Consider the following 72,089-nt stretch of genomic DNA (forward strand, 5'->3'; position numbering starts at 1 on the left):
ATGAACTTTTTCTCTTCAAACAAACTTCTAAGGTACTTAGTGTTCAGTTTATGACTCACTTTTTGTAAAAGTGTAGGATTTTATGGCACATCTTTTTGAGAAACACCCTTCAGTCATCTTTTTATTTCAGCCATTAGTTTTCTTTTATCCCAGTTCCCTAACTACTTTTAATTTATCACATAACACTATGAGACAGTATGTCAATATCTACATTATGCTTCCTTGTTCATTAGCAAATAGTGAAATGTAGCCACGAAGAGAGACAGGAACAACAAAAGAAAAGTGGGAGGGTACCAGGGGGGCTGACTTTTTAAAATAGCTTATCTCAATGTTTTGCCTGGATTGCCACTAGGTGTCTTTTCTGGCATAGGAGAAGCCATGCACATATTCGGATTTTACTGCTTCTTAACATTTACAGGCTCTCAAAGAGAATCCATCTCTCTGGGGACATAAGCCCCGGAGTTGAGAGCACCCACAGGATTCATGCTTCTCTGACTCTGGGGTTCTCTTTAGGGCTCTACCAGATGGAAAACTAGCACCTCAGAGCCAGTGAGGTGGTGAGCTAACAGGCTTTATCGACAGATGGAGGACCCCAAGTGTGAATGAAAACAGCTTCAGCTTGAAAATGAAAAAACAAAATCTGAATCCAATCTATGTAAGCAAATACCCATATCAAACCAATTATCTAAAGGAATTGGTCCAATGGCTACCTTAGTGACTCTGCATAAGAGATATTTACCTGTCCAATATTTTGTTAATGCTTTTGAATAGGTTATACTAGGTTGAGAAAGAATGATGTTTTCCTCTTTTGAATGTGAACCAAATGTAGGGTGAAGAGTTTCCTTTTGTTGAGAGTGGTGACAGGATAGTTACAGTTTGGGGCAAACAGAACTCTAGGCCAACAGTTTCACCACACATTGTTTGGAAAACCTTAGGTATATGCCTATACTCCTGATTTATCTGATTGTAAAGAAATAAATGCGTGATAATTGGATCACATAGAAAGATCATAGTTCCATGATTCAGGAATAGAACTGAAGTTATGAAGTGCTTGTCTCAAGTAAGTCTCCAGCTTGATCCCTTTATAACACTCCTATTTAAAAGTTTCCTATTTCCAGAAATACTAACATTTATGCAAAGAGGATACTTCTAGTACTTGGTTTATTTATTGTTGTTAAATAGTTTTTATAGATTAATTTTACAACCTATTTATCATGATTATACAAATCTTATAAGAATGCATCTTTCTTTGGTTAACAGTTTATATTTGCTCGATCCGATGCAAAGAGAAAGTATTGATAAATTATTACAGGTATTATAACCTTTTTTCACTAAGCCTCTTTGTGTTTCTCAGCTTAAAAAGAAGTCCAGATATACATATTCCATTCCACTGACCACTATTTCATATATTTGGGGGGTTTTTAAGTATCATAAAAGTTGAAAAGTACTTCTTTTGGTGACTCTAATCTATGAATGTAAATATGCTTCAGATAAAAATCATGAATCTCCACCTTAATTTAGAAGGATCTATAATATCAATTGAAGTCACTTACAAAATTCATTTTATGGGGAAACATAGATTTTTCCCCCTCAAATCCCCCTTAAATTCCATCTTAACACTGATTTTTAAATGTTAAAGAAATGATACATCAAACAGAAGGGCCATATATCTTTGAAAAATTTTAATTTGAAGAACATTTTATGATTTAATTAAAATTGTAATTGTATCATTGCTGGTAATCATACTACCAGTAGGCCTTTGATAGGGCAGAATTCTTTCATTAAACCTGAGTGAAAGTATTCAAAGTTGAATACTGAAGTTCCCCTACAATGTTTCCTTCCTGCCATTGGGAACAGAGACTCCACGCAGCAGAATTGTAAGGGGCCACACAAACAGAACCGTGTCTGAGGTGGCAGCGGAGCTTCACAGCCATTGGGACCCTTCTGCACAAGTGTTGACACTGTATTGGTCATAATGGTGCCTGGTCCGCCATCTGTCTGATAAAACAGCTCAGCGTGCTAAGTGTTGTTGACAGGAAGATGGGCAGGCTGCCTCCTTTGGCGGTTCTCTGGCTGACCCTTCCTCAAAGCCTGGCAAACTTTCAAAGGTCTGTTTCTTTTGGGTAAAATACCATCAATCTGCCTGCCTCAGTATTTCCCTTTTCTTAGGGTACATGCAATATTCTTTCTGAAGGGAGTGGCTGTTACCATATTCCACTGTTCTAAAATGGTGAGACTTGGGCTGCCTAAATTGGGTCATGTACCTATAAGCATGTAAACGTGCCTTTTGTTTATAGCTAAAATCTACCAGATACCAGAGGGACATCTGATCGGCAATGGAGGTTAAAGCCATGACGGTTCTAGTGATTACTGCCAAGTGAGAAGGATGGTAAGGTAAGCAGTAAGCTGAATGCCCTCACGTCTAGCTGCTGCTTCACAGAGTAATATACAAGTGTAGTTAGATTTCTAGAGACAGCCAGTTGTCAGTGGTTAGGGAACAGCTGTGGAATTTCAGACCTTCGGAGGAGGGTGCTCTTTTCTTGACAATAACCTATAATTTTATTTTCCTTTTAAAAAATGGTTTTAGTGACGTATAATATAATTTATATACCACAAACTCACCCATCTTAAATTTGTTTTTGTTTTTGCGGTACGTGGGCCTCTCACTGCTGTGGCCTCTTCCGTTGCGGAGCACAGGCTCTGGACGCGCAGGCTCAGCGGCCATGGCTCACGGGCCCAGCCGCTCTGCGGCATGTGGGATCTTCCCGGACCGGGTCACGAACCCGTGTCCCCTGCATCGGTAGGCAGACTCTCAACCACTGCGCCAGTAGGGAAGCCCTCACCCATCTTAAATATAGAATCCAGTGATTTAAACAGTGCCACCTATCACCTTTTACTTAAGTAGGTAATCTTCTTCATTATGACAGTGTTTGATAATATGTTGTAATTATGATCGTTCTGATTTCTATTTGCATTTTAAACTATTAGCAATTACTGAGGGCAGTTTTATATGATGATTGAAGATTAGTGAAAACAGAAACTTAGGTCTAAGCATTGCAGAAAAGCTGGTTCAAGAATATGATCCTCAAATCTTTACTTCCAAACTTCATGTGTAGTCCCATTTTCCTTGTCATGACAAAATATGTGCAGTTTTTTGGTGCCATAATTTGGAGTATTATACTCCCTGTTTCCAGAGATCAACAAATCAATTTATCATATATGCGTAAGATAGAAGCTGTATTGCCAATTTAATGTCTATATGGAGTTTGCACTTAAAAAACATCTTTTTAAAGGCTCTGCAGGATCCCAGTTTATGAAGTCTGTATCCTAGGCAACTTCAAAGCTTTCTAAGGAATATGCCAAGTAGACAGCTGCTGTAGCTACTACCAAAGAACAAATCTTTTTCACCTTGGCATCTGGGTTTTCCATTTGTTGGCCAAAAGAAGCACAATTTCAGTATTGTCTTTAGCCATCCAATAAATACCAGTGGATAAAGCCATTGGGATTACTGGTGAAGAGCAGTTGTTTGTTAAATGCCATAAAGCCTTGTTATTTTGGCTGTTAAAATGTTTTCTGAGTTAAAAAAAATATGATAATCCATGTTATTTAACTGAGATTTTCTGTGAATTCCTTCCTCTTCTTATAGCCCACTAAAGCTCTGATGGGAAGGTATGCTATAATTTAAAAATTATTGTTACTTAAAACTTGGAATAAATTGTGGAATGAGATTTCAAAGCACAACTTGGATGGCCATACATTAAATAAAACTAATGTATGGAAATGTCATATAAGAAACAGAGAACATGGGGAAGATGTATTAAGGACATTACAAAAAACTCATCTCAATTTCCCATTAGAAGATCACCTAGAGTATTATGATGTGTATTAGCCCAGGTTACCTAGAAAGCAGAGCTTGAGACAAAGCTGATGTGCTATTGGGGAGTGCAACCCCAAGTAATAAGAGTGAAGGAAAAAGGGAAATGAGATGCGGAGGAAGGAAAGCAAATAAAAATCATTTGTTAACTAGTTGGCTACAGACTCAAAAAAAACATGGCCAGCTGTTCAGTCATGAGCGGATTTGTCTTCTGAGATGATGTCTGGAATCTCTGTGCCTTAGAATAATGATCAAAAGGAGAAAAGGAATAGGTTTATTTGTCAGCTCCTAGTTGCTCCTGTATCTCTCTTGGTAAAAATTCATGCCATGGACACGTGTCATTATGCTTCTGGGTTGTGTTACCTGGCCATTTGGGCATCTGCTGGGGAAATCCAGGTCATACATCTCTTAGTGTGATCTGGTTTAGTTGTACAGGAACAGGTAAGCTTGCTGTGCTTTCTTCCATGACAGGGGCCATAGAGATCTGCCTAAGTCCAGACCCCACTCTGGGGAAGATTGAGAGAGTGGTATTAAGTTAAAGGTGACAGTGGCAGCTGCCAGGATTCCATTGATCAAGTACACAAGACCTGGGAGTCAGGTAGTACGAAATAAATCTAGGGAGTCTCAGAGCTGGATTCAGTATAGAATGTTATTCACTTTGTAGAAATGCAATTTGTACGCATCATTAACATTTCATGAACCTATTCTGGTTGTCTACTCTGTCTTGAGTGAGAGATAGCCAGAAGTACCAATATTGTTAATGTCTGGACTGGATGATCAGGGACTTGGAAGGCATAGGAAAGGAAGATCGGTGACAAGAAAGTCTGATGGTCTTCTCGGAATGGGCACAGCTGTGAAGATATTTGTTTCCAGTGTTAATATCCACCAAAGTGCATCCATCTTAATAGTCAGGTGGACAAGATGACATGTTCTATAGTGGTCAGTCAGCTTCTTTCCCCAGCTGCTCCACTGCTTGTTTAATGGGTCCATGAACAAAGTAGCCACGATATCAGAGATGGAGGCTATGCATGGGCTCAGCGTCATAGTGTCCCCTTACCAAGGCTGACGTGATGAATACAATTGTTGAGTACTTAATCTGCTGTTAGCAGAGAGCAACACTGAGCCCTTGATATGGTACAATTTCTCGTGGTTACCAGCTACACGCTTGGTGGCAGATTAATTACATTGTATGTCTTCCATCCTGAAGGGGCAGAGATTTGTCTCTTGGAATAGACATATTTTGGATATAGATTTGCCTTTCCTGCCTGTAAAGTTTCTTCCGGCACTGAACTAACATAATGCCTTGTCCTCTTCATGGCATTACATACAGGATTGTGCCTGGGCAAGGGCTCATTTGAAAGCAAAAGAAATGTAATGATGGGTTCATGCTAATGGAATTAACTGACCTTACCACAACTGACATCACTCAGAAGTGGCTGGCCCAGTTGAAAGGTGAAATGGCTCACTAGACCAGTCAGTTATGGTGTGAGTTGGGAGATTATATCCTGAAAGGATGGGGTTCTGTTTTACGTAATGCAGCATATGCATTCAAAGACCATTATATGAGGCTGTCTTTTCTATAGCCAGAACACATGGGTCTGGGAAACAAGGGATAGATTTGCAGTGCTCTTCTCAAAATAACACATAATAACCTACTCACAGAAGGTTTGCTTCCTGTCCCTGAAACTTTGAGCTATGCTTCTTTGTAGATCTTAATCACCAAAGGGGTTGAGGTTTAGGGGTGAGGGGTGGGGAATGCTTCCATGTGGGGGTATAATAATGATTCCCCTGAATTGGAAGATGAGACTGCCACTTGATTATTTGAGGATTCTTAATCTACTGAAAAACATAGGTCAAAAGAAAAATGGGTGTTTACTTTTCTGGTTGGGGTGATTGATTCCAAGTATCAAGGGGAAATTTGGTTGCTTCTACACAATGAGGGTAAAGAGGACAGTGTTTGAAATTCAGTGGATTTCTGGGATGTCTCTTAGTACTTTCATGTTCAGTAGTAGAATTCAGTGGAAAACTACAGCAACCACAGAAAGGCAGGATGATTGAGGACTCAGACTCTTTGGGAATAGAAGTTTAGATTACTCTACCAGGTAAAGAACTGTAACCAGCAGAGGTTCTGGCTAAGGGCAAGGCAAATATGCAGATATGGAATGGATAGTGAAAGAAATCATCTGATATCAGCTGTAGTGTAATGGCCAGGTGCAGAAACAAGGACCATAGTATCTTTATGTTTTCTTTGCTTGTAATATTTTTATATACTGACCATTTCCTTCTCTCTTCTTCTTTCCATTTAATTTCATATAATAGTCAGTGGAGATTATAATTTAGTCTTTAAGTAACAGCATATTTAGTGGAATTATGACAGAACTTGAGGAATAATTGATAAGTCCAGCAATGGATACAATGACTGTTAGGAGTATGCCTCTCCTCGTTTTGGGGAAAGGGTAAAAATTCATCACTTATAAGTAGGAGAGCTGAATCTCCTTAGGTGAAAATATAGAGTTGTATTATTGTTGTATGGAAGTTCAAATGTGTTAGAAGGGTGCATATGGAGACTGAGTAGCCAAAGAGGTGGTCTGATGGTCTATGACAATGATCAATTTTTGCTTCTCAGCTCCAAATCTGCCCTTCATTGCCTGCTTTGAAAAATGGAGATGGAGCCTATAAGCATTTATCTTTTGCAGCAGATAATAATGTTAAAATTTGTCAGTAGAGTAGAGGAACATTGCAGGAAGAAGGGGGCTTCCCTCCCTGGTTCTAACGTCCTCCAGATGCTTCTTGCTCCTAATGCCTGGCTGCCAGTGGCACATATGGGAGACATCTAGTGGTACTCATTCCCGTTGAGCTTCAATGGCAGTCTTCTGGATGGCTTCTTGGCAAGTTACATAGGCACCCGCAAGGGTAGAGTCCAGTAAGTTTTGTAAACACTCCAGGAGTCATATTTCACAACAGTGGTTCACCTGCACCTTGGAGTGACATTTCCTGCTTGTTAGTTCCAACCATAGTTCCCTGCCTGGCAGTCTCAGCCCACCTGTACTCGGGAAGGTATTTCTGGCTTGACAGTTCTGTCTGCAGTTACCTGTCTGCCAACTTCAGCTCACTTGAAACCTAGAGGGATGTTTCCTGATTATCTAGCAATCATGGATCCATCTGACCTGGGAAAACTCAGTGAACTTCTCTGGGATTCAGTGGTTTCCAACAATACCTTCTCTGATGAGGTCTGAACTCAGATTTAGAGGATCCTTTTCTAAATTTAGTCCTTCATTGAGTATTGTCCCTCAGCCCCAGAGTATTTTCTAGCATTTTTATCCCATTGTACTTAATTATGTTTATAATCCTTATATTAAACTGTCCCTGTTGAAATTACTTTGTGTCTCATCATTCTGTCATGACCGACACACTACCTATCTGTAAGATTTGGAAGAAATTTTGTATGTCTAAGAGATTTTATTCCAGATGTCTTAGTGCATATTATTCAATTTGGGATTCAATTTTTACCCTTGAATATGAACCATATGTCAGGGATACAGTAGAACTATAAACTACATGGTAGTTAAAGTATTCACATTATAGGAGCCACCAGGATGGGTTACCGCTAACATATGAGACGGTTTTTAGGTAAGAGAGAAGGTTAAAATTCCCTTTAGCCATTTTAATTATAGATAACAGTTACGCTTTGGATAGTTTAAGGAATCCTACTGCTTACTAGACCTACTTAATGATGGGATTTCCTCTAGTCATGAACTTCAGGGGTCAAATTTTTTTAGGTTGGTTACCCAAGTCATTTTATGGAATTTGATCAAGTTGGAAATCTCTGGGCAGTGGTCTGAGATTAATGTAGGCCTCTTTCTGATGTGCAAGTGATTGAAAGAAAGCCCAGGAGCACAACCCACCATGAAAGATATTCTCAGGTTCTGAAGACTGCAGGACACCTCCACTGTTATATCATGGTCTCAGTTGGAAAAGGGATGCCTTGATGGTTATTCATGCCTAGGAAGCTTCAAAGAAGATGAAGAAACCATGGAGATGGTGTTCCCTTTACCATTATCTTTAAAAGATCATGACAAAATTGTTAGGGGAAACTAAAACAGAAAATATATGGTTCATGTCCCTCCCCCTTCAGACACACTTACATCAATAATGTTTGAAAAATGGGTAATTGGGAAGTAATTTAATCTTTCAAGCTATCTTGTTCTTTTTTTTTTTAATTACATGTTCCCCACCCTTCCCCTCATGACTAAACTATAAGCTCCATGAGGGCAACTATCTTTTCTGTCTTATTCAGCTTGGCCTTTCTTGTATACTTATTGTCTTCTCTTTGAGGCAAGTTCACTGAAATCCCACCAGTCCTGCTTCATTAGGCTACTTCCAACAGTACTAAACCATAAGACATCAGTATATGTCTGTTGAATGAATGGCAGATATAGAACTCGGTAGACTGAGTTCTAGAGCACGCCAATGTCTAGCAGTGAAAAAGAAGAAGAAAAACCAGCAAAGGAGATTTAGAAGAAGTGGACAGTGAAGTAGGAGGAAAACCGGTTACTTTTCTAGAAGTGAAGTGAAAGTGTTTGACAGAGAGAGGAAGGAGAACTAAAGTTTGGTTATTGGGCATGGCAAGAAATATGTTGTTGGTGACCTTAATGTAAGTCATTCCAATGGAGGAATGAAAGTCTGACAAGAGAATATTCAAGAAGAAATGGGAAGTGAGGAAATACTTTTAAAAAATAGGGACGGTAGTTGTAGGAGATATCAACTCTAATAAGTGTTTTATTTATTTTTTAAACTGAGATATTAGAAAATATGCTGACAAGAATGATCTGTCATGGGTAGGCTTTTGAGTTTGAGAGGAGGACACATTGTCAGACTTTTATTTGTCAAAGTAGATGAGCTTTGTATCAGGAGAAGAGGTAGTTTTCTGTTGACATCTTCATTAGAATCAATAGCATTGAATACGAATAGCTCCAGATTCCCTCTTTTAAGGCAAACATAAATAACTTCCCATGGCTTGCTCTGCCTAACACAGATTCCCAGGCATCTAGGCATGTGGCAGGAGTGGCCGACCTGCCAAATAGTGTGTCTGGTCCTGTGTGATAGATTGGTGGGCTTTGACAAATGGCCCATGCCAGGCAGCACCATTGGAGCTGACTGACTCTGGCAAGATTAATTGTTTTAGATTGTACAGACATCTTTCAAGAGGGAAGTATTTCTGTTTATCTATCTTCTGTCCATCACAAAAGGGTCCTTTGTAGCTTGTCATAATCCATAAGGAGGAAAAACACATTTTCATACCTATCAAGGATGCTTTCAACTATTTCCTCAGTTCCTTTTACATCCTCGGTGTCAATAAAAATATATAGATTTTCTTTTGTAGTTGTTAAACTTTCATTCTGAGTTATCCTTAGTACCATCTAAGAGTGAAAATTAAAATGAAAAAGTCTAAAGAGCAAGGTACACCATTATCATATTTGTAAATACTTGTCTATATGTCTTAGCTCCCTTGAGAGATACCATAGGGCCTGAAATGTATTAACTATTCAACAAATGTTTGTTTAATTTATGAGTGAGGTACATAACACTATTTTAGGATTAATTGGACTTTAGAGGAATATTAAAAAGACTTTGACCTTTTTCGTAGAAGGAACAAATAGATAAAATATATTTCCAAGTGACATATATTCTACTTATATTAGTCAAACATTTATATAGAGATTATTTTATGACAGGACTGTACTAATTGCTTTACAAATACTAACTCATTTCATTTCTTAAGTTGGTATTGTCACCATTTTACACATGAGGACATTGAGGGATGGAGAAATTAAGGAAGTTTACACAGCGAATAAAGGGCAGAGCTGAGTTTCAAACCCAAGAAGTCTGACTTCAGAACTCTAAATTCAACCATACGGTTTTGCCAAATCATAATGTTTGGCAGTTTATTTAGTGTAAAATATTTTTCAGAATAAATTACTGTTGACCAGGAGTAAATATAAATAGAATACTGCATTTCAAACTGCTTTGAAATTTGAGAGATTCATGGTTTGGAGTCCACAAGACTAATAGTCACTGCTTATTATACACTTACGCTTGTCAGGTGTCATATTAGATTCTTTATATATTTTACCTCAAATTCTTAAATGATAAATCTGAGCGATAGGAGTTATTACCCCATTTTAAAATAAGGAAATTAAGGTGTGAGTGGAGGAACAGGAAATCAAACCCACATATGTCTTACTTCAAAACCACAGCTCTAGGGACCCAGCAGAGAAGATAAAAGAACCAACTTCAACTTCATAGAGAAGATAGAGTCTGCCAGGTTGAACTGTAATGTTTTTCAAAGTTGGGATTGAATTTAAGATTGTTTTGTATAAAAACTCTATTTTATAACATCTAAATATAAAAATTTCCAGAATTTTTAGATTTATGTTTTGGTCAATAATTTTATTTTAATTCAAGTAGAAAACAATGGAGAATATAAAAGAAAAAAGGGATCAATATCAATAATAAAAATGAAAGTATTCTGGGCACAAAATAATTCATTGTTTTTTTCTTCCTAAAGAAATTTACTCTTACTGGGAATCAAGACTTTTAGGCTCCATCTTCTCTTGTTCACCTACAGTTCTACCATTGTTATAAGAAAATAATAACTGACATTTAGCTTACCATAGCCAGCTGCCATGTAAAGTACTTCATATGCACTGTGTAATTTAATCTTTACAATAACCCTATCAGTTAGATTCTATTATTATTTCATTGATTAGGAAACTGAGGACCAGAGAAATAATCACTTGCTTAAATTCACTCATATACTAAGTGGCAGAGGTGAGATATTAACTATGGTCTATATGACTCTGAAGTTCATTAAGCATAGTCATTGTAAATTATAGTAACCAATGATAACTGCTTAATTCTTTAGAAATCACTTCTGTATCCTTTATCACATATGATTTGTGAGAAAGGCAAGTCAGATAAAAGGAAGGCCATAAAGATCTTGAGTTAAGAAAAGCTTTTTTAAAAAATGCACCAAAGACTATATTAAAGTACGTACTTCTGTTCATCAAAATATAAGAAATGAAATGAAAATATAAGCCACAGAATGGGATAAAATAATCTCAAAACCTATAACCAACAAAGGAAAAGACTCTTCAAAATTAATAGAAAAAAGGAAGATAACCCATTACAAAATGAGAAAAGACTTTGACAAGCACTTCACTAACTGAGGATATCCACAGGCCAATGAACATATGAAAAGGTGCTCAAATTGGTTTCCGTCAGGAAATGCAAATTAACTTCACAGTACAATGTCATTTTGGCTAAAATAAAAAGGTAAAGATATAGACTGACTAGAACCCTCATACACTGCTGGTGGAAGGATAAATTTCAGATATTTTGGAAAGCTATTTGGCAGTTATTTACTAAAGATGCATACATACCCCATGACCCTTCTGGCAACCACCTGTTTGTTCTCTGTATCTATGACTCTGATTCTGTTTGGTTTATGTTTGTTCATTTGTTTTATGTTTCTCACATATAAGTGAGATCATATGGTTTTTGTCTTTCTCTGACTTACTTCACCTAGAATAATACCCTCTAGGTCCATCCATGTTGTCACAAATAACAAGGTGTCATGTTTTGGGCATGGCTAATATTCCATTGTGTATATATACCATATCTTCTTTATCTATTCATCTATTGATGGACACTTAGGTTACTTCCCTTTTTTGGCTATTGTAAATAATGCTGCAGTGGATATTGGTTGCATATATCTTTTTGAGTTGTTGTTTTTGTTTTCTTTGGGTAAATGCAGAAGTGAAATTGCTGGATCATATGGTAGTTCTATTTTTAATTTTTTGAGGAAACTCCATACCATTTTCCATAGTGGCTTCACCAATTTACAGTCCCACCAACAGCGCACCAGGATTCCCTTTTCTCCACATCCTGGCCAACACTTGTTATTTGTTGTCTTTTTGATTATAGACATTCTGACAGGTGTGAGGTGATATCTCATTGTGGTTTTGATTTGCATTTCCCTGATGATTAGTGATGTTGAGCATCTTTTCATGTGCCTTTTTATCATCTATATATCTTCTTTGGAAAAAATGTCTATTCAGGTCCTCTGTCTGTTTTTAATCTGGTTATTTGTTTTTTTGATGTTGAGTTGTATAAGTTCTTTGTATATTTTGGATATCAACCCCGTATCAGTCATATCATTTGCTAATAGCTTCTTCTATTCAGCAATTGGCCTTTTCATTTTATTGATGGTTTCCTTCACTGTGCAAAAGCTTTGTAGTTTGATGTAGTTTCATTTGTTTATTTTTGCTTTTACTTCCCTTGCCTGAATAGACAAATCCAAAAAGAACTATTGCTAAGGTTGATGTCAAAAGAGCACACTGCCTATGTTTTCTTCTAGGAGTTTTATGGTTTCAGGTCTTACATTTAAGCCATTAATCCATTTTCATTTTATTTTGTATATGATGTGATAAAGTTGTACAGTTTGATTCTTTTGCATGTAGCTGTCCAGTTTTTCCCAACATCATTTATTGAAGATGCTGTCTTTACCCCATTGTATATTCTTGCCTCTTTTGTCAGAGATTAATTGACCACATAGCATGGCTTTGTTTCTGGCCTGTCTATTCTGTTCCATTGATCTATGTTTTTGTTTTTGTGCCAGTACCATACTGTTTTGATGACTGTAGCTGTGTAGTATAGTTTGAAATTAGGGCGCATGATACCTCCAGTTTTGTTCTTCTTTCTCAATATTATATTTGCTATTCGGAGTCCTTTGTGTTTCTATACAAATTCTAGAATTCTTTGTTCTAGTTCTGTGAAAAATGCCTTTGGTATTTTGATATGAATTGTACTGCATCTGTACATTGCCTTGGGTAGTATGGTCATTTTAACAGTATTAATTCTTCCAATCCATGAGTACAATATTTCTTTCCATTTGTTTGTATTGTTTTCATTTTCTTTCATCATTGTCTTATAGTTTTATAGTACAATGTTTCACCTCCTTGTTTAGGTTTATTACTGTGTGTTTTATTCCTTTTGATACAGTTGTAAATGGAACTGTTTTCTTAATTTCTCTTTCTGACAGATACTTGTTAGTGTACAGAAATGCATTAGATTTTTGCATATTGATTTTGTATCCTGTAATTTTACTGAATTCATTTATTAGTTCTAATCGTTTTTTGTTATCATCTTTAGGATTTTCTATATATAGTATCATGTCATCTGCAAACAGGGACAGTTTTACTTCTTCCTTTCCAATTTGAATTTCTTTTCTTTCTTTCTTTCTTTTTTCTGATTGCTGTGACTAGGACTTCCAATACTTAAGTTGAATAAAAGTAGTGAGAGTGGGCATCCTTGTCTTGTTCCTGATGTTAGAAGAAATGCTTTCAGCTTTTCACCATTGAGCATGGTGTTGGCTGTGGGTTTGTCATATATGGCCTTTATTAAGTTGAGGTATGTTCCCTCTCTACTCACTTTTTTGAATGTTTTTTTCCTCTCATTTTATTACAAAGAAGTTTAACAGTACAGAAAAGTCACATGATCTTAGTGGGTCTGTTGAGTGTTTTTTTCATAAATGATGCTGAATTTTGTCAAAAGCTTTTTCTATTGAGATGATCATATGATTTTTATTCTTCAATTTTTTTGATATGGTGTATCACATTGACTGATTTGAGGATATTGAATAATCCTTTTATCTCTGGCATAAACCCCATTTGATCATGGTGTATGAGGCTTTTAATGTATTGTTGAATTTGGTTTACTTATATTTTGTTGAGGATTTTTGCACCTATATTCATCAATTATATATTGGCCTGTAATTTTCTTTTTTTGTGATATCTTTGTCTGGTTTTCATATCAGGGTGATGATGGCCTTGTAGAATGAGTTCAAATGCATTGTGTCCTCTTCAATTTCTTGGGATAGTTTGAGAAGAATAAGTGTTGACTCCTCTTTAAATGTTTGGTGAATTCACCCATGAAGCCATCTGGTCCTGGACTTTTGTTTGTTGGGAGTTTTTGAATTACTGATTCAATTTCATTACTGGCAATTCATCTGTTCACATTTTCTATTTCTGATTTAGTCTTGGGAGATTGTATGTTTCTAAGAAGTTATTTCTTTTAGGTTTTTCATCTTATTTCCATATAATTGTTCATAGTAATCTTATGATCCTTTGTATTTCTGTGGTGTTGGTTGTAACTTCTCTGCTTTCATTTCTGATTTTATTGATTTGGGCCCTTTCTCTTTCTTTCTTGATGAGTCTGGCTAAGGGTTTATTAGTTTTGTTTATCTTTTCAAAGAACCAGCTCAGTTTCATTGATCTTTTCTATGTTTTTGAGTCTCTGTTTTATTTATTTATGCTCTGATATATATTTTTTTTCATTCTACTCACTTTTGGTTTTGTTTATTCTTCTTTTTCTGGTTCCTAATGGTGTAAGGTTAGGTTGTTGATTTGAGATTTTTCTTGTTTCTTTCTGTAGGATTGTATTGTTATAAATGTCCCTCTTAGAACTACTTTTGTTGCATCCCATAGATTTTGGATCATTCTGTTTCCATTTTCTTTTGTCTCCAGGTATTTTTTAAATTTTCTCTTTGATTTTTTTCAGTGACCCATTGGTTGTGTAGTAGCATATTGTTTAGTGTTCATCTGTTTGTATTTTTTTGCAGTTTTCTCCGTGGAGTTGATTTCTAGTCTCATAGTGTTGTTGTGGGAAAAGATGCTTGATATGATTTAAATGTTCTTAAATTTATTGAGACTTGTTTTCTGGCCTAGCATGTGGTCTGTCCTGGAGAAATTTACATTTACAATTGAAAAGAATGTGTATTCTGCTATTTTTCGATGGAATGTTCTGTATGTATCTATTAATTTAATCTGGCATAATGTGTTATTTAAGGCCTGTGTTTCCTTACTGATTTTCTGTCTGAATGATCTTCCCATTAATATAAGTGTAGTGTTAAAGTCCCCTACTATTATTATATTACTGCCAATTTCTCCTTTTATGTTTGTCAGTATTTTCTTTATGTTTTTGGTATTTCTGTGTTGGGTACATATAAACTTACACTTGTTATATCTTATTTTGAATTGATCCCTTTGTCATTATGTAATGTCCTTCTCTGTCTCTTGTTACAGTCTTTGTTTTAATGTCTGTTTTGTCTGATATAGGGATTGCTATGCCAGCTTTCTTTTTATTTCTGGTTGCTTGGAATACCTTTTTCCGTCCCTTCACTTTCAGTCTGTATGTGTCTCTAGATATAAAGTAGGTCTCTTGTAGGCAGAATGTATATTGATCTTTTTTTTTTTTTATCCATTCAGTTACTCTATGTCTTTTTCTTGGAGCATTTGATCCATCTACCTTTAAAGTAATTATTGATAGGTATGTACTTATTGCCATTTTGTTAATTGTTTTCTGGTTGTTTATGTAGTTCTTTTTTGTTCCTTCTTTTGCTACCTTCCATTGTGATTTGATGACTATCTTTAGAGTTATGTTTGGATCCCTTTCTCTTTTTTTCTGGGTTTATCTATTATACTTTTTGTTTGTGGTTATGATGAGGTTCATATATAACAACTTATATAAATGTGCTTATTTTAAGTTGTTGATCTCTTAAATTCAAATACATTCTAACCACTGTATATTTTTATGCCCCCTCCCTCAGGTTTAATGTTTTTGATGCCATATTTTACATCTGTTTGTTTTGTGTATCCCTTAATTACTTATTGTGGATATAGATAATTTTACTACTTTTGCCTTTTAACCTTCCTACTAGCTTTATAAGTGGTTGATTTACTGTATGTCTGCCTTAACCAGTGAGATTTTTTTCTTTTATAATTTCCATATTTCTAGTTATGGCCTTTTCATTTCTACTTAGAGAAGTCCCTTTAACATTTCTTTTAAAGCTGGTTTAGTGGTGCTGAACTCTTTCAGCATTTGCTTGTCTGTAAAACTCTTTATCTCTCCTTCAAATCTGAATGATAGCTTTGCCAGGTAGAGTATTCTTGGCTGTAGGTTTTGTCCATTCATCACTTTAAATATATTGTGCCGCTCCCTTCTGGCCTGCAGTGTTTCTGCTGAAAAGTCAGCTGATACTCTTATGGAAGTTCCCTTATATGTAACTAGTTAATTTTCTCTTTCTGCTTCTAAGATTCTCTCTTTATCTTTAATTTTTATTGTTTTAATCATGTGTCTTGGTGTTAAACTCTTTGGGTTCACCTGTTTGGGACTCTCTATGTTTCCTGAACCAAGATGTCTGTTTCCTTCCACAGGTTAGGGAAATTTTCAGGTATTATTTCTTCAAATAAGTTTTCTGCCCCTTTCTCTCTTCCTTCTCTCCCCTATAATGAAAATGTTAGTATGCTTAATGTTGTACCAAATGTCTCAGAATTTTTTTTCTCTGTTCAGCTTAGGTGATTTCCACTACTCTGTCTTCCAGTTTTCTGAGCCAATCTTGTGTATCATCTAATCTACTGTTGATTCCTTCTAGTGTATTTCTTTTTTTTTTTAATTTCAGTTATTGTATTCTTCAGCTCTGTTTGGTTCTTCTTTGTATTTTCTGACTCTGTTGAAATTCTCACTGTGTTGATCTGTTCTTCTTCCAAGTTTGGTGAGCATCTTTAGGATCATTACCTTAAACTCTTTACTGGGTAGATTGCTTATTTCCACTTCATTTAGTTCTTTTTCAGAGGTATGTTTTGTTCCTTTGTTTAGAATATTTTCCTTCATCTCCTCACTTTACCCAGCTCTCTGTGCGTATTTCTGTGTGTTAAGAAAGTTGTCTATGTTTCCTGATCTTAAAGAAGTAGCTTTATGTAGGAGATGTTCTGTGGGGCACAGTAGCATGCTTCCCACGGGTCACCAGAGCCAGCAGTGCCCCCATGCGGGCTGTGTATGCCCTTCTACTGCAGTGGGGCTGACTACTGTTGGTGTGCTGGTAGGCAGGGCTCACCCCCATTCTGGTTGGCTGTGAGATCTTGCCTTGTGTGATGGATGATGGCTCACTGGAGAGCAGGGTAGGCTTCTTGCACAGTTGACTGCATGGCCTGGGGGACTTGGAATGGTGCCATCCCACTGGTGGGGAGGGCTGGATCCCCAGTGCTAATAAGCTAGAAGGAGAATTCCAGAATGGCACTTCCCAGTGCCAGTGTTATTGCAGTAGAATAAGCTCCCCAAAATGACTGCCACCAGCATCTCCATTCCCACGAGAGCTCCTAGTTGCCTCCTGCCTCTCCAAGATCAGCAAGCGGGGCTATCCTAGGCTCCTTTCAAACTACTGTCTATGTGCTGGCACTCACAGCATGTAAGGTTTTGTGCAAGCCATTTAAGAGTGGTGTCTCTGTTTCCTATAGCCCTCCTGCCCTCCCAAACATAAACCTGCTGGTTTTCAAAGCCAGATATTCTGTGGGCTTGTCTTTCCAGTGAAAGACCTTCAGACTGGGGAGTTTGATGTGGGGCTCAGATCTCTTGCTCCTGTGGAAGGACCTCTACGATTGTGATACTCCTCCCATTTGTGGGTCACAGACCCAGGTATGCAGGTCCTAACTATACTATGTCTCTGTCCTTCCTGCCCATCTTGTTGTGGTTCTGTCTTTGCATCTTAAGTTGTGGAAAATCTTTTCTGCTAGTCTTTAAGTTATTTCCATAAATAGTTGCTCTGTAAGTAGTTACAGTTTTGGTGTGTCCATGGAGAAGATGAGTTCAGAGTCTTCCTACTTTGACATCTTGGCCAGCTCTCTGTAATTATAAATATTCTTGTAGCCATATCAAAAAAGTTAATAGTAACTTGTAAAATTAATTTTAATATACTATATGTGTATATATAAATGCATATATTTAACTAAAACAATATATAAACTATTATTTCAATATGCAATCAAAATAAAAATTATTAATGACATACTTTACATTCTCTTTCTGTACTAAATTTTGAAATCTGCTGTGTATTCACATTTACAGCACATCTTAATTTGGAATAGCCAAATTTCATGTGCTCTATAGACACATATGACTATTGACTATCATATTAGTAGCACAGTTTTAATTCTATTTTATGTTTACAAATTAGCTAGAATAATTCTATGAGGAGACACCTGTTTCCAATCCTAATTCTCAAGTTCACAGGGGAAGATAGAGCTAGAATATCCAAAAATTACCCATTTGCTCTTCCAGCAGTATGTACATGGCAGTCTCAGAAAACAATACTATCCCTTTTATCTCACTGTAATTATTTGAGTTAAATTTCTTTTGCATATACCCTCCCATTTTTGCCCCATGTTTTAGAGTTGTACTATTACTATATTGACAGAGCATGTAACCATTACATTATATATTCTCTTTTACTTCTCATTTAATCTTAGTTCTACCGGTAACTGTATATTTAATGCTCATCACAAGTCTTTGTGGTGATGTTTCTCTAGTCGTTTTGGTTGTCTGAATGAAGCTTATTATACTCCAAGAAGTTTCCTCTCAGTATGCGGACTTTTCCAGAAGGGAGATCTAATGGGTCATTTTTCAGAGTTCATAGGGCCCAGAGTGCAACAGATTCTTTATACCTTACTGCACGCTCATTAGATTCACCCTCTATTGGACTGGTCAGATCCATTTACAGTTTTAGATGCTGTGTCAGTGTGGCTCATTTTACTTTCCAGTGAATATGTGTTTGGTATTTTGGGGTTATCGTAATCTGAGGTCCATCAGGCATCCTATTATTTCCTTCTGCTTTCTTCTGCACAGATTCCAGAAAAACACAAATATTGTGGCTGCTGGTGGTTTGTCCTCATCCACTTTTATTTTGAGGTTAATTGGGACACTCTGACACTTAGTTTTGTTGTAATTGTCCTTTGGTTTTTGTTTTACCATGTTTTTATATGGAGATCTTGTAAGATGCAAAAATTATGCTGCCATCATAGTTGCCATTTCTCCAGAATACAAAGCTTTTAAATCAGCTTCCTGAATATCCAAATTCCAGCTAGGAACACTTGATTAACACATGACTAGGCCATCACTGTAGGGTAAAGTAGGATGAATTTGGACATTAGATTATAATATACATAAAGTTTCTGTTTTGGCTGTGTAAACACCTACTACACCTACTATCCATCCTCTGGGCTAGGAAAGCATATTCAGGATTATAGCCAGCTGATTTTCATCTCTTCTGAACATTGATTGAGACTAAGGAAGAGAAGCCACTTGAACATAGAAGGCTTGAAAATAACCTCTACCAAGAGGGAAGGAGAAACTCAACTCCATCCAGAAAACTGGAGTTGAAATCCTGATGATGTACATATTAATCTCTTTGACTTTTGGGAAGTTATGTATACTCACTGAAATTTAGATTCTTCATTTCTAAAATGCTTTTTTTTTTTTACTTGGCTAGGAGTACTGGGATTAAAAAAAAGATGCAGTGTTTTAGAGAGCACCTTTAAAACTAGCAAATCACTCATTTAAATTATTTTTAAGTCTTTTCTAACTATTACTTCTGTGCTGCTATAAAAACCAGTGGTGGATCCTCTTTGGCCTTAGGGCTATATTGATTTGAATAAGTATCTTTTAAAAGTGCTAAACTAAAATGACACTGGGACATTTGAATGTTCTCTAACGAAGAAATCCAACAAAGATTTCTCTAACAAAGGCATAATAAATAGCCAAGTTATTACTTTTTTTTTTAATACAGCCTTTTGTTGACGACACTGGTAAATTTTGACTTCTATATTTAAGCTGGCTGGACACCCTTGGGCCAGGCAGCCATCTGCCTTGGATGCTTCAGGTGTTGTTTTGGCTGAATGTGAGACCAAATGACCTCTGAAACACCTTCTATGATTCTACTATTTCATTAGGAAACAGTGTATATCTTTAGAAAGTTGTATTATACTATATTCCCTATACTTTCCAAATAACTATATACATAAAAGAATGTAAGAGTCAGTGGAATGGAAAAGCTCAGATGGTCATGACTTTCACATTAATTTGTATCACTGATGTAGGAGAGGAGATAGGGATAGACTAGGATAGGGACACAAGATGCTGATATTCTGTACTAGAAACTTGTGTATGGATCAGCTGGGGAATAGATAATCATTTAAAAGTTCAACTTTGAGGAAGATAGGCTTTTGGGGAAAATATGGGGACAGGGGTTGAACCTAGGCATTTATAATTGTGTTCTATGTCATATTAAGTCACTTAAGGTCCTGAGTCCTTAGCTCTTGAATAGCATCCAAGTGTATAAAAATATCTAGAGCAGCATCCTGAAAGGTTTTTCCTTCAAATATTGGTTCTAAAAAATGCTCTCTGAAAAATAAATCATACTAAATGTTAATAATAACAAATAACTCATGTTAAACTTATTAAAAAGCACTGCATGCTATATACCCCTCTTGGAGAGCAGATGGGATATTAGCACATAAAAGCTCTGAAAAATACTATAGCTTAGAAACCCACTTATTCATCTATAATCTGGTGTTTCCAGGTGACACCCCACCTTCTCTTTTTATTTGCAAAAAGCTATTAATAAGTTAGAGACAAGTGGGTATCTGAGATGAACCCAAAATCTTTGAATCTAATGGTATGAACTGAAAGTTGATACAGATGGCAACGTCATGGATTCATGTCCAGGCTTTCAGCAATCCTAATAATATTTGAGTGCCTGAAACTGGATAAACAAGTGACCAGCAGTACAATTTCCAATTATGTTAGTGGATAAGAAGAAGAACCAGAACCCCTGCTGAAAATCATAGGAGGATAAACTTATTAAACATGAGGAGAAAAGGAGTTCCATGTATGAAATATAGCATAGTGTGATGTTTTGGAGTTGGAGAGCTGTACAAAGAATGAATGAGTTTGCTTGGAAGAAATGAGCTAGACTAAGGTTATAAACAAACAAATATTTGGTTAATATAATTATTCTTAATTCCCTGCGCTACCTCTTACTATGGAGGTTGAAGAAATCTAAATAACCACTTTTCTAGTTTCACTTGTAGCTGTGGGTGGCGATGTGACTGGATAATGGCTAGTGAAATGTAGGGGGAATTTGAGAAGCTTGTGAGAAACATTTTGCTGCTGTTCAACAGTAGGGAGAGGTCTCTGTCTCTTGCAAATATTCTCCAGTTCTGCATCCTTTCTTTAAATGAGGCTTGCTACCAAGAAGTGAGAAAACCAAGGACAAAATGATGGTGGAGTCTGTGTTCTCGAGTAGATGAATCAATTATAAGTACTAATTATGAACTTTTATTTAATAAAGAACAAGCTATGTGTATTTAAGTCATTGTTAGTTGAGTTTCTGTTAATAAATACACTCTAAATGGTAAAGTAAACGTGTTCTAAAGGGCATAACTGTTAGACATTCTGTGAACTCCACTATTTCAAAGACATGCAGTTCCAAGCTTCCAATAAGATTATAAAGTTACCAAGTATTTATTAAATGAGTATTCTATATCTAGCACCATGCTAAGGATATAAAAGAAACATCAAACTGTCTCTAGCCTTTAGAAACTTTCACAGTAACAGGAACGACAAGATTTAAATAAATAAAACAGCTAGAGAATACCTAAGATATAGTCACAATATGTATATATCCATGTTATAAACTATAAATACTATAAACTTTCAGACAAGGGAAAGAGCAATTTGTCTGGATCAAAAAGAGAGCAAGGAAAATCATGATATTTTTATCGCTTTTTTTGTAGAGCAGTGACTAGTAGCCATTCAATAAAAGTTTATTAAATTGAAAAATTATTTCTACAGTCTTGAAGAAAGTATAGGATATGGATGACATGCAGAACAGGAAAATCATTCATCTGAGGTCTATGCATATGTTGGTGCATGTGTATGTGTGTGTATGTACATATATGAGACAGGGAGATTAACAATGAGCAATGACTTCAAGGATTGACCCCATGTGTGCTCAAGAAGATGAAAGTATAATCTCTAGGAGGTCTTAAATGGCAGGTAGCATTTGTATCTAGAGCAAAAAGGAAGCACCATGAGTTCTTGGGCTAACTGAATGAGATCATGAATGTAGAGTTTTAACAAGATTAATGTGATTACAATATGCAGGATACAGTGGCAAAGAAAAATCATTTAGGGGATTATTACAGCAAATATGAAGCTTAACAGTGAGTGTTTTTATATGAGTAGCGGCAGCAGGATTGTAGGAGAACGAGTTTGTTTATTTAGCTGAGAGACGTTATCAGAAAAGCACTTTTTCCTCCCTTGCCCTCTCTCTTTCTGTCACTCTCTCTGACCGTGGTTAAATATAGCCATTCTCCTATTCTACCCCTGCACCCAAGAGGGCATACATATGTGGCTGAAAAAAATATATATACAGCAATATCAACTGGGCTAACTTTAAATTCATGACTCCAAAACCTCAAGTAGGTCTTTAATGCTATTTGGGATTCCTACTAGATTTCCTGAACCAAGTTATACTCTCATTCTTCTAGGTACTTTATAATCTTCTCTCTTCAATTCTCCAACACCCATACCCCATATTCACCCTCTCTCTATCTTCACGGACGAACCAGAAACCGACAGAAAACAACCTCTGCATCCTCCCAGAAGTCTACTCTTCTAACCGCATCTGAGCCCATAGACTCTGCCTTGCCAACGTTTCACTTTGGATGTACTGTCCCTTCTCTTATTTAAGTCAACACGTTGTCCTGTGCACTAGATCAGCCCTATTTAAAGTACAAACAATGGGCTGCTGCTGGTTATGGACTGGTAACTGTTAACCATGTGTGAGGACACAAGTACAGAAATAGAGAATAAATGTATAGAAACTTTTGTAACAATTTGACAGAGTTGATTTTATGTCTTTTGAATCTCAGAATTTTAAAAATTGGTGTTGTATATAACGTGACTGTGTTTTCTTATTTCATGATTCTAATAATTTTTGTATTGTATTTTATAAAAACTTTGGACTTTGACAGGTTGGGGGGAAGACATGGTTTTTCATCACCAGATAGTTTGAGAAACACTGCATTTGATCTTGTTTCCCTTGAGAATGTCTCTCTGCCAATTGCTCCCTCTCAGAACATAAAATTTTTCTTTAAATCTGTATCATTTCCATCATTATACAAATAAGCTGTACCAACTCCCATGTTAAAGGAAACTTCCCTTAACCTGCCATTCCCCTTCGTCTCCCACTCTGTTTCTCTGCTCCTTTTACAGCAAAACTACCTGAAAGACTTGTCTGTTCTCACCGTCTACCACGTACTTTCTTCCTATTGTCTTTACGCCATTTCAGTGAGGCTTATCCACACCACCCCAAAATAACTGACTTTGTCAAGCTCACCAATAATCGTCACATGGCCGCATCCAATGTTTCATTCTTGTTTCTTGTATTTCTTAACCTGTCATCAGCTTTTGGCACCATTATTTACTCCTCGTGCCCCGCGAAATGTTTTCTGTGCTTAGTGGAGCAGCATTCTTCTTGTTTTTCTTGCCTCACTGGCCGCTTCATTTCAGTCTCCTTTGATGGACCATTCTTACCTTTCTCTAAATGCGAGGTTGCTTCAGGACTCAGTCTTTGAACTTTTTCTAATCTGTACCCGCTTTCTAGGTGATCTCATCCAGCTCCATGGCTTTGCTGACCATCTCTGGGCTGATGAGACCCCCCACCCCAGCTTCCTTCTCATTACTGGATCCCATTGATAGAGCCTCTCTGAATCCCAAATTGCATATTCATATATCTAGTTGCCTATTCAGCTTCTGTTTGAACATCTAATTGACATTTCAAACTTAAAGTATCTAAAGTAGGCTCCTTTTCTCCCCCAAACCTTTTCCTCTCCCAGCCTTCCACATCTCAATAAACAGTAATCCCATACTTCCAGCTGCTTGAGTTAAAATCTCTGGGGTCATCTTTACTCCTCTCCTTTCCTTAAACCCTGTGTCCAGTTTATCAGCAAACCCTATTGACTTTACTTTCAATTTATATTTCAAGTCTGACCATTTTCCCGTACTTCTGCTAGTCCAACACACCATCACTTCTCTTCTGGATTTTGTCAATAACCTCCAAACTGGTATTCTTGCTTCCATTTTTGCTCCCTTAGTCTTTTCACCACATGACAACAGAGTGGTTTCTTTTAAAACCTAGGTCAGATAAGCCAGTCTTCCACTCAAAACCCTCCACTGGTACCCCTTTCACTCAGAAAAGTACTTCAAATTATTAAGCTGGACTACTGGCTCTACCTGATCTGGCCCTGCTCCCACTAAGACTCACCCCATTCCCCTCCCTCTAGCTTATTTCCTTCCACCCACAGGGAGTGTCTTGCTGTTGTTCCTGCACACCCTGAACCCTTTCCTGCTTGGTGGCCATTGCACGCCTACCTCAGGGCCTTTGCATTTACTGTTACTTCTGCCTGAAATGCTTCTTCCAGTTATATGCAGGGCTTGCTCCCTCATCGCATCAGATTTCAGCTCATTTCAACTTATCAAGGGGCATTTCCTGACCAGGTTTTACAAAACAACACTAATGCCCCTACATCATCCTCTATCCCCTAACCCTGCTTTGTTTTTCTTTATAGAGCACTTTTCACCTACCTATTAAAACATTTTGTGTTTGTTGGTTAATTGTTTGTTTCTCCCCTCTAGAATTATGATTATTATGATTAAAATCCTTTTAAAAATTATCTTTAGTCCTGGAATTAGTTGGGTCCATGCTTGGTCCTTTTGCCTGTTGGGCAAACTTGGCCACAAGCTCACATTCCTCTGCTCCCTGTGTCCAGTGTTGTTGTCTGTGCCTTTTAGACGTGACTCTCTCCCACCCACCTGCCCTCACATCCCCACTTCTCCTGAGTGTCCATTACACGAGCATTCAGTTTTATAGCAGAGTGTGGGACTTGCAGGGGCTCTGCCACAGCCCTGCTCATCCAAAGTCATTTAGTGAAGGAGTCCATTACGATCGGCACTCGCAGAGAGAAATCCCCTGCGATAGAGGCAGCTCGCAGCAGCCACAGTTCTCCACATAATGGCATTCTGCTCTGCCTGGCACGTGTCCTGATGGGGACTCTGCCCCCTGGAAAAATACCAAATCACATGGAAACATGGAATAATGACAACTGCAGCAATAAAAACCAAATGCTCACAGGATTGCCTGAAGAGAAACAAAAGAAACTGAGGTGCTCAGTGGCAGTGATCAGGCACCTGAGATCCTGTGCTCTCCTGCAGTTGGATGTGCGCCGAATGCACAGAGAAACGGACAGTTTTACACTCCCAACACTCAAGAATCCTTTTGTGTGGAGAAAGGAGAATTTTTAAAAATATCTTCTTTCAGTCGAAGGCACCTGGGGAGTTTTTCCAATAAGTAGTGCAAGGAGTTTTCATTTCCAGGCTGCAGGAAGACCACAGAGGATCCCTCCCTTCCCATTCTATTACCTCTATTGAGTCACCACTTTCTTTGGGAGCAGAAAGCAGGGACCAAGAGGAAGGAAAGTGTATATTTACTAAGAGTGTAATTAGAATTTCAGTCTTTCAATGAGGAATTATTCTATTAAACCAGTTAAGTCTTTTGGAATAACATATTCCACCAAATGATAAATTTCAAACTGTTTAAAGAAAAAGCACATTGAAAGACAAAAAGCATGTTTTGTTAAATTTTATGGTAGAATTGCTAGAATGGGAATAATTTGGCCACACATTAGCAAGCTTATACGTTTAAGCAAATAGGAATCCTTTGAGTAGATATAAATAATCAAAACATAGACCTATATCACAACCTTCTTCCTGAAGAAATACTATGTATTTTGACTAAGAGAAAACTGTGAAAAATCTAATAATAGACTTCAAAAAAATGCAAGTTTATTACAACCAAGTGTGCTTTCTTGCCACAGAGAACAGAATGAAGAAAACGAATTTCAGTGGTAGAGATTTACGTAAAAGTTGGATGAATTTTCAGAGGGTGAAGGTCATTACACTTGGGGAGAGACTGATAATAAAGGATAAACCGCTTTAGCAGTGGAATTCTAAAAATGCTGAAAGCCTTAAACGCTCATCTGCACTTAATGCTTGGACAAGTCATAGAATATTACTGGTTTTTTCAACTGTATAATGAAGAGGTAGATCCTTACAGATCCCGTTATCTGTAAGCACATCCTTGCTGGGAGGCAAAGGGCTAAACTATTTGAATGGTTGTGGTTTTCCCAGGTAGAAATTTCTTGATGACGAAATAGCATAACTACAAATAGAAAGCCTGGGGCTGTACTCTGACACAACAGCTTCAGGGAGAACTTCTGGTTCTGCATCCTTGTCTTCTGGGGGAAACAGACTTTCCGTACCTCTGGTTGCTGGCATGACACCACGTGAGGGGTATATGTCCCCATCCCGGTGACTGGGAAATGGCATGTGCACTAAGCCCTCAACAGCACTGAGGAGTTTTGGGGTGTGTGTCTTCAATACTGTGGGAGCTGACGTTTCCGTTGCTGTTTCCTAGGAGAAAACAGCAGCTTCTGCCTGCCATATGTTCATATAACACTGCATGCCAACTTGCATGCCATATCATGCCAGCCTGGAAACAAGTATGTTTACCAGTACTATATTAGAATCATTCAACTTGAAATCTAATTAATAATTAGCGGTCTTCCTGCAGCCCTTGAAGACAAATGTGAGAGCAACTTTGTCATGTTTATTAAGAATATACTTATCTTATGGTGTTTTAATGTGGACAATGGAAAAGGGAAACTTCAGAATCTGTGGAGCGTTGGTGAATCTGAGTGAAAGGTTCAAAGAACTCTTTGTATTGTTTTTGAAACTTTCAGGCAGTCTAAAAGCATTTCAAAATAATTTTTTAAAAAATCTGCAATACAAACTCAAAGCTGTCCTCATGTATCAATAGAATAAACAATAACTTTTATAGTATATTTCAGGCATTTATAAAGTGCACATTTACAAAGTCCTTGTCAGAAATTAGAACTCTGATCCCATTATATCTTTTACGGATCACTTTAGTGTGAATGAGAGATCGAGGGAGAAGTTATGAGAAAATGAATGACGAAGGTCAAGGATGCTGACCTTCCTCTGCTTTACAACCCTGTCCAAGGTTATCCTTGAGAAGAATTTTTCATTGTACTCTTAAGATTGGGCTGTTGGTGAGTGAAAGCTCTGTGTTTTACTGCAGTACAAAAAATTGGGACCGTTTTGCAGTTTTAAAAGGAAAACTTAAGTGATCGTACATCTTGAATATCTTTACTTTGAGCGTCTCAAAGTGTAAGCAATAAGTAAGGTAAGAAAATACAGGAAGACTATATTAGAATAATAAATTTTAGAAATGAATGCAAACTCAAAATGTCATGCCAGCCTTCTGAGAATTAGGTAGAGGATGTGGTAGGGAGGCTGGAAAATTCAGAGTATCTGTGTTCTAATGCAGTACTTTTTTCATGACCATTAAGCAGATGTGAAGTGACTGGAAGAATGCCACGCATTTGTTAATGTATATTATAACTATTCCTCACCAAAATTTATATATATTTGTGTGTATACACACTTATGTATATTATATATGCTATATACATAAGTCTGTGTTGTAAAAGCAACATCTTTGTAAGTAGTACAAGCACTACTTAAGGCTTCAAAACTAGCTCTCTTCCCAGTAGCAACTACAGACTTATAATTGATGTTTTCAAAAGAGAATCTGTACAGTTTTCAAAATTTGTAGGAGTTTTACTAAAAGAACCACATTTCCTGGAAAGAAGTGATGATTTTATTCTAATTCAATCCATTCTGTTGGATATATATTTAGATCAAAAAACTAGGTACCGTGATTTGAATTAATATCCCATGCAGTGGCAGAAACCTAAACTATATAACCGCTTATTTTTTAGGCAAAATTGTAGAATAAAGCCCTCACTGACAATGGAATGAGACATGGACTAGATGAGAAAAGGAGTGAGATGCATTTTGAGCCCTTACCTTTCTTCTCTTCTTCATGTTTCTTTTGATTAGCAACTACAGTGGTGTTTATTGTGTACGAATTATGATTTCAGACTGGGGTTTTTCTCTTGCGGGTTGTGTCAGCAGTGCTGTGGAGTGATGCTAAAGAAGTATCAGAGATTCATGGGAAGTGGGGTGGGAGCTGTGATCCACTTCCAGTGACCAGCTGCTACCTAACATTTAAAAACAAAAACCTTTTATTATTCTTACAATTCTGTAGGTCAGTGATTCAAGGACAGTCTGTCTCCACTGCATGGTATTTAGAGACTCAGCTAGGATGGCTTGAACAGCTAGTGATGGTTGGGATGGCTGGGATCCTGGCCTGTCCAGGTTGTTCATTTGTTCGCACATCTGGCACCTGGTCTGGGGTGTCTGGAACATCTGGGGAGAGGCTGTTATCATTTTCTCTCCATACAATCCCTCCACATGGCTACCCTGGGCTTCCTTACAGCATGGAAGTCTCAGGGTAGTAAGGATTCTTCCATGGTACTTCCCTCAGAGCAAACGTTTCAAGATGAGGGAAACAAAAACTGCCAGTCTTCTTAAGAATGAGGCCCAGAACTGGCAAAGTATCACTTCTGGCATGTTCGATTGGTCAAAGCAAATCAGAGACCACTCCAGTTTCAAAGGACTCCAGAGATTTCACCTTTTGATGGGGAAATGACATACAAGTACAAGGAAGGGAGGAATTGATAGCTAGCTTTGGAGACAAGGTACCACGGCGATAAGGAAATGTTTCCATTTACATGGTTTTGTGGATACTCATGTAGTTTTAGATAGATGATACTCTGTTATTTTTGTAGGTTAAAAAAATCCATGGATTAAATAAAACTATGTTTGAATGTGTGGAAAGACAATTTTAGACATAAATTCAGAGGCAGCTGGAACATAGAAAGTTGTATTAGACCCTGCTGTAGTCTCCATAGGAAAGAAAAAATAGTAGAGACCAATTGCCCGAGTCACTTTAGGCTGGAAAAAAACAAAAAAAAAACAAAAGACTATGCAGTAGGGATCAATGTTGCATTGGCAAGGAGGTACTATTGGTCTTTTCAACTCCAAATATCTATGATGTGTTGTAACGTTTGTATTCTTTTGTGCCCGATAAAACTGTGTCATAAAGTTCACTGAACTGTTAACATTGTGTCCATTCGGGGGATTATATCCAAGCATGTGGCCAGGTCCCTGGGATGCTACTGAACCGCATAATCTATCACCCAATGCAACGTGTTGGTGCGTTAAAGGAAGTTAAGTACATTGCAGCTGCGAAACTCCTCTAAGCAGAACACTTCTTCCGCTTCTGTGAAAAAGAGTGCAAAAATTCTTTCATCAGGTTATTTGCAAGTCCCTTGCTCCTCAGTTTCAGCTGCCCGTGGCTGCAAGATAACCATAAAACATTTACTGCAAAGCCATGAAGAATCCATATGTCCATTTGATGTGTCAGGCCACCAAGAAGCCAGAGCTTGTGGGGTAGCATAAGGATATCTGAAGGTGACACATGCTGTCAGTTGATGAACAGAGATGCAGAAGGGGATTCTGGCAGCCTTTATCTTGGCCTTGACAACTTGTGATGGTGACCAGGTGGGGTGTGTTATCTTAATAGTCTGGAGCTCTTGTGAATTATTTGCTGATAGATGTAAACAGCTGTTATTCTTGGTAATGGAAAGCAATTAGAAACATCTGTACTCTTGGCTATGAGTAATGCCTCCTATCCTCACTGCTCCCAAGTGCCAGTTGGAAATAACTACATCATGGGGATGGTGTTGGCAATTCTACACTGCATTATGGGCTGATGATTAGTACTGAGCTGTGAAGAACAAGAGGTGAAGTGTGGGAGAAAGAGCTTTTACCTGGGATTTACAAAGCAAGAGGGGAAACTTACTGCTTTATCTGTGCAACAGAAGGCAAGCACTATAGGTCTGGAAAAATACATTTGCATCAATCTCAGAACTATGTCAATATAAACAGTCACCAGTTCCTAAAGGAAACAGTGTTGATTTTTGTTCACCTGATAGGTCTAACATAGTGAGGAAGCACGGGGGCCAGGTTTGCATCCCAGCTCTGCTACCTATGTGACTCTGGGCAAGTTGCTTAACCTCTCTTACTCTCAGTTTTCTCATCTATAAAATGGATATAATACCTACCCTATAGCATGGCTGTGAGAGTCAGATGATTAGTATATGAGAAGCGCTTAGAATGGTGAACAGTGAATAGTAAGTACCCGGCCATCGTAGCTATGATTGTTATTGGACATCTACTATGTGTTTGGCACTACTAGGCTCAGAGCCTTGAGTGGAACATTCGAGATGGCTACTCTCATAGTGATCACAGCTTTATGTAATATTCATAAAAGTATTTAATCTGCAGCCCAGTGCATAGTAGAAACTTAACATAGTTTATTTCCCTTTTATTTTGCTTTCTGGGAAAGAGCTATGTGCTAGTTTCCCAAAGACTGAAAACTAGGACCTATGATGGGTCCTAGATACTATGTCAGGTCCTAGTTTTTGATGGTTTGAAAGAAACAGGAATGTGTAAGTAGCTACCTACAGGGTAGATACTAGTTACTTAGAAGAATTTTGTTGCTAGATTTGTTAAGTAATGATATTCTAATACTCTCTCCTCACAGAGATTTCTGTAGATTTCTCCTTACTGATGCTCATTAAGTTACACAGTACACACACACTGTCAAGTTGAAATATAGTATTATCTCTGTGGCTCATCATTTGGAAAAGATAGAGACCAAGTTCTGTGCGTGAATACAATTGTCACAGTATATAGTTTCATGGTGGAGATTTCTGAGGAAGACAAATGTTTCTTCTAGGGAGAGAAGATGAAGAATTTGAACGAACTCTGTCATAAGAAGGGGGAAAATTGAAGCAATACTTTTTCTACAAGTTGAGTGTCATTTTAGGAATGATAGTCTCCCAGACAGAGACTTTATCTTAGGGTAAGATAATATTTTCACTCATTCACTTAACAACTACATAATCAGCTCCTCTTTTGTTATATATACTAGTAAAACGAATAAGAATAGGACAGAGACCTTGCAAAGTTACATTGATTTTTTATGCACATTCTATTGATTTAGAATTTATATTTGATGTTTGCATAAAGATAGCAGATTATCCTGAAATCTAAGTGTACAATCAAAATCTAGAATTGTGAGACTAGATCAGGGTTCTAGTTTACTATGGACAAGGATGATAAAATTGAGATGTTTGAAAGGAGAAGTGAAAGGGTTTCAGGAAAAATGCGAAGATCCTCAGAGCTAGGTGATTTAGGACTTAAAAGGATATGCTACAGCAATATGCTAAATTTACAGTAAGTCTGACATTCTGTTAGATACTAACAAATGCTTGTTAATTATGTTTAGGAACCTTACCGTATAGGGGGAGGAGACCTTGAGCCAATGCTTAATCACCTTGACAATACATTTGCTATTTTAAAAAGGACTAGAATATTTTAATGCTTTTTTTTTTTTTTTTAATGTTGTTAAAAGTCCTTCAATGTCTTGCTCAATTGTTTGCAGGAAGGAAAGGCATGGATTTCACTATTCCCGTTTATCAGCTATAGGAACTGAGAGGGCATCTAATCCATTTTACAGTAATTAATTAAAAACAAGAATGACTTTCAATCTTTTGGCTTCTACTTGGAAATCTTGCTCTTTTGATCTTGTTCTTGCTTGTAAGGAGAATGCATTTAAAATGCAAAGTTTGACTAAAAAAGACAGAAGGAGTCAATGGAGACTGGCAAGTTCTCAAAAACATATCTACAACCATCATGAAGAAAGAGACAAACCCCGGGAGAACAGCTGAAAATGAACTCTGTCTCACCAGGTGTTCTGGAGTGATTTATTTGCAAGTTTCTCTGGAAAGAATTTGGCCAGCAGAAGCTTCCCTTTCTTTTGTTTCTATTTCTTGGACTCCCCATGACTATCTCCTCTGTCAACTGCAACCTGAACTCTATCCAATTAACCAGTTCTAGGGATTCATATTTTTTCTTTGACATCTCTCCTCTCCACTGCCTTATTTTTGTCCCTTGTCTCTCACTTGGACTCTTGTAATAACCCTCCAGTGAAATCCCTATTCCTCTTCTTGTCCTCTTCAAATTCATCTTCCACTCAGTTGCCAGTGATCTAGTCAATGAGCATCTGATCACACTGTATTATTTCTTAAACACATCCTATTAGTTCCCATTGCCAAAAGAAGGTTCAGGTTTCCTCACATACGAGGCCCTGAATTACCCAGTTTCTACTTCTTCAACCCCATCTTTTGCTTCTTCTATTTTTAAATTTGTTCCCGAAACTGCTTATAATCACTCTGCGTGTATGTCTTTGTTCATACCGTTTTCTTTGATGACAATGCCCTGTTCATGTTTCTTTGCCTGAAAAACTCCTAGATAAACCTGTGGATGTCTCTCCAGTTATCTCTGCTAGGAAGCCTCTGGACCTCTCAGGGCATAATAGTGATGTTTTCCCTGTGTTGTTTTTTGGTCCTTTCACTACCATTCATATCTCATTGTTTTTAATGTATCTGCTTGAGGTCTAGACTGTCAGCTACTTGAAAGCTGAAAATTGCATCTTATTGATATTTATATCCTTAGTATCCTTTATAGTAGGTTCTCAATAAATATTTGTTTGATGATAAAAAAAATACCAGTGATGATGATTATAACAGGAACATGGTTACGTACTATGTGCTGGACACTGAACCAAGTACTTTGCATGAATTTTCTTACTTAATTCTCCTCGTAGATCTAGGAGATATGCACGACCATTATTCTCATTTAGCAATTGAGAAACTGAGGCTCAGAGTGAATGTGTAACTGGCATTAGGTCGCAGAGTTAGTGAGTGATGGAGCCAGAGTTATAACATAAGTCCAGCTGGCTCTCGTCAATGTTTATCTGAACTGGACTAAATTTTGCCGAGATCCTTGGTTCTCGATTTAGCCCTTCAATTTGCTTGCCATGTAACCTGGAGAGTATGACTCATCCAACTTATGTCCTCATCTGGAAAGGAGAATAATGCCTTCCCTATTTTGTGTATATACAAAACAATTTTTAAGGCCAGATGCCTTAAAAACTGGTCCTTGCCTCTCAGTTCCAAGATCTCAGGAAATCTCTCCTGGCTTCACCTCTTTGTTGCCTACTCCATGTGGATTTGATGCTGTAGAGATTGTCCTTGTAGTTGCTGAGCCTACTGAACCCTAGGATGCTCTTTTGGATTTCTCATCTTTTCACTTTTTCAACAAATATATGTTGAGCTCCTGCTATGTGCCAGACACTATTATAGAGAATTGGGGTACACATCAGGGAATAAGGTGTAAAAACCTCTGATCTTGAGGAGTGTATATTCTAGTGGGAGTGACAGACAATTAAAAACAAATGTAATAACTAAGTTAATTATATAATAGATTAGAAGGTGGCACTGTCAGTGTCTCAACTCCAAGCCATCACTTTGCTATGATGACCAATCTTGGCTCTGAGAATCCCCTGCCAGCCGGAGCTTCTGAGTCTTTCTCTGTGCCTAAGAGCATATTTTGGATAAATCACCTGCTCAAATGAGTTAATTAATCTGAAAATGTGTTGTAAACCTGTTTTATATCTGCTTATCTCAGAACCATATTACCTTCCGTGGTGTTAGCCAGCAAGGTCTCAGAGGAGATAACCCAGGACTTCCCAGGTAATAGGATATATCCCTGGCCTTCCTGCCTAAACCAAATCCCTGGTGCTACTGGATGGGAGAGGAGGGTTCAGCTGAAGAAGAGAATAGGTAAATAAATAGATAGCATAGACTAAGAGTTGTCAGGACTTGGCCTCACTGGATGTGACTGTGATTTTTCGGGAAAAATCCAGGGCTGTTACTTAAACAATTAGTGATTTGTCTACTAACTCCACAAACATTTATTGAGCATCTACCATATGTCATGCACTGTTCTATCTCCTAGGGATGCTGTGGTGAACAAGGCAAACAAGTTCTTTGTTTTCATGGAGTACACATTCTACTGAGAGTGAACTGACCATAAGCAAATAAATAAACAGACAGTATCAGGTGGCGATAAATGCTATGATGAAAATAAAAGAGTACAGTGATAGAGAAGGATTAGGCTCTGTTTATCTAGACTGAATACTCCAGAAAGACCTCTCTGAGCAATTGACACATATACAGATATCTGAATGAAGGGAAGGAACCAACCATCTAAAGATCTGAGGGCAAGTGTCCCAGCAAAGGGACCAGCAAGTACAAAAACTCCAAGGAAAGAATAAGCTGGGCGTGCTTGAAGAACCCGAAGAAGGCAAGTAGTGGGCAAAGAGTATAAAGAGATGAGGACACAGCAGTAAACAGAGCCCGCTTTATACAGAGCACTGAATGCCAGGGTTAGGGGGTTTAATTTGGAAGGTTTAAATAGAGCAGTTATATGATAGCAATTCTGTTTTTAAAGAAAGTCACTCTGGCTAATGTGTGAAAAAGGAATTGTAGTTATGTCAAGAATAGGAGCCAAGCAATATGTTAGAAGCCAATAGTAGCTATGGAGATGGGGTTCATGGATTCAGGAGATATTTTAGAGGTAGAATTGACAAGGCTTGCTGATGGATTAGATGTAGGAAGGAGAAGAAAGGAAAGGATTTCTAAATATTTGCTTGAGTAACTATGTAGATTATGGTTCTATGTATTGACATGTTAAAAAACATGAGAGATTTTGCAGGTCTCGGAAGTTTTGTTTTGGGTATGTTAATGAGAAGCATGTTAGAAATACAAATGGAGCTATCAAGAGGTCAATTAGATCTAAAAGTCAGATATAGGTAAAGTTCCAGGCTAGAGAAATAAACCTCAGAATCACTGGAAATACAGATAATCCTTAAAGCCATGGGACTGGATGAAAGAAATCACCTGGTGAGAGGGTATAACTGAAGAACCAGCTCCAAATTCTGAGGCTTTCCAACATTTAGGTCTATCTGAGAATAAGGAGTCATCAAAGGAATGGCCAGGAAGGACAGAGGGAAAATGAGCAGAGTGAAGTATCTTAGAGTCAAAAACAGAGAGGCTTTCCAGGACGGAATGATCTGATGCTCCTGAGAGGTCTATAAAGATGAGAACAGAAATATTACTGTTGGGTGTGAAAACACGCAAATCATTGGTGATCTTAATGTGCAAGCTCAGTGGATGACGGCAGAAAGCCTGCTTTCTGGAACAGGATGAGGAAAAAATGGGAGGTGATGCAAGAGAGGCAGAGACTATAGACAACTTTTTCAAGAAATTTTGCTGTGAAGGGAGTGGTAAATGGTGTAGTGGAGAGCAGAATGTTAAGATTTTTTAAATGCACAAAACTAAAGGTTCTTTGTATACTAATGAGAATGATCCAACGGAGATGGGAAAACTGATAATGCAATGTAAAGAGAGTTCTCATTGCTGGAAGAAGTTTTTCGAAAATCCCAGGGCTGAGGTGTGAAGGATGCAGTGGAGACCTGACTTTTGATAGGAGGGGCCTATCTTCCATTGAAACTGGCAGGAAGGCAGAAATGACAGAGGTTCTGGTAAACTGGTAGCTTTAGCATTGGAAAGATGGAATTTGTCTCATTGCTTCTATTTTAATCAAAATAGCTGAGGCACAATTTCAAATCTGGGTACTGGAAAAATGGTGGAAAAAAATCACAAAAATGTAGAAAATCACCATGGGTATATGCAAACTTCACAGGATCTGTGGAGAACAGAGGGCTTAGAATAGCCTTGTAGTCACTTCATCTGTTTGTGATCAAAAGTGGCCTCACTAGCTATGCATATCTTTCAAATGGTGGAAGTTGGGGAGGGAGATACATAATTTTGCAAAATCTAAAAAGGTATTTTTAGTATCAGGACTAGAAAATTAGTTACAGTGGCATATTTCATTTCTTTGTGGAACCAGGGAGCATATAAATATATATATATTTAATCTTCAGTTAAGTTCATTGGAATTATAGTGAACCAGTGCATCCCCATTAACTGCCACAGAGCCAAGGGCCCTTAACCAATATTTGTTGAATGAATGAATGATGTGATTTGAAGGACTCGGAAAGCAAGGAATGACCTTTTCCCGGATAGGTGGGGGGATAGTACTTGAAAGAAACAAAGCTTTCGTAAATGTAATGCTTTGTCCCTAAACTTAAAATCAGAAGAGTTCAGTTCAGAGGGAACAGAGCTAAGGAAGAAGCTCTTAGGAAATTTAACTCAACTTTTATCTAGCTCTGGAAATCACTAATCAGAGTACTTTAAAAGGTTCCAGAGAAGGTTGTAACCCTAGGTTACAATTTCATGTCCATGTCCTGGCAGTAGTATCCCACCAAAGTAATGAAACGCAATATGAATTAGTATAAAGGGGCCTCGTTAACAAAGTATCTTTCTAGTTAGTTCTGAATAGAATCCTGACTGTCAAAGAGTGTCTTCATCTATGGCAGGTCATCAATTTTGATATCCCTGTCTATCAATCAAGTCCAGGTAGGAGTATCAGGTTCATTATGTGAAAAAAACACCTGCAGTTAATCACCATAGGTAACAACATATAACAACAGATTCTAGTGATTTTCTTGAGGAATGGTGCATGCCTTTAAGAATGTGCAAGTTGAATATGAAAGTATTGATTAGGAGGTAGGTGACCAGTTTAATAAATTCTTTGCAAGAGTGTAGATTTTTCAGTCAGGCGCGTTTAGAATCAGTTGCATATTACACTGATAGCTTTTGCAACATTGGGCAGAGCCAGTAGATGGTGGTCTTAAGTTGCAAGTTGCTTTTACAGTAACACCTGTCAACATGTGGAATAACTACCACTCTCCACAAAATGCCAAAATTCACTTTCCATTCATCAGATGCTGTAAATTGGAAGAGTATGGCACAAGAGAGCATTTGAGGTGATATGTTAACTGTCATAGCCCAGCACTTTAAAATGATGCAGCGTTTTTCTCAGAATATGTTATAAAGAACTTTATCCCTTGTTTTTCTCTTCTCAAGAATAAAAGAGATTTTTAATTTCTTAATTAGAATGCTGTCTGTTGGAATTCTGAAGAACCAAGAGCAACGCTAAGCTGCAATATCTAAATAAGATATCCACTTAACATTCGCTATTGTTAAATGCACTTTAGAGATTCAATTGCAAGGGTATTACAATACCTTGTAATTATGCAGACTGACTAGAATTAAAGACTTTGGAAATTAATTTTGATTTGAAATATTAAATTAAGTAGAATGTTTTATCATAATGGCATAATTTAAAACTAAAAATAGCATTAATAATAATCATGATCACTCTCCTTTCATTAAAAGAAGAGATTTAGCACTAAATTATTAAATGATCAAATTTATGGTGCCCAAGTTAGTAAAGATTTTGTAGTAGTGTAAATCATGCTACATGATTTCTGTCCAGTGGCTATGGCAAATTAGTCACTATAGTAAATTTCAGAGGGCATTAATAATACAAACACTTCAGCGCTGGAAGCTTTGGTAGAATGATAGTACATGCATCCTTGGGCATTCAAATATTCCATTTTTTCCTCCCAGCAGTGTATTATGTAACTGCCATGGGTAGTAGCAGGGATGGACAATTATACCTTGGACAAAAAAAAAAGGGTTAGCCTTTTATTTTTATAAGCCAACAATTTATGAGAAGTGATTTCTGCTTCCTAACATTAACCTTTGGCCTCTTTCTATTCAATAGTCCTCTGATTTTATTCTGAAGTTATACTGTGTTCTAAGCAGAACATCTGTTGCTCGTTTTCTTTAATAATGCTCAGATCAACTCAGTTTAACTCTACAAACTAAATAAAGGCAAGAAATGATTTGCTTTTAAACTTATTTAAAATCATCCTAATATATATGTACATTATATATATAACATATGTATGTTTTTTTTCATAATTGAATTAGCTGTACCAACAAACCAGTTGGGAAATGAGTAAGCAACCTAAAATGGAAAGCAAATACACACCAGCCTCTTGAGTGATGAGGCTGGGGTTGGTGATAAGGTGATGGGGGGTATGCTTTGTTTATTTTATCTATTTCTTACGGAAAGTTTTTGTAGATATTCTGAAGTATTGGATAGATTTTGTCTGTATTTAATACCTTTGAATGTTTCTTTCCTCTTAAGCCACAGATACGGTTTTTAGTATCTGACCCATATTTTGGAAAGTTATCAGATCTGAAAATCTCAGAAGTCATGTGATATTGCAACTGATTGGTACAGGTGTAAAAATGTGTGATTCACCCAAATCACTCTTTAGAACTTTGTTTCTTTTCTAGTCTAAATAGCAATGTCTATGGTTGTTTTGTACTACAAAGACTATGTATCACATACCTGTTAATGCACAATGGAAGTTTTAGAATATTGTGTGGAAATAAGTCACCTCACCAAATATACCATTATGGATTAATTTTTGAGAATGTTTAGCAGTATTTTGGACCAACAATGCTAATTTAGGGTAAACCAGCCACTTGCTACTTTTCTTTTACATAGTAAGATTCTGACTGTGAGTTTATCCCATGTCTTTAGCATTACCCAAATTACTCTGGCAAAAGGAAATACATAGTACAGCAGAAGGTTCTCATTGAAAACATGGATTGAAAATGGTGCAAAGTCCAGGCAGTGCATTCTCCTTCGCAGAGTTGTGGCGTGTCATTCACAAGAGTTATTAAGGTAGCCTGTTCATTTGGTCATCTGTGTAGCATGTTCATAGCATTATAAAGTAATAGGTGAATGAAATCAACACAACTGGTATATCTATAGTCTCAAAGTCTCTATAGCTTAAGATAATTGTACACATGTATTTTCTTAGCAAATCCATTCAACAGCTGGGATATTCAGTAGAGAACTAAATTCGTCATACTGAGACATTTAACTAGACTCAGGAGTCAAAGAGACATCTGAAAACATCTATCGACTCATTAGTATTGTTTCAGTAACTGCTTTGGCTTTTATGTAACTCAGGAAATAGGAAATCATAACATCATAAATAGTGTTAAAGTGAACCATTGATGTAGCCAGAGCAATTTTAAGCCAATCATTTCTCATTAAGCTAATGCTAGTAAAGTTTCTTATTCAGATAAGTTTTATTCTTTTTTCTTCTTTTGGCTATTCAGTGGCCAATGAGGTGTAATAAGTTTTAGCAAATTAGGGCTGAAGTCTCTTAGGTTAGTTTTATTCTTTGCTGTAATTACAGCGACTTTATAACTGCTCAACACAGCTCCTGAATCAAGAAATGTCACACCTGAATTTTTTTGCTCAGGCTGAATGGCTGGCATTAAAGCGCGAGAGAGAGAGCATACAAGCTCTTAGAATTCAGGATTAAAACTGCTGCTTTCTAATTGTCAAACTGATTTATATTTTAACTGTTGAGCAGCTGAAATGGCAACTAAATAGAATTTTAATACACTAGCATCTTCCCATATTTTTTTCTCTTTGCAGATTATAATTTGGCAAATTATTAAATTTTTGAATAGCACTCTGTGTACCTTCTTTTGTTGACATTGAATTGGACTTTGTATTTTATTTTGGATTTCAGGCTCAAAACAGTGAGGTATGACTTCAATTACTTGTTTCCCAGACTTCACATCTGTTATTTTCAGCACAAAAGCCAGTCACTGCTATGAGAAGGACCTTCGCTCAGTAAGCAGCAGGCTTACATAAGAAGATGCCGTGACAATAAGAAGGGTTTAGCAGCTTTCAATAGGTCAGCAAATGTGACTTGTTTGCTGTTTTCCTGTTTTTCTCATTGACAGTTCATTATAAAATGAAGTAGGTTATATTTTTTTCTGACTGGATTAGCAAAAACAGAAAAGTAATTAATACGTAAAGCACCAAATATGAAATATCACTCTGCACAGAGGCATTTCACACTTCATTGATTTCATGAGTAGGCCAGAGGTGCCAGAACGATAATTAATATGTTGTAAGGGAAAAATTATTATGCAAGGTCAGCAGCATTTCAAGACTTTACAAGGAAGAGGCATGAAAAGATATTCTGAAACTATTTCTTAAATAGTGTTTAAAATTGGGTTTTAAAGGGATATTTGAAGAAGCACAGGATCTTTCTATGAGAAATTAGTAGGACTTTTTCATTTATCACTGAAAGTATGCCTCTCTATGCAAGCAAAATGTATATCAATATACTGGCATTTGGGGGGAAATATGAATAAATATGTGTGGGTAAGTATGTGTGGACTTATGCTTGGGTATATGGGCATCATTATTTACATTTCCAAATTTTCAATGAAGTAGAAAATTTAGAACTCAAGCAAATTCATTTACATTATTTTTAAATTACTAACCAATACATGTTCCACAAAAAACAATTTAAATCGCAGAAAAGCAAAACCAAAAACACCATTTGTGCTGCTATAAAGATGTTAATCTTTTGGTGTGTATTCTTTCAATATTTTTTCTCTAGGAAATGTATATATTTTTAATGGAATACTGTAATGTTTTCCAGTGTGTCTTTTCACTTACTATGTGATTATTCCTTTAGATGATTCCATTTTTTCTACAAGATTTTTAATGGATACATAATGCTTCACTGGCTATAGCATAATGTATGTAAGCAATCTTCTGCAGGTGCATACAGATGCTTTCCAATGTTTTTAGAAAATTGCGGTGACCATCATTAGAGCTATATCTCGATCATGCCTTTTGGACGCATCTCTAGAAATGGAATTCTGACTGCTTTACAGGTATTACCAAATTATCCTCCAGAAGGGTCATCTCAGTTTACTCCCAACACAGCGTCTGTTTCAAATTCACTCTCAATTGTGATTTTTAAAGCTCTTCTTTACTCTGATGTCATGTAGTAAGTAATGGATTTTCCAGGATTAATTGAAGATGATTGAGAGAAAATCTCTTGAAAGAATTTCAAAAGCAAACTATTTTCAGCGATTACCTTAAGACCAAAATAAGCAAGATCATTTAATATTATATTTTTATCCCAAATTGAAAACTAATAGCCATCATTTACTGAGTGCTTACCAGCTATTAGTAATAACTTTGTAACAATTCTGTGTGCTTTAATCAATCATCTCATATTTTATCCTCACAATTACCCTGCAAAATAAGTTTTTTATGTCCCTTTTAAAAATAATGGAGCCAAAACTCAGACAATTTATAAATAAATTGTCTAAAGTCGCATAGCTTGTTGGTGGGAAGCCGACATTTGAATCCAGAACAGCATGAATCAAAAGATCATATTTCAGCTACTGTAGAAAACAAGAAAGATAACTTGTGACTGTGAAAATATTATACCTCAAAATAGCACATATTGTAGCTTATTTGTATACTTACAACAACTACATTTTATCTCAGTTTAGTGTCATTTTAGTATTACGAGTGAAGGTGCCTGCTTGGATAAACTATGGATTTTTACCACCTGGACCTGTGGTAAGAAACAGTGGGTCTCATTTCTCAAACATGAGGTGCCAGGAAGGCTGGTGCCAGGTTGGCAAAGGAGGTTCTCACCCTTTCTCAGTGCATATGGCTCTCTAGTGTAGGAAGCTACCAGTAGCCCTCTCATTTTCTCTCCTCTGCTCACAAACTGGAGTCCGTACGACAGTTTGACTCTCTTGTTAGCCTCCTTTTTGTGGGTGAGTTTGAGGCAATATAAAGAAGGAAAAAGGCAGAAAACGGAGAGCAGGGCAATGTTGTCTTCCTTGGGAAACTTTCCTTGGCACCAAGACATTGTTCTGAAATTGGACCAGCAGGGAGCAGCCTCTCTGATAGAATGTCTCTCTGTGGACACAGTTCTGGCAGGGCTAAGATGGGAGATGAGAAGAAGATATATTCCAGATAGCATTCAACCCCAAATGTAACGGGCGTTGGTAAAGAGAAAGGACGAAGGTATTCTCTATTCTAGATATGAAGCTCCACAAAGTAACGTAATTAGGGCCAGAAATTGTCCTGTTGTGGCATTCCAAACACATCCTTGAGCCTCTGCCCTACTCATTTTGAATCTTTATCCTTTCCTCTCTCTCCGCTTCCTCTCTCATCAGCAGGCTAAAGAGAGGATACATCTCTAGCTTAAGCTTGGGGCTTTTTGGCACAAAGCTTGATTGTCTCGGTTTTCTCTTGGCAGATTTAAATTGTTAGAGAAATGAAACTCGTTTGAAAACAGTAGGCCCTGGCAGGCACTCTCCCAGGCATTGCCCAGGACTCCAGGAACAGTTGTCGACTTGCTGCATGGCATTTGTCTAGGTTGGGTTTGATCTTATTCTCAGATCCCATATGGTAAGAAATAATTCAGTTTTAAAGTTTCATGTGTTTTATGATTGTGGGGATTGAGGTCAGAAGAGAAAGAGAGGTTGCTGCATATGGAGTTTGCAGATTTTTTTTATACTGAAACTAAGATTTAATGAAGACGGGAGATTAAGGAAAAATTTTATCTTATTTGCGTGAATAAGAGACAAAACAAAACAAGGTATTTTTTATCTTCTCTGAGTATAAATCTTTATTTGATTATGGTGCCCTTAACTTTAAGATATTTCTACCACTATGGAAGAATAATATTATCGACGACTAATATGCATATATAGTGGGTTAGACATTAGAAACACATCACACACAGTACTCAGCTCGAAAAATATTTTAGTATGTGAATGGAGAAACAAAAGAAAATAGTACCATTTCAAGTAGTATTAGTTCTAACATTATCCAAGTTTTTGGTTTACTTTGCAAGAGCATATACTGCACTATATAAAGAAACCAGCCACAAATAATAATATGCTTAGTGGTACTGATGAGACATTTACCAGCATATTTACAAGTTTTTCTATAGATTCGTAATAGGACAGAGTAATGGTAAATAATTTGGAGCAAAAACAGCCCCCAAAATACTTGGGATAAGTTTATAGATATGCATCATTTTTAAAACCAATTTCTTGTGACACCAATACTGCTATTTGATATGTAATTATAAATTTCATCTTCCTTCCTCTATCTTCATACAACCATGTGGGAAAAGAAATGAACACTTAACAGCTGGAGCTGTGAACACAGAATGGATTTCAGAGCAACTAAATGTGTCTGCTGCTCCAGAGAACATTTTAGGCCTCCTAATTAGCCAGTGTTTTAAACCACTCAATCTCACGTCTACTACCTCTGTTGACTTTGGCTCCTCCACCCCTATCAATTCTTCGACACACAGTCTCTTCCTGTCATTTCAGAATCTCAGCGGGTCAAACACAAGGCCCATTTCATAGACCCAATTTAATATAGACTGTTACACACAATGATACACACAAAACTATAAATCAAAACTTTCTGTCTTCGGCGGTTCATGGAGTTGAAATAGGTTATCATTTGACACTTCAACCCTGATTTTTGACCTGGCTTTATTCCTTACATATCTGACCATCGACTTTAGTTAACCCAAGCGAGTTGAAGCTAAAACAGGGTAGACTAAACAAGGAGTAGAGGATCAATCTGATTAAATCTACCAATTTGTCCATCTGTGTCTGACTTTCATCACTTCTTATGATTGTATCTAAAATACCTGCTGTGGAATGGGGGATTAAGCCCATTCCAATTCTTGATGCTTTTTAACTTTACAGATGTTAAAGGCATTCCTTCAAACCTGTTCATTTACGGAGCAAGGCTTTTCCAGATGGGAATTAGAAAGCAAGATTTGACAAAATCTGCTTCTCTATATTACAGTAATGCTCCTGTTTCTGCTAATCCATTCATTTTCAGGTTTGATTTACCTTTTTTGCCTTGATCTAAAAGCTCTGTGGCTTTATAGGATTATATATTGCTGTATTCAGGTTTTGAATGAATCATAGGGTATGCGTTTTAATATGATTTCTCTGATTCCAAAGCCAGGATTAACCTGTTTTGATTAAAAAGATTTTATGTGTAGAGTTTAGAGGAAGAGTGTTAAATTTCTCTAGTTATTCACTGATTCCCTTATGTATAAATAGACAAAAGAAAGTATGTTGGCTGTATTGATGGAAGAAAGGGGGAAAAGCGCAATTTTATAAGGAGTTTAAAATATTAATACTTAATATAAACTGTTACATAAATAAGAGTGAAAGTGTCCTTAGCACTGAGTTTTGTATTCCCTATTTCGACATCTTGCAAAGTTGAGACTACTGAAGTGTAGACCTAATTTGAACTATGGTAAAGAGAAATATTGGTAGCTGGTTAGGTCATAGAAATTGGATATAAAAAATTGGTTACTTTGGTACTTTAAACTTAAAAAAAAAGTACTGACTTTTTTTGTTTGTTTCTAAAGAAATGGTTATGGAAAGTAGGAGGATGCAGTAGGGGTTCCTGGTGTTATTTTAAGGGATAATAGTATAGGAATAGCAACATCTTAGAGATGCTTAGAATGTGACAGACAGTGCTCTAAATCCTTTACATATGTCAACTCAGTTAATCCTCACAGCAGCCTTATGAGGTTGATACCATAATTTTCATTATATAGATGAAGAAACTAAGATGCAGAGAGGTGAAGAAAATTGTTGAAGCTTAGATGACTGGTAAGTGGCAGAACCGTGGTCCAAACCTGGGAAGTCTGGTTCCATTCCATGCTCTTACACACTATACTAAGTGTGTTTGCATGGTCATACGTCTAGTTTCTGGCCTACCCAGAAGTTATGTAAAAAAATTAAACTCAATCTAATGAGAATATGGTAAAGACCAAATGAGAAATTGAGTAAGCAACTGGTACATTTTTCTCTCCTGTACAAACTTCCTTTTTTAATATAGAAATTCCAGATATAGGCTCTACATTCCTAGATTTTAAGCACAGTCCCTGTGCCATGTTGCTAAGCTTTTAGCCTGTGACCCATCTCTTTGGACTTATTACCATGTAGTTTCCCTTTGATCCCTCCCTACACTTGAGGAACAGACTTATAGGGTGAAGAAGAATTTAGTTGTGAAAACTATATCCAAACAACCCCGATTTTCCTGCATCTGGGACTGGGGAAGTTTTGAAGTTTATATATACATTGCTAAATAAAGGTAGAGACAGTACACACCCAAATTGAATTTTGGCAAGTAGAAAATGGGGACGTTTGCAAACATGTCTAAATGCAAACCAGCAAGTAACCGTTCTTTATTTTTAAAAAAATGAACTTCATTTCATCTCTTCAATTTCTGATATTTACAGGAAAGACCCCTTTCCTTTGTTTATGTCTGGCAGCTTCACTCGAATCACTAAGATGCTTTTACCCAGCTTCTCCTTATAAAGAAATCAGACATTACTCTCTATCCTTAATGAAAGAGGATTTAAAATTGAAATATAAACATTTCAATGTATCTGAAAGATAAAAATGAAGCTGAAGTGCAAAATTACCGTTCATAGTTTTCTAGGGATGGACAGTTTGTGTACTCTTGTTTGTGTTTTCAACTAGATTCTGAACTCCTCAAAGAAAAAGCTTCTTGTTGAGTGTTTTTGTAAAATTCATCCCTCACTCTTCTCTCCCCATCCCCTTACCCCATTCTGTATCGATTTCAGTGATGTGCATATAGTAGGTACTTAATAAATATTTGCTGTGTGAATAAATTTACTTTCCATCACTGAAGCTATTTTGAGGATTATTTCTCAAACAATAAAGGGGCTTATAAAAACTATAGTAGACAAGGTCTGAAACAGAGTTTGAATGTAAATCAAGCATCTGTCTCCAGGTCTTTGACTTTGACTTCCTCCAAATAGTGCTTGACTCTAAAGCATACAGGCATGTCAGTGAATCTGCTGTTGAAGGGCTCAAGAGGTATAAGAGGAAGAAGAGGTGAGGTTGGAACCTGCTTTCTGGCTGCACGCTTTGCCTTTCAAGCAGTAACTGAGTTGCAGCATAAGGTGTGAAACTAGGACAAATGTTCCAAGTCCTAGAAAACGCATTATTTTATTTAACTCCATCCTGCTTAGAAAATTTGTTTCAGGATTACAGGCTTTCAGGAGAGATTGGTGACTAAGGAATGTTCAGTTTGAAATGGATAATCTTTGACGATGAAAGCTAAAATAAATGCTAACACAAAGAAGCAGCTTTGATAGTGATGCTTACAACAGTATTTCAGTGTTTAGTCTCAGACACGTAAGGAAGGACACTTAAACTCTCAGGAGTTAGTTTATTCCCTAAAATCATAATATCCCCAATGTTAAACACTGGGAATCTGTCACTCCAATTTTCCAGGTTCCCTGGGTAAATTCAAGATTTTCAGGATTGAGAAAGAGGCAAGCCAGTCAGATAGTGTAGAAGGGGACGTGAGAGAAAAAAACATATTTGAAATGTTAGATATTCTATAAATAGTGTATATAATCTTCAGTTGTAAAAGATCTTTCTTGTTTAAACAAAAAAGATAACTAAGAAAAACTAGATAGTCGAGGATAAAGTATTATGCTTCTCATAATATTTTCTATCCCCATCATTGATAAAGTAATGCAGAACAGGTTGATTATTACAACCCTGAAATCTTGTTATTGATTTAATATGAAATGCATAATTTTTTCTTCTGCTCTGAGAGTTCTGTTCCTCTGAGAGAGGAATGTCTTTAAATTATTGCATTAGATGAAAGCTCTAGTTGCTTGTACTCAATCTTGAGCTGAGCTAATATTTCTAGACAGATTATTAAAAGCCACTTTTAAGAGACCCCTTTTTCTTTTCTGCTATTTGAGATTTCTTTCCTTAATCAAAATTCCTCCTTCTGGAGTTAATTATTTTTTGTAATTTTATGTGGAAGTAGAAATAGCTCTATATTGAATTTTTATTCTGTGGCTGGCAGTGTTATGAGTACCATATATTAACTCACTTAACCGTCACAATAATGCCTTGAGGAATGTTGCTAACTATCCCCATTTTACAGATAAGGAAACCAAGGCACAGGGATATTAAGCAACTTTCCCAGGGCCACACAGTTTCTCAGTATGAAGCCAGGCTTCAGCTTCTGGTGGCCATCCTTTTAACCAATAAGCTATATTCATACATGGTCCTTGAGAGAGAGGACCATGTATTGTTCATCTTTGTATGCCCACACCTTGGTAATCAGTGCCCAATACGTAGCAGGCACTTACAAAATATGTGTAAAACTGAATACTTTTGAGCTCTAGAATGTCCTTCCTTTTATTTCATTTCACTTCACTTCACTAAGTTCTCATCTCTGCAGCCAAACCCACATCTTGTCCCTTTTTATCTGGGTAAGAGCTCCTCATTAATTTCCCCCATTCAGTCTTCAATTGATACCAGTTTAAAGTACAGTTTTAAACTTTTCACTTCATTCCCTTGCTCAAAAATCACCATGGATCCTCATTACTTTTGAACTCTTGCGTCTGGCATTCCAGGCTCTCTATTCTTTGTCATAGCCTCCCTTCATTCTTACCTTCCACAGCCCTGTCCATGCATTCAGTATGCCAAATTGTACTACTCAGTGTTGTCATAGAATGCCCTGAGATTTCACATTGATCCCCATCCATTGACTATTGAATGTTTTTCCTTTGCTCTTGTGTTCTTGTGAGATTTTCATCCTCATCTAATTCTCCATCTATGATTACAGCTATTGATTCTTCAAGGCTCAGATCATTTGTTAACACTTTAGTGACATGTTATACTCAGTGATTTCCCTTGACTGTATTTCTTCCCACTTTTGATCTCTACTAGTACTTTACTACATCCTGCTTTATATTGAATGCTTTAATCTTTTCATTTTTAAAAAAGCTTTCCTTCTTTCTTGCTAGCTTATAAACCTCTTGAGATGAAGAATTATATCTTCCTCGTCTTTATTAAGAACTGACAATGAAACAAACAAGAAAATCCATGGGTATAACTGTTAGACTACCACCAAATATTTATCATTTTTCTTTCTTGAGATCTATTTTGAGAAATTTGCTATCACAGATCATTAAACTTTCTAGCAGGAAGAGACACTTGCCTTATTTTATCAATAAGAAAACTGAGGCAAGGAGAAGTTAAGACACTTCCCGAATGCCAAAACCTAATCCTTGCAATTGCTTAGGCTCAGTCCTGAGCCCTGTCCTCTATATAATGTTGCTTCACTAGATTTTTGAAAGATGAAAAGTTTTATAACAACAGGATAAAGGACTTTGGAAGTTTCCAAATGGCATCAGGTTAACTTTTCACAGACCTTCAGTGATTTGTCCAACAGAAAAAGACGGAAAGGGGTGGTAAGCATATGTTGTAACTATGGTTTGAACTTTTAATCAAACTCTGACTAACGGTTGTCATGGAGATTGGTTATAAAACTTCGCTTCCTTACGTTGAATCTTGGTTTATACTTTAACTTTTTTGATATCCGTTATATCAGTTGACACTCTCTCCCTCCAAAGAACAAAAACAAAACAAAACAAAAACTGTCAGATATCTTGGCTAAGTATTGTTTCCGATTTGATGGGTAAAGAATTTCAAAGGAAGCAACTCTGTCAATATTAGTATCGTGACCTTAGCCAGGACATTAGCCGGGAAGGATCCTACTCTCAGATTGTGGATACCAGGGCATGCTTCTTCCTCAAGAGAGGGTAACTCTAACCTCTGGATGTGACTCTGTGATATCCCAGGTATAATTTCATTAGCAATGGAGACCGCAAGGGCCAGGTGCTAATAAGTCTGAATCAGCGCTGCTGAACCAGCCACCACTGCCAAGCCGTGGTGTGGTTCAGCTTGGTTGTCCCATGCACTTTCAGGTGATGGAGATGTCATGCCTCAACATGTCCAGTTAGGCTACTAATGGCAATCTACCCTCTTAAATGAGGCATTGATGCCCAGAGGAGCAAGGACTCCCAGACACTGAGAGAATAGAACTATTTGGGGAAGTTGTGATCATGACATGGAATGACATTAAGAACTGTTTCCCCTGAAAGGTGCAGGCAGATGATTTTTCTAAGGTGGTGTGCAAAATGTGTGCCCGTGATTGTGTGTGGAAAGAAAGAATGGCTACAGAGGGAGCGATACTATGAAATTGGATTTTATACTTGCTGTATACTTCAAAACGTGTTTCAGCACAAACAACACTTCAAGTTACAGTCCAAACTTCTCACACTGATGTTCAAGGTACCCCTACAATTTTGTCTACCTACCTTGCCACTTTGTCACTTGTTCCTTTCACATCCCATCTGCTCCAGTCACACAGGCTGCTCACTGTGCTTACAACCTGCTGATTCAGCAAACTTCAAATAAACAAACATTTGTTCAATGTCCACCATATGCTTGGAATTTCACTAGAAGCTAAAGAAGAAAGGAGGAGGAGAAGTCATTGCTTCTGTCCTTAAGTTTTAGAAATCTAGTGGGAAAGACAAGCAACTACATGAATGAATCTGATATGAAATAGAATTAGCAGTAGGGAAGGCAAAGTGTGGAAAGGTAAATTGGAGTTCTATGAGGACATTAAAGGGTTGTTTTAATTGTGTGTATGTGCATGTGTGTGTATGTGTCTGTTTAAAACAATGGGAGTCCCTAAAAGGTTTTGAACAGGGAGTAAATGATTAGAACATGGATGGGCATTATGAAGGATAAAATGGAGAAACAGATATTAAAATTAGGGAAGCCACACTTTAAGTACGTTGTAATAGCAGTTCATGTGGGTTATGATAAGGGCCTAAAAGGTAATCACTGGAAGTAGAAGTGAGAAGGAAGGGGTGGTGGATTCCAATAACATTGCAAGAAGAATGCCACTATATTACATGGGTAAGCATGGAAGACATGGTTTGTATCCTGTTTCGGCCATCCATTACCTTTGTCACCTTAAACGAATCAATAAATGACATAGGCATCATTATCCTTATCAATAAAGTAAAATTATCTTGACATCCATATCAGAAGTGTGTTTTTAGTTCAATGAAATAATCCTTGAAAATGCCTGGCACAGAATAAGCACTCAGTGTTATCAATCAGTTATCAATGTTAACTGATATTATGATTGTGGATGAGTTTTAAGAAAGATGGCTGAAGAATTTGACCAGAATATTCTCCCCCAACATTTTTTTGTTTACTTTAAAGTATTTCTTTCCACTTTCCTCTTTGCCCTGATGGGATCTGCTCAGCTCTGTTGCATTTCCACCATGACTTCCTAGAATAGTCCTCTGCATAGTGATCTTCCCTGTGTCTGAGTTCCTAAAATATTGATTACCTGTACTTGTCATTAGTTACTTACCATATACCCCATTTTGCTCTTAAATATTTTTCTCCCTTTCTTATTCCAGTTAATTTATAAATTCCTTAAGGGTTGGTGCTATTTCTTTTTTTCTTTTCTTTTTAATATTTATTTGGCTGCGCCAGGTCTTTAGGTGCGGCATGGTGAGATCTAGTTTCCCGACCAGGGATTGAACCTGGGCCCCCTGCATTGGGAGCACAGAGTCTTAACCACTGGACCACGAGGGAAGTCCCGGTGTTATTTCTTATATTTGAATCCTTCATTGAACCTGCATCAGCTTACACATTTGATCATTATAAAAATTGGTTTATTGATTAATATTGACTAATATGTCAGTTCCTACCAGAATTCAAATAAATTGTAATGCAGATTAACCAAAGAAAGCAGTTTCACCTCAGGCTCATTTCTTAATTCTAGAATCCACTTTTAGATCCTCTGCTCCAGGTCTTTAAAAGGACAGTAAAATAAGTTAAAAATATCTCTGCACAGAGTGGTGATAAAGTGGGCACCAGTGGAAAAGCAGAAGAGCTCCAACCTGGGGCTTGGCAGGCATGAGGGCTCCAGCTAGCTGAGGGACAAAGCAGAAAGCAGTTGAGTCTAAGGGCCATTCTATAATAACCCACAATGTATATGTAAATTTGATTCTACTTTGTAAGACAAAGATACCCTTTTCAATAGTAGTTAATTGTCATTCCATAACTTCCTGTATTCTAAGAGGCTTAAAGTTAATTTGTCTGTAATGGGAGGCAGTCTCACTTTAAGCAGTCTCTAATTTCTTTGGAAAATGGCAGATGCTAAGCTGCTTCTATATGTAGCAGAAGTAGAGAAAAATTAAAGATTGGCTGAACTAATTTCCTCTCAATCTATCAAGTTGGTTTATTTGGCCTTGTACTAGTAGAACTACATATGTAATTTTACAAACCCACATGTGGAATGTGTTGAGAGTATGAATGTGTATGTGGGCTACAAGAGCATCAGAGGAGTTTTGCTTTGAAATATGCACTTTAATATAAGTTGACACCATGTAAGTAGAATGTCTTGAAATTATATTGCAGATGTCTGCTTTTAATAACTTGATGAAATTTTCACAGAAGATCTAAGCAGCATGCTTAGGTTATCAATGAGTTTTCTTGTTGTTCAATGTCATATCTTTCTTCAATTTCATGTAGTATCTTTTTTTAAAAAACTCACCTGTAACTGTATAAGGAAAGATATCACATAAAAGGAATTCCATGTAGAATTGAACTGGCATGGCTCCTGAGATCATATTGAAATATCTTTCCATCTATCTATCCACTCTTTGTCAGGCTCCCAAAATGTACTGATTTCCTATTCTCTGGGAAGTGCTGTTAGTACTCTGATGTGACAAGATAGTTATTCAAAGAGAATATGACTGACTTATTCCTGTTCAGTTTGGGTTGCAAATGCTAAAAATCCACAAAACAATCAAAATGGTGGTAGGCCAGGGCTTCCCTGGTGGCGCAGTGGTTGAGAGTCAGCCTGCTGATGCAGGGGATGCGGGCTCGTGCCCCGGTCCGGGAAGATCCCACATGCCGCGGAGCGGCTGGGCCCGTGAGCCGTGGCCGCTGAGCCTGCGCGTCCGGAGCCTGTGCTCCGCAACGGGAGAGGCTACAACAGTGAGAGGCCCGCGTAGAGCAAAAAAAAAAAAATGGTGGTAGGCCTAAAAAAGAAAGGAAAAGCGGTTGATGACCAATGTTAATCTGACAAATTTTAAGTATATTTTTTATAAAAACACTCAAGTGCTTTGTAACACCATAACACAGTCTTATTTCAGTTGTGTCATTGCATCATCTGAGATTATATAAATTATATATAATGTATATATCATTATATGTTTAGTATATTTATTTGTATTGCATGTGTGTATATAAATATACACACATATTTCATATGCCATATATTTCATATGCCGTATATATGGCATCGACATAATAAGTGTTATGTGTAACTTCCAAGTAACATGATTTAAAGAAGAAATTGCTTGCCTGCCACGTCTTCTCTTTCTCCCTTCTTACAAGCTAGAATTTGGACTAGATCCAACCTTATCCAGTGCAGAGAAGAATATTCTAGGAAATGGAAGAGTAACGAGCTCTGTAGAGAAGGAACTTCCCCACTAGCCTGGAAATGCACACCCAGACCTTTAACTAAGAAAGAAATAAAATTCTGTTTTGTTTAAGCCATTGAAATATAGGACCTTTTGTTATAGGTACTTAAAATATACCCAAAGTAATATGTTTGCCATCTTGACTTTTTTATTTGTGTACATTCTTCTCTTTTCAGTCCTGTTTTCTCAAAGCTTTTTTCATATACACCAACATGTTTTTTAAAAGCATGTAAAATCATCCCTAATTGGTAAGGAAACAAGAGAGGTAAATTTACAGGTTAGTTTTTACTATCATTGGAAACATAACATATATCTTTGGAAAAACATTGCAAAGTCACTATTTTCAAAGTTTATTTTCAGATGCAAATCTCATCATTTCTTCTTGACCTTTATTAATCAGTGATGATGCAAAAGATAATAATAGTGGTGGGCTTGTTGAGGTAGGACTTAATTTAACGGGAAAGGAAAAGGAGAAGATGGCCATTGAAATATAGCTAGCTGTTCTGTCTCTACTAGTGAACTCAGGAAGGCTTTTGTAGCAGACAGATTTTGGTCTGAGAAAAACCATTTGGATGACATTTTAGAATTAAGTCAATAATGCTCCCTCTATTGTTTTAGGGGAGAATATAATTGATAATCTTTTGATTAGGATAATGAATGATACCTCTTTCATATTCCTTGATAGGCTTACAACTTGCTGGGAGTAAGTTGGAAGATTTGCATAGAAACCAAGTAGCCTTCTAGGAGTATGAGTATGATAACGCAGACCTTTTCACTTTAAGGACCAAAATGATTAGGATGTCTCTAATGAACCTAGATGGCCCAGTCTGAGAGGAAAATCTTCAGCTCTTCCCTGAGCTCTTTTATCTCTACATTATGCTTTTGTTTTTAAGATATGTTCATTTTATTGATTTTTAAAAATTCATGTTGACATATTTGGCCATAATCTTCTGCTTCGTGGCATATTTTTCTTTCGTTCTTTTTTAAATTGAAGTATAGTTGATTTACAATATTGTATTAGTTTCAGGTATGCAGCAAGGTGATTCAGGGGTGTGTGTGTGTGTGTGTGTGTGTGTGTGTATCACATCTTCTTTATCCATTCATCTTTTGATGGACACTTAGGTTGCTTCCATGTCTTGGCTATTGTAAATAGTGCTGCTATGAACATTTGGCAAGGCCCATCCATGTTGTAGCAAAGGGAGGGATTACCCGTTTACTTTTGAATATTTAGATAATATATAAAGAGATATTTTTATTTTGCTTCAATGTACAGATATGTTATTTTTAGCACAAATTTTATTTTTGAAAAGAGCTGTTAAGAGAAATATTTCATTGGGACAGCCAACATAATAAAACCAAATTGTAAGTTACTATACATATGTTGAAGAAATTAAATAATTTTAACTACTTTTAGTGCCCTATTTCATTCTCAAAAATATCCTGGTTTGGGGTTCTTATATGGTTATCTTCCCTAGAAAGTATGTTTGTGAGAGACTTGGAGTCAGCACAGCACCTGAGCCTAGAGAGTGACAGAGGAGGTCTGGTTTCAGGCAAATTTTAAGACTGACTTAGAAGCCCCCTCTGAGCCCCTCACCCTAATATAATGAGTGTACTATACCTACCTGGGTGCAAATTAAAAGTACTCTGTCAATAAAAAGGTGTAATGTTGAGAGCCAAGGCCTCCTGTGACGGCGAACAGACATAGTTGAATAGAAGCCTAGGAATAAAGAGCATACTTTTCTTCCTCCCCGCACTGGCCCCCGGCCCCAGCAGGCTGCACTAAGACACTGTCACCAGGTTGGCATCTCTCTATCCAGCTGCTGGGACTGACCCCTGTCCTTCCTGGATCACATCTGATACATGTCCAGATACGTCAGCACTACCATGGGTGGAGTTAATCTTCAAAGAGACACCCCTCCCCCATCATGCATGAAATGAAATGGTGCTTAATAACTGGGATAAAACATTGACATAGGTCTTAAAGATTAGTCCAAGAAATCTTGGAAAATAAGGCCATTATTATCATACTGCTTTTTAAAAATTTTGTTTATATTCCATATATTTCCCAAAATGAAACATTACCACTGCTACTGTCACGTGGTCATTAGTTCATTTTGGGTTTTCTGAGATCTAGATTCAGTAGAGTTTGATGTGCCTAGAATTTTCCAAGTCATTTGAAAGATTGTTCACATCTTCCAGAAAAGCCAGCATGGAGCAAGTGAACGGGGCCCTCTTCCTAAGATGTGAGTCTAAGCAGGATGCCAGCCCATGTTTGTTTCGTGTGAGTGATGTCCTGCTTCCCAAAGACTTTATTTCGCTTCTTGCTGTCATTTGCTAGGAAGCAGTGAAATGGGGAAGCTTTTCATATAAACGCAGAAGCAATGAGATGTGATATTATTTATGTGTTCATTATAAGGACACTTAGCAGGGTAGAATGTTTGAAGAAGAAAAAAAACGTCATCTTTAGTAAGAGGATCTCAAACTAGGCCTTTTTCCTTATTTTGAAGGTACTGTTAAAAAAACCTGAAATGTCGTAACCCTGTAATTCTTGAGAAGCTAGTTTCCATTATTTTTTCGCTAGTAATTTACACATATCTCTTCTTTATACCCACTCTGAAATCAATTAGCAGATACTACTTAATGTCTCCCTCTTCAGTTAACTCATTTGTAACAGATTTTTCTATGTAGAATATGGTTTCATGCTTTCTGTATGCAGCTCTGGCAAGCCCCTTTCCAACTAGTTATGTGACATTTCACTCTTCTTAATAGAGAGAGTGTGATGGGAGAATATTCACAGCCAAAGTTTAAGCAATTAAGGGAACATTGATTTCCATACGTAACCACTGAAAAACTGGATGTTTACACCAAGTGTCAGAATTTTGTCTGAGCATGGTAGAGATGGCTTAACTTTGGGCCTCTCTATCTTCATTTCCTTATTTACCTTTAAAAGAGAAAGAGAAGTGTGTTTGCTAGGGCTGCCACACCAAAGTAGCACTGACTGGGTAGCTTAAACAAGGGAAATTTATTTTCTCACAATTTTGGAGCTAGAAGTCTGAAATTAAGGTGTCTTTGGGGTTGGTTTCTTCTAAGGTCTCTCTTCATGGCTTGCAGATGGCCATGTATATTCACGCGGCCTTCCCTCTATGTGTGTCTGTGTTCTAATCTCATTTTCTTATAAGGATTAGGGCTCAGTCATATTGATTAGGGCCAATTTTAATGACCTCATTTTAACTTAATTACCTCTTTAAAGAGCCTATGCCTAAATAGAGTCTTATCCTGAGGTACTATCGGTTAGAACTTCAACATATGAATTGCATGGGGCCAGGGGGGTTGCATAATTCAGCCCATAATAGGAACCATGCCTATTACTTTTATATTTCAATAACAGTACTTTAAAAAATGACATTGTTTCTCCTTCTTGCACTTTAAAAGTAATGGAACATGTCTACGATCGTAGGACATCTACATAGGTAAGTATAAATCTTGTTGGCATTTTAATTTTCTCACTGGAAGTCTTGTTTCCATGTGCAAGTACTAAAGGTTCTGGGAGATTTTTTCCATTATTGCTCTCCTTATGAAAGCAGCTGTTCAATGAACACAGCATATTTTGTTACCTCATCAAGAAGCAGAGGAAGATTATGTTGTGATCAGGTTTTGTATGGCTATAGTCAATGCTTTTCTGATTGTCTGAGCCCCAGTGATTGATTTAATAGGTCTACTCCAGGGCAGTTACTCATCCCTGGTATTTGTCCAACTCAAAGCTCCACGTTATTTATGTAAACGATGCTTTATATGCCTTCCATGAAGATAAATCCAAGTTGACAGAACTGTTTAAGAGATGAGTGTGCCTCCCAATTGGGATTACAGTCACAGAATTTATCTTTAACTTTTATGTTACTTCACTGGCAAATTGGGAGCTTTGGAGGATAAGAGGATAAGATATGACTGGGAGAATCTATTTTCTGCTCTGAAGGTAGTATTTTGACATTTCAGGAGACTGCAGCTAGGAGGACTTTGGAACACAAATAAAGAAAAACAGGCTTAGGAACAGATGACTTATCTTTGAAAAATGAAAACACCTCTAAACCATGGGAGAAATCTTAAACCAGAGTCATTTAGATATACTCGGCACTTGGAAAATGTTCCATGTTTAATGAGTTATACATTTTTAGCTTTGGCTAGGGATTTTTTCTTTTACATGGTAGAACATGAGCCTCATGTGTTCTTTACGTATGTGTTTGTTGGAAGATCAAAGGGGTACGTGTGATTTCTGGTTTGAAAATGATGGAGTGAGGTCTATGAATTCTTTTATAAGAAATCCTCCAAAAGCCAAAAAAGAAAGAAGAGAAAAATTAATGCAAACTTGATCTCTGATGGGACTGGGAAATATATGAAACCTCCAAACAATCATAGCAAAGTAAGCAAAAAAAGGATCTGCCAAGAGCAATAAGGCCAACTGGGACAGATGAATATGTAAAGAGAGGACCCGCATAGTGACAGAGCTCAGCAAAAGCTCTACACAAATCTCTCAGAAAAGTATGCTACAGTGAAATATAAAATAATACATATTTTATTCACAACATTGGGAACAGGGAACATCTCTGGATACTTGGAAGTCAGAGTCAACTGAGGAATCACCTGAACAATCCGTATTTGCAGAAAGTAACCTCTGGTTGTAGGAAAAAGGAGGAGAGACACTTTATATCATTAAGAGTGCTGCAGTTTGTCAGCAGGGAAGATATAATAGCTAAAATCACTCAGGCGCACAGGCAATTCTCTCATTAGCAGAATTGCTGGGAGCCTGCAACGCAGTCTTATCCACTCTGCCACCCAAAGCTTCTTCAAATGGCTGATGGGGAGGTTGCTCATTTAAAAGATGAGTGATCATAACAGGAACAAGCAGAGGCTTTAAACAAAGCTATTACGGGGGAAAAAAGAGGTAAAGAAATAGGAAAAGCAAATATCAGATGATGTATAGTCACCAAGAAAAATATAGCACGGAGATAAAAATTATAACCACATATGTCATCAAGAATTACTACAAACCCTTAATGAGACAATTATAACTGAAACAGAAATGGACACAGTAGAGCAGAAGAGCTCAGGAATGATGCCCCTCTAGATACACTCCTTACTGTCCTCCACCCTGATCTGTTCCCCAGGAGGCTGACCTCTAAACTATTCAAAAGGTTTTCTAGCTTCTAGTTGGCCTTGGCCAACTGAGAGTACTAGCAGAAGAATGGAGGGGGAGAAGAGGTCAAGTTATTCCCTTGGGTCCCCCTCTGGGGTCATGCTGGGCTGGCAACATCCCTTGACTAAGGAAGGAGAGGCTTTTTTTTTTATTGAAGGATGTTACTTTTTATTTCTTCTGGATTACAAAAAGAGAGCTCAAGGTGCTGCTGGAGGCCACAGTTCAAATCACCTCTGCAATCTGCCTTAACCCTGAGTGTCCTGTTCCCAGGGTCCCTGCCCAGGAAGGCAGCAGCTCCTCTGCATCTCCATTTGGGCAGCTGAACTTCACGTGAAGCAGCACTGTGGCCACGGGGCCCAGGCTGGGTGTGTGCCACGGAAGCAGCGTTAGAAAATGCCAACGCACACGAGATTGCAGTCCTAGTTATGGACCTGTCGTGGGGCCCCATTCTCCACCATGGAAATATCAAGAAAAGCAGAGGTTCAGGAAGGAGAGGCTTTTAAATGGCTCTCTCTTTGGATTCTAGTTACCACTCCCTCCCTTTGCCCCTTCAGACCTACAGTCAGTAACAGTGGCCCCCAAGGGGGTACTGCACTAACCCTTGTGAGTTCCCTACATCTGCTTTCACCTTTGTATACAATCCCTTTATTAATTCTCTTCAGTTTGAGTGTGCCGTCTATTTTCTGCAAAGATCCTAACTAAGATGATGAAACTGGCAAAACCCAGAAATGAAGTAGAAGGAAGAAAATTAAATACTATAGAAATGAGCCAGATTGGAAGAAGCACAAAGGAAAATAGGTTCTTCTGAAAACACAGGCACAATTAATGGTAGGAATTAGAAAAGATGTAATATGAGATCAGAATAAATATAGTTTAAAAAGGCAAGAGAGAAAAGAATAGATATGGAAGACAGGCAAATCAGTGTCATGGTCAAAGAGAACCAAAATAATGTAACCAAACACGTATTTAAAGATATAACCCAAGATAACTTACCAAAAATAAAAGACTTGAATCTATAGATGGGATACATATGCCATGTCCAAGAGAAAAAGTGAGAGAATGATCAACACCAAAATCCATCCTAGTAAAGTTTCATAGTTTCAATATATATTGACATGTCGTCTGCATCCAGATAAAAAGATCAAGAGGCTTAAGGGGGGAAAAAATGCAGGATAACCTCAGACTTCTCTATATCAATACTCAATACTGTGGAACAATCAATGCCAATTAAGGCTTGAAAAAAGAGTGACTCAAGAATCTTTATAACTAGACCAACTGCAGTTCAACATCAAAGCAACAATTTTGAACATGTAAGAGTTCAAGGAATATAGTTTTTCGAGTTTTTTTAACTTCAGCCTTCCTTTGATGAATGGAGAAACTACAGCAAAAGGACTGATTATGAGAATTGAATCCACTGTCCCTGGAACTAAGATCATAGTGTGAGAATTATGGTAAAGATTAGAATGTAAATGTTAAAAATTGGACAATATAGAAATTATATATCCAACAAAAGTGAGGCGATGAGAGGGAGAGCAGTAAGAGGTGGAATAAATATGCTGATCTCTTTGTATCGTAAGATGGATAGCAATATTATTTAAAGCTGATAAAGTAATGGAGCTATAAGGATATGTAGAGATATAAAGACGGATTGATTTTGGTGGAGTCAGGGAACAGATGACACACTCAAAAGGGTGACTGAAGACAGAGAAAGACAAATATCATATGATATCCCTTACACGTGAAATCTAAAACAGTCATACAAATGAACTTATTTACAAAACAGAAACAGACTCACAACGTTTGCTGTAATACAACACTGTAAATCAACTATACTCCAAAATAAAGTTAAAATTTTTAAAAAAAGGGGGTGACTGAAGAGAGTTAAATGAGGGTCTGATTATAAAAGCCTGAGAAGAACAAAAGAGATGAACGAGGGTTGATGTAGCAGCATCAGGAAGCCACTACCATTCCTGGGACAGAAGGGACAAGGGGAGGAAGGTACTACCAGAATATGAAGAAAGAAGCACTCATGGGAGAGTATCTGCTGGACAAGAGCAGTTGCCGTAGGTAGAGGAAATAAATCAACCCTCCAAATTGTGGCTGGGGAAGAAGAGCTGCGGGCTAGATATCCTGTTCTCTTTTTCTCTTTCTACTTGGTCGCATTGACCCATCCAGCTGGAAACTAAAGGGCAAAGGAATCCAGTTAAGGTGATCAATAGAGGTCAGCCTTCCACGGTATAGAGCAGTATATCTTAGCCACACTAAGACACACCCGTACACTATGCTCCCCTTTCCCTCTGCTGATCCTCAGCTAGTTGAGTGCTTTACCTGAAGATGACCCAAACCTTTATGCCCATAGGATCTAAGTCATTAAGTTACCGCAGTTTGGGGACAGTACTTTTAAGCAAGAGAGTCCTAAGATGTGTCTCAGTGAAACTCCTAGGTTCTAGACATAGTCTTCTTTGCCTGAGTATGTGACAACAACCCAATTTTCCTTCCGGAAAATAGCAGCAATCATCCTGTTCAAAATGGTTTGCTGGTTTAGAAGCACGAGGAACCCAGAACGTCCAGGGACAGTCACAGGTTCCAATTTAATACACCTGGTATAAATATTCCTCTCTAGAACACTAGGACCGCTAAACCCACTGAGCCAAGACATCAGGCTTGACAAGCAGAAATTGCTTAAGTGGGTTATTAAGCACAGTATGAGAGGGCTCACTACCACCCCACCTCCTGGCTCCCAAAGCTGTACATGCTGACAGTTGGAGACATAACACTATACACTGACTCCTAGTTTAAGGCGTATAGAAAGTTTCCCAAATTCTCAAGGTTGAATACCACTGAGCTTTCAGTTCAGTTATCGTTGTTTTATAGCAGACATTTCTAGAAGATGAGGCATAGCGTAAGACCAGTGATTCCACAGGCATGAGCCCATTGCTACATTTCCTTTGTTGTAAAATGGGTTCCTTGTTTGTGTAGCTTTATGTGGCAATGAATAAAGCATTCTTTAAGTTAGCAAATAATGGTATTGGCAGAAGTGCTGTAGACTAGAACGGAAATTCATATCCAGAATAAGCTTGTATTTCTATAAAGGCAAATTGCTATACCCTCCATGAGAGAAGGGATACAACGTGATCAACTTGCTACACTTGGCACTTGGCAGTGGTGGTAGTCACATCAGCTTTGGTGTTAGGTATATGTAATATGTTTTCTAGTTCTAAAAAATTAGAAAATTTAGGACTATCCTAAATATTAGAATTTTGAAAATAAATTCAGCTGTCTTTCATTGTAATGAATTTCCAGTCATTGAAGTTGTTCAGGTAAATGCTAATGGATGTGATATCACACCTTCAACTGAAGATTGTATCTTTTACTTTGAGGCTCTTACCATTTACCAAGTTATACCTCAGTAGACTCATTCATTTTTGTAAATGCTTGTGAACTCCATTCCTACATTATGTGTCAAAGTCCCTTTTATTTGCTCTGCCTTTACAAATGTTGTACTATCCCATTTTGTCCGTCACTATCTTTGCTTTGCTAACCTCTTCATACCTTTAAATCTCAGCCCCAGTGTCACTTCTTCCTGGAAGCCTTCTCTGTTTTTTTGGTTGTTTGTTTGTTTGTTTTTGTTACAAGTCTATCTCCATACAAAGTCATGAATTCCTTAAGATAAAATACTGTATATCCTGGGTATATCTATCACTCTGTACAGTGCTTGACACAGTGGATAGATGGATGGATGGATGAATTAGTTGATTAAGATTTGCATCATTCTAGCCTAATCAGAGACAAGATGTATAGCAGCATTTCTGCAAAAGGAGGCAAGGCATGTAGAAAGAAAGTGGTCAATGTTAAGGCATATTAATTTTGGTCCAGGAAGTAAGGTAGCTGTAGGACAATAACAAAATAACAAAAGGACAAGTTACAATTTTTAGATTGAAAGGCTGTAGAAACATTACTTGAAAGGAGAGAAAAAATATGTGCTTGTGAACAAATAATTTCCCCTCTTATTTTCTATGGTCAGTTCAACTCAAATAGTCTTCGATTATAACAATTTTGCATGAAGATTCAATTTTACTTATGATGTAAAAGACCAGAACAGTCTAGAGAGAAAATTCTATTGTATTGATATATTTCTAAAATATTCTATTCAATAGTACTTTACTTCTTTTACAATGTGAAAGGCATCTGCATTCCATATTGGAAATATATGGGCCCAGTTTCTGTGTGACCGAATAAATCACTACTATGTTCTAGTTTGATAACTTTGCCCCTGTGTAATCCTATGGATGTGAAAGTATATATGGGAAGCATCAAGATAATTGTTTTGTGAAGGGAAACCAGTGTTCTCTCATGCCCTATAGCCTTTAAAAAAGATAAAAAGAAGGAAAAAACCTTATAATTGCATGCTTGGAAAACAACTGCAGTCATTTTCCTGGCTGAAGATTAAATTATTGTACATTATAGTATGCATGTCTGTGATAAGTAGATTACTATAGATCATTCCAAGAGAAGGTGGAGGGAAGATTGCACTAACATTAGCTTCTCTGGTATTTGCAGGCTGTAAATTTCTTTAAATGATAGATGTAAAGATGGAAGACAGATGGATAGAGGAAAAGACAGACTCAGATACTGGATGAGTTAGTACTGCAGCCCGCGCTCCAGCGCTGTCTTATTACCACAAGGCTAGCAAGCATCAAAGTCCCCCACATCCCCCCGCTCCCTCCCCCTGAAATGTACCGATTTATATGAAAATTAAGATTACAAATTAAAGCTTGGCTATCCTGGAGTTTTCCAGTTCATCAGCCATCCAATAAAAATGATGTCAAGCCTGTATGCATAATTCCCAGAAGATTACTTTGTCCTTACAGCTAAGCCGTGTCCCTGATATGAAAGATCTCTATCCACTTTTATTGAAATAAAGAACTAACATTCATAATCCCAATATTGAGGTATAATCTTCATTATCTCCTGACCCTCTTGAGGTTCCCCCAATCTATATTACTTCAGATTTGTTTATTTATAATCCTTATGTATTTACCTTTACTGAGATAGGATTAAAAACTGAAAAAAAAAAAAGCTCCAAAAAATCCTTATGATCTCATGATTGAGTTTCAGTTTACCAACAATCAACTAATGTGTTAGACTGAGTTTTTTTTTTTTTTTTAAAGTGGCTCTTATAGTTGTCTAGTCTAAGCTTGAAAAGGCATTAATTGGTCCCCTGAGTGTCCCTGTTTCATTAAATGAATTATTGCCAATCCAACCTGGTTTGTGAAATGACGGCAGCATCCTCTTTTCCTATTTGCTAAAAAAGGTGGGGGAGGGGTGCATGAAAAGACAGACACAGATAGAATAATCCAGATTAACTTTTATCTCTTAGGAAGTTTTGATTCATAACTATGGTTAATTACTGGTAAACCACAATCCCCCAACTTTCCCCCTCCCCCAAGAGCCTTAATGGCCTCTGGCTATGCCTCGGGCTCTTAACTATCACACTAGTCATTAATGCTGGTCAAGATGATTTCTTGGAGATTATTGCTCATTTATTTTTTGTTTAATAGACAAAACAGACTGTTCTGCACAAAGAATGAAATGGTAGTCAATTTTTCCCCTTTCAACCACATTTTACTGTATTTTTAAAACATTTCAAATATTATTTTAGTTTTATTTCTAAAGTGAAAACCGGGTTTGCAATGTCCTGGTTTTCACTGATCATCATACTTTCTTACTTTAAATGAATTTTTGTTATTATATTTGGAGAAACACATCTTGATTAAGAGATTTGCTAAGTGTTCTTAGTTATTTGTATCTCTTATTTTACCTTTTGTGCGAGGAAATATGAGGATAATATTATTTGGCTTTTAGATTTGAAAACAGGGAAAATAGAAGTACTTTACTATTGACGCAGAACTGCACTGGAGTGTTTCTTCTTAAAATAACATTTATTCTTTGATCGTAAAGGATTCTTGTTTTACCATTATTTGATATAAAGTGGGATTTTGTATAATCTTCATTGGTTCAATTCTTCTTCTTCTGTGAATCCTTTCATTTCATTCATTTGTGCTTTTACTTGAGCACACTCAGAGATAAATCTGAAGAGAATGGAGAAGACGCTGAGAAGACAGAAACAGTTTATGATCACTAAATAATTTTTTGCATAAAATGATATTCAAATGTAAATCTCTGTGTTAGAAGTATTAGCTTTATTAAAGTGTTTACTCACCAATTAGAAGGGAAGTAACTGGAACCAATATTTATTGTGCACCTACTATTTTCTGGATGGGTGCATAATTTACATGAATTATCTTACTTAACCCTTGCAACAACTTTATAGTCCTTAGAGCAACCCTACAATTATTCCTATTTTATGGGTGTATAAATTGGGACATTAATATTGTTGAAGATGTGGGAGAAAGAATAAAAAAGAATTGGAGGAAACATGAAGAAAAGAAAGTTTCAGGTCTTAAAAGCAAACATTGCTTCGTAGTACTCTATGCCTTCATTTGCTCATAGATAAGAAATGCATTCACTCTTTCCTTTGAAAACTGTGGTCCAAGGTGGCAGGACACCCCATGGAGCCCTAGTTTAGATCCTCCAATAGACAGGATAAGAATATTGATGAAGCAGGTTTATCCTACCTGAGATTCATTTGAGTTAAATATAAATATTCTTTAGAGGAGCAAGCCTGCCAGTTATGAATAATTTTCTGTGCATTTTAAAAAATGCTTATTACCAGCTATGATGTAGGATCGATCTATCTACCTATCATCTATCTATCTATCTATCTATCTATCTATCTATCTATGTATCTATCTATCCATCCATCTATCTACGGGAAGTGGGGACAGAAGGGAAAAAGGTATTAAAAAAGTGATCTGAGTGTAGGTTATTTTGAAGGAATTCTGGCATAGGTTAGGGGTGTACAACTTAAGCCAGAAAAGAATAATAGAATACTGGGTATCAGGAATGGAAGAAGAATTCAGGGTGAAAAAGTGAAAATTCATTTATGCCCTTGGCTTAGTCTTGCCCCATCTGACATTAGACAGTGTGTACCCTGTCCTGGAAAATGTTTATAATTTATAAAGCTCTGAATTCTCAGGGATAAGCCATGAATTACAGAGTGATTCTAAAAGCTTTACATTCTATGATAAGCCACTATAATGTTTTTTCCTCATCAAAGACAGGAACTTGTTTTTTTAACATAAGTGACCAAAATGTTTTCCAATTAGAATTGTACTGGTATACATAATTTTAAAGTACAAATACAGCCTTCTTTTTTTATTCAGGATGTCCAATTATTCTGAAACTACTTCCTTTCAATGCCCAAATAAAATTCTAATCAGTAATCAAAGAAATGATCTATATTTTTTCTGGACAAGGATAAGAGCGGACCTAAGACAAATTTTATAAACAATATTTGACTTTGTAACAGCTGACACTTTCACTCCTAAACTGATTTTCTAACTCTGACTCTGGATTTCTACCATCAGCTGACAAATGACTATGAGGTTATTTCATGAATGTATCATTTTGACATGGTTGTCATCCTTATAAAGCAGGGTATATGCAATTATTTAAATATTTCTAAAGCAGGTGCTTCAGAGACTCCAGGTATAACCTAGAATGTATGGGCTTAACCCCTATGTAATATTACCACCCATTAACTTGAAACAGTTGAGACAAAGATGCTAATCAACTAGGCACACAAAAGCTGTGATACTTGAGCCTTAGATGCTTACTGGATATAAACTAATCTATCCACCCTGCCCCCTCTGATTCCCCCAATTATAAGGAACAGAATAAAATTAAAGAACATGTATGAAGTGGTAGAAAAGATATCATGGATCTTTGTTTTTCATACTTCAGTACTTTACAAGGGATATACAGGATGGGCAAATTTTAAGGGGCTCAAAATCTGTATCTTCAACTTCCAAATGTACATCTTCCTAGACTGATCTGCCTAAGAGCCTTCTGTGGTGGATTCTTCTTTCTCAACTTACCTTCGCACTAATCATTCTGCCACTTTTTAAAGAAAGGCCTATCTCTCACTCACTGGGAATCTCACTAAGCAGGGCACACTTATTTACCAAGGCACAAAACTGTCTTGGATGCCAAAGGAACAATTAGAAATATTTATTTCCTAGAAGCCTCTTCATATAAGGGAGTCCATAACTTTTCAAAATTCTTTATAACATCTATTATTTAACAAAGTTTAACTTATGTACCTCCTTTAAGCCATAAAAGTAGGGACTGTGGGACTTAACACTGCTTAGGGCTCTGGTGATGGAAAATCAGCCAGATGGTAATGTACTACTATAGTTTACTAAAGTTTCTGAGTATGTGAAAACTTTGGTCACTTTTTTTTTTTTTTTTTTTTTTGGTGAATCTCTTTCACCTAAAACCATGCAAATGGGAGAACAAGTACAATTTGATTCACATGAATAACCTTATTACATATGAATGCCTAGGTCATAGAGAGCAAGAGATAAACAACTTTTATTAAGCCTCTTTTCTTTTTAAATGACTATATAGACAGTTGATTTGCTACATTTACAGGAATTCACTCCCTTCTTCATACGTCATCCCTTAAAATATTCATACACACACACGTTCATCATTGCTGAAAAGCTAATTTTTTTTTCTGGATGGCTAGAGATGAAAAAGAAAATGATCACTGTTATTTTGCACCCGTTTGAATTTGGGGATAAAAATCTCTCAAAGTAAAAATGTTAGCAAAGTAAAAACATTAGCAATAACATTTACACATCTTCTTACAAATTACAATGCAGTTTTTCTTATAGTATCTCATTACACAATGACCAAGAGGGCATGGAAGTTATTTTTCCCTAATTTATATATGAGAAAATTGACATGCCAGAGGATATCCAGGTAGTAATAGGCCAAACTGGAACTAAAATTTAAGGCTTTGGAGTCAGGTCTGTGATCCCACTCTATTAAACCACCTCTTGTGAAAATTGCTCAATTTGCTAAGGACTGTATTCTCTAAGTAAGCTTTTATTATATGTAGTTGAGGTGATGACCTTACTCCAAAAGTGCAAAATCTATCTTAATGTTGGTTAGGAAAGCAATATATGTATGATTTATACTGAACGGATGTTTTTTTCCAGAACTTCACAAAATTCAATTCCTATATCCATATAAGGAAACAAGCTGTTTAAATAATGCTTCAGGTATGCCTCAGTGAAATGATCTGTGTCCTTTAAGATTTCAAAGAAGCATTCATGTCTAGGAAAAAGTATAAAGAAGGGCTGTGATAAGTCACTTGGTCTATTTCATCAGTTTTTTAGCCGAGTACTGTTAATAAAAGTTCCAACTCAGAACACCCAGATGATGAAGGGATATGAGAAGCTAATGACACGTGAGTAGAAAGGCATGTGATTCCAGACTGGCCTGGTGTCTGATTCTTAACTGAACATTGAAATTTTTGAGCTTTTTGTTCTGGAAACAAATTAAGAAAATTTCAGTGTGATTTGTGAGTGTTCTCACTCTTCAAGCTTGTGCTATATGCCACTACTGCCAAATTGTAGCTATTGTTTGCTTGACTAGAACTTGGAGGATAAAAAGGATAGAGCTTCCCTGGTGGCGCAGTGGTTGAGAGTCCGCCTGCCGATGCAGGGGATGCGGGTTCGTGCTCTGGTCCGGGAAGATCCCACATGCCGCGGAGCGGCTGGGCCCGTGAACCATGACCGCTGAGCCTGCGCGTCCGGAGCCTGTGCTCCGCAACGGCAGAGGCCGCAACGGTGAGAGGCCCGCGTACCGCAAAAAAAAAAAAAAAAAGAATGGCACTCCGAATTATTTAGGTTCTAATCCAAACCGACCTAGGCTAGTCACAGGTATTTTCGACTAGGTCCAGGGTTGCAGATGAGTGATAAGACCCTTACTAGTCGAAGTGTGGTTCCTAGCCCAGCAACATCAGTGTTGTCCAGGAACTAGTTAGAAACGTAGACCCTCAGGCCCCAGCCCCGACCTACTGAAACAAAATCTGCATTTTAACATGATCCCCCAGATGACTCAGCTGCATGTGTAAACTGGAGAAAACTTCCTTTGAGCTATTTCAGAGTCCTTATCCTTTCCAAATGTTCCCAGCTTTGGACTAACTTCCAGCACCACTCCCCACTTTTCCCACACATCCACATACCCCATTATTTTTAGACAATCACCTCTTGTCTGTCCCTTGTTCTTATCTCTAAAGGGAAAAATCAGATTCTAACTAGGTAACTCACAGACTTCATTCACAAGTTTCTCTCTATTAGCCAAAGAAAACTTTGCATCTTGATAATTAATATTTCTGAACAATTTGCTGACAGACCTGAGCCCACCCAGGTAGTTTCTTTAAAGCAGCAAGTAAAGGAGGGGGTGTGGGTCATTTTCTACAGCTAGTCCAATGGTATTCACCATTAACTATCCTGTATCCTTGCTTCAAAGCCCTGCTTTGGCCTCTCTAGGTTTGTACTTAAGGAAAAAGTGGTCAGCCCATTAAAATAATAATAATTTGCCCCATGTAAAAAGAACAATGCTATTACATAAAGCAGTATCATAGGCTTACTTCCACTATCTAAGTAGGCACAGTCCAAATTAGGTAGGCTGCTATAACTCTGTCTTCTCCTGGTATGAGACTGGGAAAAAGGGTATAACAGTAACACAGAAAAGCAGCCAACAGTTTTAGTAAATAACACTGCAAAAGTCAGGTATCATTTCTTATTTTCCAATTACTCCAGTTCCTATCATCAAGTTTAGTAGAGACAGTAATGTGCCTGGTGCTAGAGAGAAATCATTCAGGTAAGCTGAGGCTACACCTTCTGTTTCTCCATCTGCTAAGCTGTTAACACGAAGACATATTGACAAGGGCTCAAGGAAAACATGGAATATTTCATCAGTAAGATTATGCTGCCCTAGAGACAGATGTTAGAAAGCTGTTATATTTAAAAATAAAGAGATAAACAGATGCTTGAGGGGAAGGGATAAAATAGTTTTAGAATTGGGAAAGAAAATTAAAAAGGAAAGATGGAAAGATAGATGAGAGGTTTGTACTGGCATAGGAAATGGCAAATCCTTATTGTGTAGGAAAAAAACTTCTATGTCTGCCTCAGGCAATCATTTACTATTAGGTAGGCATTCTTAGAGTGCATTCTTAGAGAAGATTTGTAAGAAGAGCTTAGCAGGGCTGATTATGATTACAGAGAACAGATTTATCTGTTGTCATAAGATGGTTAATGTCAGGGCTTTGACTTAAAACCATATACACTAGTTTTCATAAAAATTTAAACATGAGAAACGTTATATACTATGGTAATTCACATTCAGTGAATATAAAAACAATAATAACTCTGGATTTATCTGGTGACTTTCACTGCACTTTGTCAAAAGCGGTCAAAACACTTTGTCTTCACTTATTTTTACTGGGGAAAATAGTAAATAGGATTATAATAGAGGGTTATCTAAATACCAATGACATATAGTTGTCATGTATTAAGTCAACACTTAACATTTTAAAACAGTAGATTCTCCTTTTTTTTGCTATGGTTTTCACACTTTTATAAATAAAATGCAAAAAGTAGCAATAGGAAAGTGAAAGGAACTTTGGCTTTGAATTCAAATAACTTGGGTTCAGATCCTAGTAAAGGGATTTCCAAGTAAAGGGATCCTAGATTTCCAAGTAAAGGGAAATCCCTGGGGGATTTCCAAGACAAAGTTGGTATTTCAGTCATCCTAAATGTACATCATACACTGACTGAAAATATCCTAGATATTTACTTTGCCTCTTTGAGCTTCAGGTTCCCCATCTATAAAACAGGGATGATAATACCTACCTCCTAGGGTTGCTGAGAGGATTAAATATATTGTTAATAAAGGCCCTAGCATTGTGTCTGAACATTATAGGTCCTCAATAAATGGCAAGTTATGTCAGTAACAAAAATCAAGTTGATACAAACAAGCAGATTCGATATTCCAATTTAATTACTGGTTGTCCTTTTCTTGAAATCTCCAAGTTCTGACTGCACAGTAGAAGCCCTTACTCACCACTTCCTCCCGCTGGGAAGGAGAATGAGAATACCTCCTCAAGAAAGGGGAGGACACGTCAGAGGACAGGTTCCCAGAGAAAGGAAGAGGAAACAGAAAACTTCTACCAGAAAAGATGAAGAAGGAAGATGAAGGGGGCATGAGGTCTGACTTGATGGTACTGACTACCCCCTCAAGAATGGAAACCCAGGTAAATAATGACAAAAACTGAAAGCAGAGGAGCTGTAGGAGTCTGCCCTGCTTCCCGTTCTGCATTCTCAGAAGAGACAACCTTGCAAGACAAACTACTACAAACAGAATAAAATGGCAGCATGGTGTGAGGAGGCCAAGGAAGGTTCTGTGATGGAAGGCCTCAAACTTCCTTGGCTTTTGTGCAGCAGGCTCTTGTGTCCACGTATTCCTTCATTCCCAGCAGGGCATGTGGAAGGTTGACAGTTGACAGTGAGAAGCCATTGGGGTCTCCTTGAGACGACCCCAGAGCAGATGCTGCAGAGCTCACAGGCTAAGCCAGGGCTCAGAGGGCAGACGTGGCCGAGACGTGAAGACCTGCAATGCTGTTGAGAAGTGAAAAGAGAGCAAGTGAGCAAAGGAGGGCGACAGGCTCTGACAGAATAAAATACTGGTTTAACCAATGACAGAGTTTGGCAGCAGATCAGCAAGGCATTAATAGCCACTTTAGACTAGATATATCTCCATGGAAGCCAGTGAGAGTTGAGTGGACAACACAAAGATCCACATGTGGATCTGGGGCTCTCTCCTCTCCCTGCCATGAGGACACATGAACTTTTTCTAACAACACCTAAAAGCCGTTTCTGCCAGGAGAAGGGGGAGGAGGGAGAACAATGAAAGGCTGAGATCTACCCCAAAGATCCTATTTTAAACCTAAAGACACCATGATACTTTTGCTTGTCATCTTCAAATTCTATCCCATCCTGCTCCACTCAAAAAGAAATTTATCTCAATTCTAATGAAATGAAAGGCCTTTTTAGCTCTTGATAAGCTAGATGCAATGTGTCTAATTCTGTAAGTTATATTTTCTTTCTGTGAGACCTGGAGATGAAACCGAAATACCCACTGTCTCTTTATTCATAACTTAAAAGTGTCCTTATTACATTAGGTAATAGGAAGTAGTACCATATGTACATTTTCTCTCCTTTCCATTTTTAAATTCTGCATTGGTAATTTGGGAGGGTCCTTCTTTCCTTCCTTCCTTCGTTCAATGAGTATGTACTGAGTACCTACCATGAATGAATAATGTGCCAGGAGTTAAGGAAACAGAGATAAATGGGACATGAACCCTATCCTTAATAAGGAAGAAAGTTTTGTGTGATATGTAAATGGAATATATAAATTAAAGAAAAGCTAGTGCAGTATTGCTTCCCATTGCTGAGCAACTGCAAACATAACAAAACAAAACAACAACAGAACCTTAAAACTGCAAACATGCATTCTTTACCCATCTATCAAATGCACACAGAAGTAATAAAAGTTGACTGTTATGCACAGAGCAGTTAAAAAGCATTTTTGCACAAAATCTTAATTACAGAGAAGTCAGTTCTCAGAATAACAACGGTAAATCAAGTTGCAGGACATTCAGAAGCATATAATACAAAATTTTGTTTTTTAAAAAAAGTGTACTTGCTGTAATGGAAGAGTAATAAGATGTGGGAGAATAAGCCATAAAGTCTATCATCACCTTTTTCAATTTGTTTCAGATGCTGTTAAGAGAGGACTGCAAAAGAAGTTATATAAAAACCAAACATTCTATAGTTCTTTTAGTTTTCTCAGTAAATATTCCTTGATATGTTTAAGACATTAAGATAAGATACGAATATTACGGTCCTTATTAGCTTATGAAGTACAAATTTTTACATTACTAGGATTCCTTAAAGGAGGGCAACAGCAGCCTGAGAAATATGTTGTTATCATTACTTTCTGAAAACAAAACAGAATTTTATGACAACTTTAAAAAAAAATTCCTGTGATGTTCTGAGGATGTCAGTCTAAAGAAATAGCATTGCAGAATGTTTCAGGAAGGCTCTTTGAACCACTGCCATTCCCAGAAGAATGGTTATTATCTTCTCTTTCTTACTTCTTCCACCATAAAGCTCCTTGGCATGGAAAGAGTACAAAATTTAGGAAAAGCCTCTGCTTTTATCAGTTACCTCTGACAAAGTTGGTATTTCAGTCATCCTAAATGTACATCATACACTGATTGAAAGGTGACGTTACTGGAGATTATAAATTAATTCAACACATGATACTATCTGATTAGTATTTCAAAACAATATTTTATCTCTTCCCAACCCCCTCCCCTCTATATCTTCATACACTGCAGCTACATTTGAAATCTATGGTTTCTGGCATATCTGGGGTAAGGTTATACTAGGAATTTACCAGACCTGTCAGTCTCTAACTTTCTTCCATATTTCATTATATCATTCCAGCTATAATTAGTTGTCTGGTAAAATTAAGAACAGTCTATTTCAGTGAATGCTCATGTGAACATTTAACAACTTTTTGTTAGGATGACAGCTTAGCGACAGAAAGAATAAACCAAAAAAGGAGAGTCACTGAAGTAACCTTGGTTAACTCGATATTGCCAGCTCAATGGAAAATTCTAAGATTTTGCTTTTTTTTTTTCCCTTTTTTGTTATTAATCACCCACATATTTCTTGTCAGGAGCATCAATTTGATGGCATTCCTGCCTCAACTAGCATGTTTTGAACGGACCTGTCTTCATCACTGTGGCTCCCTAGGAACTCTGGTGTTGATGAGCGTTGATTCGGCTGAATGCTTTGACTTTCAGCTTGTCAGTGAAAGCTATTTTA

Source organism: Neophocaena asiaeorientalis, unplaced genomic scaffold, assembly GCF_003031525.2.
Source record: "Neophocaena asiaeorientalis asiaeorientalis breed wild unplaced genomic scaffold, Neophocaena_asiaeorientalis_V1.1 scaffold148, whole genome shotgun sequence".
In the NCBI taxonomy this organism is placed as follows: domain Eukaryota; kingdom Metazoa; phylum Chordata; class Mammalia; order Artiodactyla; family Phocoenidae; genus Neophocaena; species Neophocaena asiaeorientalis.